This window comes from Adiantum capillus-veneris, chromosome 24 (genome assembly GCF_014529385.1).
Source record: "Adiantum capillus-veneris isolate H3 chromosome 24, ASM1452938v2, whole genome shotgun sequence".
Lineage (NCBI taxonomy): Eukaryota > Viridiplantae > Streptophyta > Polypodiopsida > Polypodiales > Pteridaceae > Adiantum > Adiantum capillus-veneris.
In genome coordinates, this window is record NC_140954.1 from 136,556,282 (window position 1) to 136,628,370 (window position 72,089).

Consider the following 72,089-nt stretch of genomic DNA (forward strand, 5'->3'; position numbering starts at 1 on the left):
CCCCAGTTCGTCCCCCTCTCCCAAACTCGTTTTTTTTACTCTGCCCAATTCGTCCCTTCCCCCTATTCCCCAATTCATCCCCTTCCCTTTCTCCAAATTTGCCTCTCTCCCCTCTTCAAATTCGTCGCCCCTCCCCCTCTTACCTAATTCATTCCACCCTCTACCCCAATTCGCATCCCTCTCCCTCTCTCCCAATTTGGCCTATCCAAATTGGTTCCCCTCCCAATCCAACTCGCCCTTTTTCCCCCTACCCAACTGTCCCCCTCACAAGGAGCAAACCTTCCAGAAAAGCAATCAAGAAGCCACCACCTCAGCAACTGAGTTCTGTTGAAGAGGAGGAAGACTCAGAAACTAGTGGCCAGGATGTGGATGACTTCGCTTCCAGTCATGCCAACGATGAAAGTTACAAAGCATCCCAACTTCGGAGTCGGATTCAGAAGTTGCCTCTGAATCGGATGCGTCAAAAGAAACGAACATGAAAACAACAAGTAAAAGAAACACAATCAGAAAATCATCCATCAGGAGATCAGTAGACCGGCTACATCTAAAAGTCGCACACCATTCTCCTTGGCTGTTTATCTACAGCTGCCTCGACCATCTCTCAGCCAAATCCTCTCCAAGGACCAGCTACAGACTATGGGTCTCACAGCACTAGCCAAAGATCTCCCAACCACTGTTCCTATAGAGATAATTCATGATCTTCTGAAGAACTTTCCCAAGGTCAGGGGTCATAAACTCACCGCTACAAGGTTAGGCCATGCTATGGGTATGACCACCTTCCATCTGTGAAGCCTGCTACCCGAACCTTCTCTCAGATTTCAAAGGAGGCCACCATTTAGGCATGTGAGGAAATGCTCAGTACGGATCACCCGGAGAAAGAAACAAACAGCTCTTGGCAATCTTTAAATACTACTTTCTAGCTAGGGATGCCAAAGAAGATAAAGGGATTAAAAGAAAGACATTAAAATAAAGTAGGACCCACACAAAGACTTGCGCAACTGATGACGTGGTAGCAGTACGGATACTCCGGAAATTGCGCTGACATGCTGACGTGGTAGCTTGTACGGATTTCCATGATTTGCGCTGCTGACATGGTAGTTGTACGGATTTTCGTAAATCACGCTGGCAGCTTTTGGGCATTGTTTTTGGACCAGAGGCTTTTGAGTTTTAAGGCTTTTCATGTAAACTGCTTTTGGGCCTAGGGCCTTGAGATATGAGGCCGTGGGCTCATTCTCTGGCATGATTCCTAGAGAAGATGCAGGGTTTGGAGTACCGACTTGTAGTGTGTTGATGCAATATAAAGAAATACCGAAAGGGGCGTCAAGGTTTGGGGCCAATACTCTTTGGGGTGGAATTCTGCCACTTCGTGTCGCGTGTCGTCTCTCTCTCTCTCTTTCAGTTTAGTTGTTATTGAAGTGCTAAAACTCTGTTCAGTCTGTTCTTTCCTATTGGCACGTGGTGCTCGTCTTGTGACAGTGATATCAGAGCATCAGGCGTGTGCTTTTCTGAAAGCATACCGGTCCTACAAAAGAGCAGACAGAGCAAACTAGAGACTACTAGAATTTTATTTGAAGTATCTTTGGGTCCCGACGTCGGACTTACTAGGCACTCCCACCCTTACTTCATCGCGCATCAGGCGTGCTCCCGTCTTCATCGCTCGTGTCTTACAGGGCACAAGCCGAGAAGATCACTTGGAAGAGAAGGATCCAAGATTTGATTCGAGTCACTGTTTTTCTCAAAAGCAGTGTCATGCAGATGTTGATGTCTATAGCTACCAAGCCGCACACTCCAAGGACTTGGCAAGCTTTCAAGAAAAAATTTGCCCGAAGTTATATGGTTTCTGGCAGAGTGGGGTATCCTGAAATGCTTGCCACGGAAACCCTAGCAGATTACAACTTGAAATTTTTGAACATATCTCACCATGTGTCTCTTCTCAAGCTGATAACCTTGGAGGTCCAGTGTGATTGGTATATCTTGCGGCTACCATCACCGCCATAGGAACGCTGTCTGTCGAGGCTTGTTTCGACTATTCAAGTGCTTATGGACCATGTTGTGGTCGTCTACGACCTCATAGAAGGAACCTTACCCTATTTTTTGATGCAGGTTTTAGGATGGAAAGTCAGTCGACTTTTCGAGCTCGGTTGATGTCGAGATTGCTTTTAAGTTTGAGTACTGTTTGAGAACTTGTTTGATGATCCTGTTTGGAATTTGTTTGAAATGGATGGTATCTGTTTTGAACCTGTCTTGGTGCCGATTTGAATTGGTTGACTTTGGTTTTAATACTGGTTTCAATGATTGGTGATTTTACTCCCGAGTGGAGTAGTGAGAAATGATGTCTGAGAATGCTTGTTCATAATCATGGTCCGGACCCTTGTGGCTATTTGCGGGGGGAGTATTGAATGATTGAAAAATGTTGTTTTTACGCATGGCCCAGACCCTTGTGGTTATTTACGGGGGGAATATTGTTGTTGTTACTCATGGCCCGGACCCTTGTGGTTATTTATGGGGGGAGTATTGTTGTTGTTACTCATGGCCCGAACCCTTGTGGTATTTATGGGAGGAGTATTAAGAAGTGTGAGCAGTGGTTACTCTCAGCACCTCCAAACGACGCAGGCTGCGGTCTGGGGGACGTTTGGTTGTAAAAGGCCTCTATATCTCCCGGCCCGGACCTTTTTAGGTTATGCGGGAGGAATGATGAGGGAGTCGTTGAATATCTCCCGGCCCGGACCTTGTTAGGTTATGCAGGAGGAGTGTTCATCGGCAACGTTATATTTCTATGTCTTGTAACATGCATATGTGAGCATTTGTGTTGCATTGTGATGTGCCAACCACTGAATATTCCTAATTGGATAAGATTGCTTGGGTATGTAATTTTAATGCATCAAGATACCTGTGGAAGATTGGTGCGGTCTGGGTATGATGGCTAATTTTACTACGCCGGAATATCAAGAGTTCCGATCTGGAGGCGTTGACATGCTGACGTGGTAGTCTGTACGGATTTTCACGATTTGCGTTGCTGACGTGGTAGTTATACGGATTTTCGTAAATCATGCTGACAGCTTTTGGGCATCGCTTTTGGACCAGAGGCTTTTTTGAGTTTGAAGGCTTTTCATGTAAGTTGCTTTTGGGCGTAGGGCCTTTAAATATGAGGCCATGGGCTCATTCTCTGGCATGCTTCCTTGAGAAGATGCGGAGTCTGGAGTAACGGCTTGTAGTGTATTGATGCAATATAGAGAAATACCGAAAGGGGCGCCAAGGTTTGGGGCCAATACTCTCTGGGGTGGAATTTCGCCACTCCGTGTCGCGTGTCGTCTCTCTCTCTCTCTCTCTTTCAATTCACTTGTTATTGAAGGGCTAAAAGCCTGTTCAGTCTGTTCTTTTCTATTGGCATGTGGTGCCCGTCCTGTGACAGCCCACCAACAATAATAGTGCGGTAATTCCCAGGCTCTGTAGGATCACCTGCTTTGAAGATAGGCACAATAGTAGACAACCTCTAAGTCTTAGGTAACCCCTCATACATGGCATGATTGAACAACACTGCAAGAACCTCTACTAGCTTATCTCTAGCATGTGTAAAGTGCTTTGCTACTAGACCATCATGATCATATGCCTTGTTGGTCCTCATCTTGTCAATGGCTCTCTTTACCATCTCAGTGGTAAAGAAGGTGCTGGTAGGTGGGCATGGCTCTGTAGGATCTAGAAGGGGTCCTGTCCAGGAACCGTATATAACGATGAGGCATACTGGCCCCACACATCAGGACAAGTAATCAATGGGGGAGGAGAGTGCTCATGAAAGAATCGCCATGCTCTCTTGAGTCTCTACTCAAGAATAGCTGATACAAGTCAATTTCTTGTATGACTCTGAAGCTGTCGGCTACAACTGGCAAGTCATACGAGTAGTCTCTCCTTCGTTCCAACATCTCCATGAAGGATTTCCTGAAGAGGAAGAGGCCATGACGTCCCTTCTGTGGTTTTATGAGAGTGGAAAGATCGTTGGGAGGGGTGATGACACACTTTCTAACAATATCACTCTTCAATTCTGACTACAATGGCAAAAAAGCTTGAGTGGCAGTTGATGTGCATTACATTCTTGTACTGGCATATGAGCCACTAAATGTGGAGTTTAGCTTTAAGTCCAGTTTTTGCTAGTGTCTCCATTGTCTTTGTGCTTCACCCTACTTCAACTTCAAAGAGATGTTAATGAGAAAGGTGCATACAAAGGAATGCTATTTGGGTACATTTTTAAATTTCCTCTTGCTGCAATACACATTATTGTCCTCTACATGGTTAGCCGTTTACAGTTTTGGGGCAAGAGATCTAAGTGTAAAGCTTCTTGCAAGGTTTGATCTTTCAAACATTCTGTTATTGTGTTAGTTACCTAATGATTGCTTGAGTCATCTTTTAATGCAGTACTACTACACCAATCTTTTTCAAAATGACATAAAACGCAATCCGACAAATGTGGAGCTCTTTGATATTGCGCAGTCTAACAGTGAACACAGAAGACATTGGTTTTTCAAGGTAGAAGTTCAAAGGCTTTTTCTTTGGAATATTTTCAAGCTATAAATGCTGCATAATACTTAAATTTTCCAGTCTTTTTCCATTGTTTTTGTCAGGGTGAATTGGTGATTGATGGGAAAATTGTAGCCAGTTCATTAATGGATCTTGTGAAGGATACTCTCAAAGCAAATCCGAACAGCTCTGTTATTGGTTTTAACGACAATTCAAGGTATTGCAGCCAGCGTTGTTCTTTGAAGCTAAATTATGTTGCATGAACACTTGAATCACTTCACAAATTTCTTTCTTGTGCCCATATATATAATGTTTGTTTTTGTACTGCCATTTTTTTCAGTGCTATAAGAGGTTTTCTTGTTGATGTTCTTCGTCCAAAGAATCCTGGTTCCCCCTCTGCCCTTCTAACATTCTCTCGTGACTTTGACCCACAATTTTCCATGTGCTGTAAGTCGCTTACTATCCGCACATTATTATTTATATCTGTTTCACATTATTTCTAATAACTTTGTGTCTGGTTGGATCCACAGGTTGCACCTTTTCCTGGAGCAGAAACAGGTGCAGGCGGCCGCATAAGAGATACTCATGCAACGGGTACAGGTTCTCTGCTGGTTATTGTGTTGGAAATCTTCAAGTGAGTGTTTTTTCATTCATGCACTGTAGCATTATCCATGTATTGAGTGCTGAAGTGTCATAATCACCTGGAGTATGAGTAAATTTACCAACGATTTTTCATCCGACTTACAGCTTGATGGTGGTATAGCTCCTTGGTAAGACTCAACCTTCGTTTATCCCAACAATTTAGCTTCCCCGCTTCAGGTACAAACAATGTTTTAGGTTTTCCCATTTGAATATTGTTGTAAGCTGAGCTCTGAGCTGAAGGCAAAAAATTTGATACCCTGTCATGGAGACAGAAGAGACTCTTCTTTTATGGGTCAAAAAGCATATTATGGTGGTATGTGCGTTTTTCATTTTTAGAAGCTGTGCCTTACGCTTCATGGTAAAGATCTTTCTTTTTATGGGTTAAATAAAGATTATGGTAGCATCTGCATCTTTCACTTTCTACAATTGCACCTGCAGAAGCTGTGCTTTGTGCATGATGGTTAAGCTGTGCCTAATGGTTAGTGGCTTTTGGATGTTCACTTTTGTTATTTCAATCCCTTAATCTATAATTATAGCTTTGACTCTTTACAGACATGTTTGATTCTTCCTTTTAAAATTTTCCTTCTCGAGAGGAACTAGCTGTTTTTGAAGAGAAGGCAGTGTTTATTCTGTCTCTTCACCTTGTACCTAGTTCTGAGATCTTAAACTTTTCACTTATTGGCCATTGTTGTTCAGTCAGCCGCAACAAGACTGTTGCTTTCTCGGATATCTAACTAAAATTTTTACAGCCTTCCCACCTTCGAAGGCGCACAGTTGCCTTTTCTGCCTGGTTTAGTCAGTTTTAAATTTCAATGCTCTTTTGTGGAATTTAGTAGAAGGCTATTTCAATGCTCTAAGAGCTAATTTTTTATGCAGATTTTGATTGATGCTAGTGATGGTGCATCTGATTATGGCAACAAGTTCGGAGAACCCTTGATCCAGGTTTTCACTCTTTAACACATCCCAACACAATGGAGCCTGTGTAGGTGTGTCTTCTTTAGACGGCACAAATTAACAAATTATTTTCAGGGCTTTACTCAAACCTTTGGAATGAAACTACCGGATGCAGAGCGGCGAGAGTGGCTTAAGCCTATCATGTTTAGTGGTGGTATTGGGCAGGTCTAACATCAAAGTTCTTGTTGTGCTCCAGTAGCCTGGCAAAAGAGTAGGGCAGTGAATTCTTGTTTCTGTTTGGCCTCTTTCAGATTGATCATGAGCATGTCCAGAAAGGGGAACCTGAACGAAGTATGCTTGTTGTTAAGTTTGCCCCTTGAGGTTTCGGTTTCTTCCTTTAATGCTAGGAGCTTTTACAGCTCAAAAGCCATTTGAGGAAAGTAACAGAGTATCTGGTGCGTTTTATTAACAGATTGGAGGACCAGCTTACAGAATTGGAATGGGAGGTGGGGCAGCATCTAGCATGGTAAGTGTGAGCATCAATTTTATATCAAGTTTTACTTCAATTGAGTGAAGTGTTTATATCATATTCACATTTTTATTGTTCAAATTGGCACATTTGACATGCCTTAAGGCACAAGGGTATGCAGTCACAATAGTTTGCAGCATTCAGTGGAGTGCAAGAAAAATTTGAGTCAAGCTCTTAGCATTTACGGGTACCTGTTTAGGAAATGTGCACCCCGGTCAATTAGCAAGGTAGCCCTTCGCAGAGGCACCTTTATTCCAGATACTGTCGAAGACTGAGGTTATACAGTGGCTGATCAGTGAGACCCCTTCTTGATAGCAGGACTAAATTCTAATTGAATTAGTCTGATGTAATTCTGTTCAAGCCAATGATAATCTTTTTAGATATCAAAAAAGAAGTAGAGCCCAGGAGTTGCATGGAGAAAGAGATAGGAATTGCTGCAGTTAAAACATTGATGTTGATAGAATTTTCACCTCCTCTGCCGTGCCTTCATCCATGAGAAATCCACCAGGATCAGTCATTAGCGAGTCCAGACCGTTGTCTCATTTCTTACTTTATAAATATCTTCATGTGCTTTGTAGCTCATACTGGGTTGCTTGGGGACACTTTATCTTCACACGTTGATCATGATGCGACCTGTTTGCGCTGCCATTGGCATGTGCCAGGGTTCTTGTGCCTCAATTTGTGGGGTTGTTTAATGTCTCACATGGTATGACGTGCAGTCTAAACACTTGTGATCCACTTTGCAGTTTGGTGGCTTGTGCAGTTTTCGGGTCCTGTTCCTATTTTTGAGAGGAGGATATTTGTTCATGCTCTTCATTACAGGGTGCTTTTGTGGGGCTTTGGATGTGTTACCTTCCTACAGTCTGGGAGTCTATTTTTTGGACTATCTCCAACTGGCAACATTACCTTGTGGTGCCTTTGGAAGGCTCTATGCGTCTGCATGTCTAACCATCAGCCTTTCCCCACAATTGGCGCACACAACTTCGTTCCAGGCAGAGCTGGTACATTCTCTTTGGACCCAGTGGGACTCTGCATGGGGCTCCCTGGGGTAGTGCCAAGTGGAGTGCCTATTTTGTTATGTCCCTTAAGACATTAGGATAGGTGCACACCGTCTGAGCTGTGTTTGCCCAGCTTGAGGTTAAGGAGAGGTATAAATAGCTTCTTGGGCTGTTTTGTGAGCCATTTTTGTGATCACCACCCTCGGACTACAGACCCATGGGAGTGCTATCCTAGACATCCAAGGGGTGTGGGCTGGTGGTATGGAACACCTTGTAACAGACTTGGACACTCCAAGTCAAGAATCAACCGCGACAGCACCAAATAACCACTTCAAAACAATTCACAGATCACAATAGATTTGCACTGGCCCGGCGGAGTTCCGTGCCTAGAGATATTGGCCCCAAAGACTGGCGCCCCTTTCGGTATTTCTTTTTATATTAATCAATCATCAAAGTACAAGAGAGCGGTTAGGGTTTCACTCTCAGACTCTGCGTCCAGATCCTCTGAGAAGTGAGGCCCTCACCACTAATTTAAAGGTTACAAGGGATGCCCAAAAGCAGAGCCCCAAAAGCTTTTAAAATCAAAAGCATCAGTTCTCTCTCTCTCTTAGAGAGTCTTTTCTTTTTTTTTATAAAAAAAAAGCAAAAGCAAAATTCGCGTCGCTCATCATTTTCCAAAAAAAAAAAAAATAAATTTTTTTAAAATTAATAATCCGCCTCCGCGATTTCTGGAATTTAGGGTTTTTGGCAAAAATTAGGGTTTGCAGGAATTTTAGGGTTTCTGGCAGAAATTAGGGTTTCTGCTGTCCGCCACGTCATCACTTTGTGACATACCCCCCTCTTGAAAGCATTGTAATCGACCGCGATTACGACTGCAAAACCGACAAAAGCCATAAACCGTCTTAGCAGACACTGACTGTTAGTACCTACGTACTAGGAACGCACATCTAGCACATGTACAAAATCGACAGTCACATCACACAACATCACAGGACATCACCAGACATCACAGGACATCACATGACATCAACATTCATTCGGATCTTAGACCATGATTTATCGGCAATGTAGCTAGCAATCACATCTAGGTCCAATCGGGACCTTATCGATGTCCGATTGACTAACCCCTATTGCAACCATGTCTATTCGAGATCAAGTAGACCAAAATGCTGCAGTCATTTCGTCTATCAGTTCCTGCACTCACAAGAAGTCAAGAACAAATCAGTATCATAATCAGGAATTCCATTTCATAAAGTCATCCAGCAGAATACTGTCAGCTCTCAGTATCCCTGAAGCTCAAAGAGACATCAGTGACTTTAGTATCAAAATCGAGGCATCTGTTGACAAAGGAGTGGAGTGACTCCCCTCTTGTGCATCCCACTGCACCAGATCTCCGGCCAAGCTGAATTCTGGGTTCCGTTTGGAGTAGACTATGCTAAACCAAAACATCGAGGTAAAGTTTCACAATCCGAGGAGTATCTGCTAGGTCCTCCTCCTCCATCCACTTCGCATCAAATGCAGGAAAGTTCTTGAACTTAACCAAGAACCGCCTTCGGACTTTACCTTTCTTCGTATCATTATGTGCCAAAATCTGTTCAGGAACAAGGATCTCCTCGTTTTCTTCCACTTTGGGTTGCTCATCAGGCTCCCCATCATCAGGCACATCACCCTTAACAGGGTTCAAGAGACTCACATGCAATGCATTGTGAATCCTCCAAGTATCTGGCAGTTTCAATCGGAAGGAGACATCATTTATCTTGTCAGTAATCTGGAAAGGTCCGTAGTATCACATACTAAGCTTTGGAAAAAGCCTCTCCTTTCCCTTTTTCTTTCTTAGGCGTGCCTTCTCAAAAGTAAGAGCACCCAATCATCCTCCTTCGGTTTCCAGTCGCGACGATGGCGATCCGCTGCCTTTTTCTGTCGTTCTTGAGACTCCTGCAAAGTCTCGCGAACCTTGGCAAAAGCCGTATCCAAATCTCGCGAATATTCATCCGCTTCAAATTTCTAATCTTTCGTGCTCAGGAAGGATGGAACCTTCGCAGCAGTTTCAACAATCTCTCATGGCGTCTTCCCCGTCGAAGAGTGTATCGTGTTATTGTAGGCAAATTCCACCAAAGGTAAGTTCTTTTCCCATTGAGTCTTCTGATCCGAGATACAAGACTTCAATAAATCTAAAATCACTTAATTGGCAATCTCAAATTGCCTGTCAATCTGCAAGTGGAACGATGACGAGAACTGCAACCGCGTGCCAATGTTCTCCCAAATTGCCTTCCAAAACAAACTCATAAATCTGGGGTCTCTGTCGGAGAGAATCGTCTCAGACGTGCCATGTAATCGGAAAATCATCGTGATCATTCTATGTTCTTGGGAGATAAAAAATGAAATCCATTTCAATATTTTCCCAGGGGTGGGTGGGTATGGGTAAAGGCTGTAACAATCCTTGTGCCTTATGCCTGTCAAACTTGACCTTCTAGCATACCAAGCAACTGCGCACAAATTCTTCCACATCCTTCTTCAGTCTCCGCCAAAAGAAATCTCTCTCTACCCTTTTCATGGTGGTAGCAATGCCGCGGTGACCCGTAAAAGGTGGACAGTGGCAATCAGTCATAACCTTTTCCCTCAACGGCTGTGTAACGCACAACATAGTCTTTTTCATCAAGTAGCCTTCCCGAAGGGAGTATCCAGCTACTGTCTCCCCATCCCGTATCCGTGTGAAAATATCTGCAAAATCTGTATCTGTGGCACACTAATCGACCATATCCTCGAAGCTCCTATGATGTATCGCGGAAATAGCCAGAACCAACGGTTTCCGAGACAAAGCATCTGCCACCACATTCTTCTGTCCCTGCACATGGACAATCTGGAAGTGGAACTGTGACAAGATGTTCACCCACCGCATCTGCTTTTCCGAAAGCTGCTTCTGTGACAAGAAGTAGCGCAAACTCTAATGGTCTGTAAAGAGAGTAAAATCCGCTCCGAGTAGGTAATGCCGCCACTGAGTAAGAGCATGGATAACCGCCAAAAGCTCTTTCCCATAGATCTGTGCTGTCATCTCCGGCCTAGAGAACAAACGGCTCTCGTAAGCTATGACATGGCCTTCTTGCATCAAGACCGCACCCAGACTACGACGACAAGCATGACAAAATACTTCAAATGACTTCTGCAAGTCCGGCAAAGTCAAATCTGGTCCTGTAGTGAATTTCTCTTTCAATGTCTGAAAGGCAGTCACCTCTCTGGGTCCCTACGAAAAAGGTACTCCTTTCTGTGTCAAGGTATGCAAAGGGGAAGCAACCTCTGCAAACTTTCGTATGAACCGCCTGTAGTACGAACACAGTCCCAAGAAGCTTCTAACTTCATGGACATTCCTCAAATCGGGCCAATCACGGATAGTCTCTATCTTGGCCGGGTCCATTCGCACTCCTGCTGCTGACACAATGTGTCCCAAAAAGTGTATCTCTAGTAGGAAAATTTCACTTTTCTTAGCATTAATCACTAATGTGTGATCTCGTAATGCCTGAAAGACTTGAAGCAGATGATCTCTGTGTTCTGCCTCATTCTTGGAGTAAACAATGATGTCGTCAAAGAAAGTGCCAACAAATAGCCTGTACTCTCGAAAAATCTTGTTCATCATCCGGTTAAATGTCGCAGGAGCATTGGTTAAGCCAAAAGGCATCACCAAAAACTCAAATAACCCAAAAGTCGTCCGAAAAGCTGTCTTGTAGACATCTCCTGGTGCTATCTTGATCTGATGATATCCACTCTTCAAGTCAATCCTGCTAAAGCACGAGGATCCCTGTAACCTGTCGAGTATATCATCGATCCTAGGAATCGGAAATCTGTTCTTGATGGTGATTTCGTTGAGAGTGCTATAATCGATGCACATTCTCCAAGATCCGTCTTTCTTCAAAACCAACAACACTGGAGAGCAATACGGTGAAGTACTAAGCTGGACAAGACCCTTTTCCAAGAGGTCTTTCACTGAGTTCATAATCTTTTCATTCTGTACTTGGCTCACACGATAAGGTGGCCGATTCGGTGGCGTGCTTCCAGATATCAGATCAATGGTATGATCTTCAGGCCCTCTCAAAAGCAATCGGCATGAGCGTGGAGAAAAAAAAATCTTGGCGTTCTTTTCTTCAGGTCAAAACATATTCAACCTTTATCCATCGTTCAGTTCTCCCAAAAGAATGAGTAAGAAAACTGAAGTTCATCAAGTACAATCTCTAAGCCCTTCATTTATCAAAGTCGCTTTCTCGGCCCGGTAGTCAACCATGGCGTAGTTCTTGTGGTACCAAGGGATCCCGAGTAGAACGTCACTCACGTGCCCTGAACACCCCTGTCATTGCAAACGAAGTTTGCCAATGCTCGGTGTAATGGCAACATCCCATCCGGGTAACAGTCGAACTATCTCCGCCTGTGGCGTCAGTCTGTCGGGCGTAGTTCCAAATCGAGCCGCCAATTCCAAGTGAAAAGAAGTTGGCCTTGGCTCCTTCAAAAGAGCTTCCTGATCCTTCACTTTGCCCCAAAAAAAAACGGCAAAGTTTGTACTTTCATTCATTTGATTCGGTGCAAGTCCCACGCCATGTGGTACTAGTTCTACTTTTCTATCTGCCTTTTCTGCCACATTCCTCAGCTGCTCTCAAACTCTCAGACCTGTCGTCGTCTTTATCATTCTGTTCTTTCTGTGCCTTATCAGGGCACTTCGCGGAAATATGTCCATGCTCCCCGCATCCAAAGCACTTCCCCTCTCTGATGAAGCGAGCTCTCTCCTCAGGAGTAAGCTTGGGTCGTGCATCCTTTTTCTCTGGGTTGCTCTTTTTCTTTCTACTTTCATTCCCAGAAGTCTGTTCGGCTCGTTGTGTCATGGCCTCATCTGTGGGGTAGGTTAGACTGCCAGAGTGAATGGCAAAGCCTCGCTTCGCATGACTCATCAACTCCTGAATAGAAGCTGACTTCTGTTCCAAGCAGTGATCTCGGATCTCTGTAGGTAAACCCAAGGTAAACCGCTCAATCTGCTCTCTGAACGAGATCTTCTTGAATGAAGAGGTGGGTAGAAAAGAGCTCCAGAATCTTTCACAATAAGAATTCACTATATCGCTCTTGGTCATCCGGAGATGGTTCCAAGAAGCTCGTATATCTCGCTCAACTCTTGAGTCAACCAAGAAGAAATAAAAAGCCTCTTGAATTTCAGCCATGTAACTGGCACAGTCTTGCTTAATAGAAGCGTGGACCACCAAGTACGATCATTCCCCGTAAAGTAAGAGGCAGCTCTCCGAATCTTGGAGTGCTGTGAATAGCGTCCTCCTGCGAAAGCGATGTCAAACTGCTGTATAAAAGACAAAGCCTTCGAAGCATCTGAGTATCCTGAAAAGTATCAAACTTGATCGAGTGGCCACCTTCCTTAAACTCTCGGACTTTCTTGCTTTTATCTTCGAGAAAGTCATACTGGTTGGCTTTGTAAAAATTCTTCTTGTTCGCATAAAACTTTCCGTCATCGGAATCTGAGCTGTCTGTAGACGAGTCCTCAGTAGAACTGTCAGTCTCTGGGCGAGATTTAGCCTTCTTTGCCTTGCCCTTTCCAAAGCGTTGCTTCTTGCTTCGCTTTTTACCTTGTCTGTCTTCTTCGCTCGAATCCGAGGAGCTAGAAGAACTGTCAAAAGAAGAAGAAGAAGAACTGGGTAGGTCTTCAAACTTGACGCGCTTCTTCAATTTCTTTGCCTTGTCAAATGTCAACCGACGACCCAAATATCCCGGGAAGTCAGTGCCTTTCTTCTGCTTTTTGCCGTGCTTTTTGCCTTTCTTTTGCACGTCGAAAAGTTGAGCAATCCGTGCATCAGCCACGTTCTCCAGTTCCTTCTCCGTATATTTCTTGGAGGCAGAAGGTTTCTTGAGAGCGGGTTTCGGGAGTGGTGTTGTGGTTCTCTGCCACTCCATCTGTACCTCTTCCAAAGAGGTCTGGTTCATATACTTTGCCATCTTTGGGTCCTTGGCAAAATTGAGCATCATCTTTGTTGCATCGCCGATCAACTGGCGACGCTCTATCTCTTGCCGCTCCGCCTAAGTAGGCCAAGGCAGGCCATACTCTCTGCCTGAATCTTCGTTGTGATCCCAGCCCGCATCTCTAGATGCAGAGGGAGTCGACTGATCATTGCCTGAAGCCATAGGTGCCGCGGGAAAAAAATTCGGGGATCGGATTTCCCGTAGAAGAGAAATCGGCCATGCTCTGATACCACTGTAACAGACTTGGACACTCCAAGTCAAGAATCAACCGCGACAGCACCAAATAACCACTTCAAAACAATTCACAGATCACAATAGATTTGCACTGACCCGGCGGAGTTCCGTGCCTAGAGATATTGGCCCCAAAGACTGGCGCCCCTTTCGGTATTTCTTTTTATATTAATCAATCATCAAAGTACAAGAGAGCGGTTAGGGTTTCACTCTCAGACTCTGCGTCCAGATGCTCTGAGAAGTGAGGCCCTCACCACTAATTTAAAGGTTACAAGGGATGCCCAAAAGCAGAGCCCCAAAAGCTTTTAAAATCAAAAGCATCAGTTCTCTCTCTCTCTTAGAGAGTCTTTTCTTTTTTTTTTTATAAAAAAAAAAGCAAAAGCAAAATTCGCGTCGCTCATCATTTTCCAAAAAAAAAAAATTTTTTTTAAAAAAAAAAAAAATTAATAATCCGCCTCCGCGATTTCCGGAATTTAGGGTTTTTGGCAAAAATTAGGGTTTGCAGGAATTTTAGGGTTTTTGGCAGAAATTAGGGTTTCTGCTGTCCGCCACGTCATCACTTTGTGACACACCTCATCCTTAAAGGTGTGGCACTAGGCTCAGGGCTGAACTAGCGAGGCTGTATGGTTGGTTACATGTTGTGTTTGGCTTGTGTGGTGTGTTTTGGATGGATCCTAGGGGAGCATGACCATTGTGATTAAAGCATCTTCCTGCTTTCTTTCATGTGGCACGACGATTTGCATAGAGCCACCATAGCCCATTGCAATGCACTGGACCACTTCAATCAGCATATGGTGGTATGAGACCCTTCTAGTGGGAGAAGTGGACATGAGGTGCAATTCAAGCCTCTGGAGAGAATCGATGGTAAGTGTTTTTTTTCCCATTGTCTTATGGATTCTTGTGTGTGGAGGTTGATGAAAGATGTTGGTTTGAGTCATATCATGCATGGTGCTTTGTGCACTACTGTACCCGTGAACATAGGTAACCATGGAGGTTTCCCCGAGAGCTACCATATTGGGGACTGGTAATACCTTCAACTAGTCGGTGCTAGGATGATAGTGATGGAAGCTGGAGTTTGAATTTTCTTTCTTTATTGCATGAGGGAGAAAGCTTGACTGGGTGTTACCTAGTAGCTACCAGACCATTGATCAGATGGGGCCGCTTTGATCCACAATATGGCAGCTGTATTAGGCCCATAGGCAAGCTGATTACTTGCCGTGCAGTTGGCACTACGAAGGCTCCCATAGGGACAGGTTAGTGACTGAAAGGATTCACTATACAAAGTGGTGTCAGGTGCAGCGGAAGGATTAAGGATTTTAGCTCAGATTTAGTACTTTGCACAAACACACAAAGTTACTTTACTTCACTTGAAAGAACTGAACACAATGAAAGAAATGAAATGTTATATTAACGTCTTCAAAAGGCCAGAATGACCTATGAGACCAAACTGATACAAAATTGGTGAATCTGTTACAATGTCTGGGTACCTTAGTAGTAAAGTACTAAGTGTGAAAAGTCTGAAAAGTGTGAAAATAGATGTAAATAAATGTGAAAAACTAAATACAAAGTATTAAATAAACTTCTGAGGAGCATTCTGGGTGTCTGGTTAGAATGCTTCTAATTCTTTGTGGTAGTCTCCTCCGGTGAAGTGTACTTCTGCATCTCGGTTGTGGTCGTCTCGAATTCCTAAGCTCAATCGCCCTGTCAATGAGGGTGCCTTTAGTATGAATGTGGGTACTCCTTTGTGTTGGCTGCTGGCCTCTTGCTTCTCCTTCCACTCCTGCCTCTCGATCCAAAGAAATCTGTGATCTGCCTCTGAGGCTGTAGTGCTCTTTGTCTTCTCATTAGATTATCCCTGTGTCGATGTAGTTCCAGTAGGTACAAGCCTAAGCATCTTTGATCTTGGTATTGCATGACTCTATCTAGAGGTCCAAAGCCTTCTTTAAATAGGCAGTGGAAACGCCCACGTATCTCATAGTATACGGTGCAATGGCATATGTAGTGTAATTCTATCTCCGGCTCCATTCCGCATAACTTGCAAATTCTGCTCTCAGGTGGGATTCCCCTGAATCTGCCAAATTCAATTTCCAGCTGATGTGAGGATGTACGAATCTGACCAATAGCACATCTCAAACCATGAGACAGGTGGGTATCCATGTAGCTCGGGCGAATCACAAATCCATCTTCAGATAGCTGTAGGAAGTTTTCTTTGTAGTCGGCCATCTTCGTGCCCAATTCTTGTGTAGTGTCTACCCATGTCCTCTTAGTATCCAACTGTATAAGATCCTGACGGACGATTTTATTAATCTCCGTTCGTGTAATTGCCAGTGATGGAGCCGCAAGAGAGTATTGGAAGGGGGGTAATCTTTCCATATTGAACCCGTGTCTGTGAAACCACGAGGACAGTTGCGCATACCAGCATGATGTATCCCCTTTCATTGCTAATTGTCGAGAAGATTCAAGGGCCAGTCTAGTATATCGGCAATTATTTGTATCCCACAAACCATGTATAAAGGACACTGATCTGGTAAGAGCTTCAATTTCTATCGGAGGGGCAGCTAGTTCCGCTCGGGTAATCGCGTGTGGTACGGAGGCCTTGGCTCTAATCATTCGGGAAATCATAGATACCAAAGGTCTCTCCATTGACTTCCAATTATCCTGATCCAAAGATGGTCCCCAAATCTGGACCCCATAAAGCATAGCCGAAGCCACCACAGTATCAAAGAGCCAAAGTTTTGTTCGTGGTTCCTGAAACTGCACTTGTGAACACATCCTCTCCAACCCTCCCAAGGCCACAGAGGCTCTGGACAATCTAGCATCCGCCGCTTTCTAAAGAGTAAACTTCGGTCCTGCAAATACCACACGAAGGTATGTGTATGCATCTGTGTACTCTACTGTATCCTAGCCATATGCAAATGTAGGTGCCGATCTCCTAACCCACTGCGGTGTGGTGTTAAACACCATAACTTTGGTTTTACCCAAGTTTACCGATAGTCCACTGTCCTCCGCGAATTTATGTAATGCATCTAGCTGCCTCTGCATTCCCTCTGGTGATTCTGCTATCAATAAAATATCATCTGCATACAACAACAAAGGGATCCATGACCCTGCAAGTTGAGCACCTCTGTCACCCTCTCTATCAATGTAATCTAATACCTCATCTATGTAGATACCAAATAAAGTAGGAGACAGTGGGCATCCCTGCTTTACTCCAACGGTGGAATGAACAATGTCGGAATCCCCTTCTGGAGTACGTACATAACCCATAGTTACCAGGAACGGGAAACCGGAACGGGAACGGGGAACGGAAACGTGGAACAAAATGCCATTCCCTGTTACGGGTACTCACGTTTGAAACACGGAACGGGGATTCGGAACGGGAACTTGGAATGGGAACGGGGAACGGAGACCTGAAAACGGCCATTCCCTGTTACTATGACATAACCAGTTACTGACCCGTATAAGGCCATGATCCCCCAAATGGGGACCCCTAACTCTTGCGTCCTGCGCATCAATCTGGCCCTTGGTACTGTATCAAAAGATTTCCGAAAATCCACAAAGCAACATTACATCCTTCTCTCGCTTGCTCTTCCTTCCTCAATAATGGCTCTGAGCGTAAGAATATGATTTAAAGTGGAATAACCCCTCCTGAATCCAGCTTGTCCTGTTGCTCGTATGCCCTCATTCTCTACCCATCTCTACCCATCTACTCAGTTTTTGTTCAAGAATGGATGCGTACAGTCGGGTTAATGTGTGACCTACCATAATGGTACGGTAGTTCCCGGGTATCATAGGATCTCCTGACTTGAAAATAGGTACGATAGTAGATAATTTCCAAGATTCAGTTAATCCTTCACACATGACCCGATTAAACAGACGAGCAAGGACTTCTGAAAGTAGATCCGTGGCATGGATCAGATGTTCTGCTACTAAACCATCATGATCATATGCTCTTCTTATCTTCATTTTATCAATGGCTTTTTTCACCATTTCCGTAGTAAAGAAAGTACTAGTAGCAGGGCATGGCTCTAGCGAATTTGGTAATGGAGTCTGTCCAGATACCATATATAATGATGTTACATATTGACCCCAAATCTCAGGAGAAGTAATCGTGGAGGCGGTGAGTGCTCGTGAAATAAACGCCAGGCCTCATGTGAGTCCTAACTCAAGAAGAGCTGATATAAATCCTTCTCCAGTTTGGCTAAAAATGCCCTTTTCTCGCGACGTACTATACGCCGAAGAGCAATCCGAGACTGCTTATATGTGATGATCCCAAGTGCCAGCTCTTTCTGGACCTGGGTTCTCGTCTCTCTGCATTCCTCGTCATACCAACTGTTTTGAGGCATGTTCCCAGATCCTCTCTTCTGATCAGGTTGAGTATGTGGGTATGCCTCTTGTGCTGCTCCATGTAGTATCTCTGTTAACTGAGAAGTAATCTCCTCTACAGTATATACTGGCTCAGCTGCCCACATCCTATCATAGATCTTGTCCACATAGACTGAATCAGTCTCTCGCGTGAAAGTATATCTTGTGTGTGTCTTCTTCCTTTGTACTTGAGAGGCATTGTATTGGAAGGAGATTGATAAGGTCTAGAGAGCATGATCCACTGCAATCCCAACCGGTCTGGGTCCCACCTTAAAGTCCTCGATACTAGAAATAAAGCTTGGTGAAGTCATGACATAATCCACTGTACTGGCCCCATGCCTGTGCGGGAAGCATGTGAATCCCCCAGATAAAGGGAAATTCTTTAGACCATTAAGTATGGCAAATCATGTATAGTTGCCATCTCCATGAGATGTCTCCCATATTCAGTGTGTTCTTTATCTTGTGAGGTTCTAGTAAGCCCCCTCTGTGATAAATCCACTTCTCTAAGCATTTCCTCAGAAGTATCATAGAATATTGCTTGAGAGTTGGCCATTCTGGCATTAAAGTCTCCTAAGAGAACGATGTCTCCATCTCTAGAGAACTCCCATATGTCATTATTCAATATGGAGAAAGGGGATTGTCCTTTAGGTGAGGAGTAGACTGATGTACTTGGAGGGAAGTAGCATATAGCGATATATAGAAATCTACCTGTCTCGGCTCTCATTCTCACCCACATATACCTTGCTTGCTCATCTTTCCTGATAATCTATAGTAGTGGTTTCAGCTCCTCTTTAAATAAGACTGCTACTCCTCCTGAACCCCGGCTACCCCGTAGAGATCTCTTGTCTGGTCGACCAGCTGTTTCCCATAAATAACCCTTCACATGTGGCATAAGCTGTCCCGGTATCTGGTGTGTCTCTGAGTAGAAAACTATGTCTCTGTCCCTAAAGCTGTCTTCAAAGGCACCTACATCTAGCCTATATGATCCATTACAATTCCATGCTGCTATCCGGAGCGTCGCCCCATAGGTCTCGCACCGTCATGATGAGCGCTTTTCCAGAACCACTACTTTCCCTCCTCTATAAAAGGCGATTTTCCCCTTTTCTCTTGCTGCCCTGATCTCTGGCATCAACTCTTGCATGTGTGCCACTTGTGCCAATGTAAGGTCATCTCCCAGGAAAATACCGGTTTTCTTAAGAGTTTACCTCTTCTTTAGAAATTCTTTCCTTGTTTCTATATTCGGGAAGCGGAGAATAAGTGCCCTATCCTTTACGTTTCCCTTCTCATCGATTCCTTTCTTGCCCACTCTCCATGCACTTGTGTGAGTGGGCTCTGTGATGCCCATGCAACCCTAGCAGTTCCTTCACTTCTTCATCTACATTCTCTTTGTCTTTGACTCCTGTGAGCTGCACATGCAGAGCCCGATTCTTCCTTTTCTGCTCTTCCTCAATGGTCATATTAATAATGGTGGAGGTAGGTGTGGTCTCGGGCATCTGGGCCTTTGCTTTCTTCGCATCCTCAATCCATTTCTCTGCTTCATCAACCTTTTCTTGTAGATCCTTCATGTCCTTGAACTCCTTCAGCACCGAAGGTTGGTCGTCTCCCTTCTCCTTAGTTGCAGATTTGCAAGCCGCAAGTTCTCCTTTTAGCTCCTCGATTATTGCATCTTTTTCCCCCATGCGCTTTTCCATATTTGTTCTCCATGCTTCAAAACTTGCTACTGCCTCATCGAGTTTCTTTTGCATAACACATTCTGTTACATTTACTCTGCTTTTGGGCATCCCTTGTAACCTTTAAATTAGTGGTGAGGGCCTCACTTCTCAGAGCATCTGGACGCAAAGTTTGAGAGTGAAACCCTAGCCACTCTCTTGTACTTTGATTGATTAATATAAAAAGAAATACCGAAAGGGGCGCCAATCTTTGGGGCCAATATCTCTAGGCATGGAACTCCGCCGGGCCAGTGCAAATCTATTGTGATCTGTGAATTGTTTTGAAGTGGTTATTTGGTGCTGTCGTGGTTGATTCTTGACTTGGAGTGTCCAAGTCTGTTACAGTGGTATCAGAGCACGGCCGATTTCTCTTCTACGGGAAATCCGATCCCCGATTTTTTTTTCCGCGGCACCTATGGCTTCAGGCAATGATCAGTCGACTCCCTCTGCATCTGGAGATGCGGGCTGGGATCACAACGAAGATTCAGGCAGAGAGTATGGCCCGCCTCGGCCTACTCAGGTGGAGCAAAGAGAGATGGAGCGTCGTCAATTGATTGGCGATGCAACAAAGATGATGCTCAATTTTGCCAAGGACCCGAAGATGGCAAAATATATGAACCAGACCTCTTTGGAAGAGGTACAGATGGAGTGGCAGGGAACCACAACACCACTCCCGAAACCCACTCTCAAGAAACTTTCTGCCTCCAAGAAATATACGGAGAAGGAACGGGAGAACGTGGTTGATGCACGGATTGCTCAGCTTTTCGACGTGCAAAAGAAAGACAAAAAGCACGGCAAAAAGCAGAAGAAAAGCACTAACTTTCCAAGTTATTTGGGTCGTCAGTCGACATTTGACAAGGCAAAGAAACAGAAGAAGCGTGTTCGATTTGAAGGAGTACCCAGTTCTTCTTCTTCTTCTTCTTCTGATAGTTCTTCCAGCTCCTCGGATTCGAGCGAAGAAGACAAAAAAGAGTAAAAAGCGAAGCAAGAAACAAAGCTTCGGAAAGGGCAAGAAAAAAGCAAAGAAGGCTACATCTCGCCCAGAGACTGACAGTTCTACTGAGGACTTGTCTACAGACAGCTTAGATTCTGATCATGGAAACTTTTATGCGAACAAGAAGAATTTAACAAAGCCAACCAGTATGACTTTCTCGAAGATGAAAGCAAGAAAGTCCGAGAGTTTAAGGAAGGTGGCCACTCGATCAAGTTTGATACTTTTCAGGATACTCAGATGCTTCGAAGGCTCTGTCTTTTATACAGCAGTTTGACATCGCTTTCGTGGGAGGACGCTATTCAGAGCACTCCAAGATTCGGAGAGCTACCTCTTACCTTAAGGGGAATGCTCGTACTTGGTGGTCCACGCTTTTTTTAAACAAGAGTGCGCCAGTTACATGGCTGAAATTCAAGAGGATTTTTATTTCTTCTTGGTTGACTCAAGAGTTTGAGCGAGATATACGAGCTGCTTGGAACCATCTCCGGATGACCAAGAGCGATACAGTGAATGCTTATTGTGAAAGATTCTGGAGCTCTTTTCTACCCGCCTCTTCATTCAAGAAGATCTCGTTCAGAGAACAGATTGAGCGGTTTACCTTGGGTCTACCTACAGAGATCCGAGATCATTGCTTGGAACAGAAATCAGCCTCTATTCAAGAGTTGATGAGTCATGTGAAGCGGGGCTTTGCCATTCACTCTGGCAGTTTGAACTATCCCACAGATGAGGCCATGACACAACGAGCCGAATAGACTTCTGGGAATGAAAGTAGAAAGAAAAAGAGCAACCTAGAGAAAAAGGATGCACGACCCAAGCTTACTCATGAGAGAGAGAGCTTGCTTCATCAGAGAGGGGAAGTGCTTTGGATGCGGGGAACATGGACATATCTCCGCGAAGTGCCCTAAAACGGCACAGAAAGAACAGAATGATAAAGACGACGACAGGTCTGAGAGTTCGAGAGCAGTTGAGGAATGTGGCAGAAAAGGAAGATCGAAAAGCAGAACTGGTACCACATGGCGTGGGACTTGCACAGAATCTAATGAATGAAAGTACAAACTTTGCCGCTTTTGGGGCAAAGTGAAGGATCATGAAGCCCTTTTGAAGGAGCCAAGGCCAACTTCTTTTCACTTGGAATTGGCGGCTCGATTTGGAATTACGCCCGACAGACTGACGCCACAGGTGGAGGTAGTTCGACTGGCACCCGGATGGGATGTTGCCATTACACCGAGCATTGGCAAACTTTGTTTGCAATGACAGGGGTGTTCAGGGCACGCGAGTGACGTTCTACTCGGGATCCCTTGGTACCACAAGAACTACGCCGTGGTTGACTACCGGGCCAAGAAAGCGACTTTGATAAATGAAGGGCTTAGAGATTGTACTTGACGAACTTCAGTTTTCTTACTCATTCTTTTGGGAGAACTGAACGATGGATAAAGGTTGAATATGTTTTGACTTGAAGAAAAGAACGCCAAGATTTTTCTCCACACTCATGCTGATTGCTTTTCAGAGGGCCTGAAGATCAAACCATTGATCTGATACCTGGAAGCACGCCACCGAATCGGCCACCTTACCGTGTGAGCCGAGTACAAAATGAAAAGATTATGAACCTAGTGAAAGACCTCTTGGAAAAGGGTCTTGTCCAGCCTAGTACTTCACCGTATTGCTCTCCAGTGTTGTTGGTTTTGAAGAAAGACGGATCTTGGAGAATGTGCATCGATTATAGAGCTCTCAACAAAATCACCATCAAGAACAGATTTCCGATTCTTAGAATCGATGATATACTCGACAAGTTACAGAGATCCTTGTGCTTTAGCAGGATTGACTTGAAGAGTGGATATCATCAGATCTAAATAGCGCCAGGAGATGTCTACAAGACAGCTTTTCGGATGACTTTTGGGTTATTTGAGTTTTTGGTGATGCCTTTTGGCTTAACCAACGCTCCTGCGACATTTAACCGGATGATGGACAGGATTTTTCGAGAGTACAGGCTATTTGTTGGCACTTTCTTTGACGACATCATTGTTTTCTCTAAGAATGAGGCAGAACACAGAGATCATTTGCTTCAAGTCTTTCAGGCATTACGAGATCACACGTTAGTGATTAATGCAAAGAAGAGTGAATTTTTCCTACCAGAGATACACTTTTTTGGGACACATTGTGTCAGTAGCAGGAGTGCAAATGGACCTGGCCAAGATAGAGACCATCCGTGATTGGCCCGATTTGAGGAATGTCCATGAAGTTAGAAGCTTCTTGGGACTGTGTTTGTACTAGCGGTTCATACGAAAGTTTGCAAAGGTTGCTTCCCCTTTGCATACCTTGACACAGAAAGGAGTACCTTTTTTTGTGGGGACCCACAGAGGTGACTGCCTTTCGGACATTGAAAGAGAAATTGACTACGGGACCTATTTTGACTTTGCCGGACTTGCAGAAGTCATTTGAAGTATATTGTGATGCTTGTGGTCTTAGTCTGGGTGCGGTCTTGATGCAAGAAGGCCATGTCATAGCTTACGAGAGCCGTTTGTTCTCTAGGCCGGAGATGACAGCACAGATCTATGAGAAAGAGCTTTTGGCGGTTATCCATGCTCTTACTCAGTGGCGACATTACCTACTCGGAGCGGATTTTACTGTCTTTACAGACCATCAGAGTTTGCGCTACTTCTTGTCACAGAAGCAGCTTTCGGAAAAGCAGATGCGGTGGGTGAACATCTTGTCACAGTTCCACTTCGAGATTGTCCATGTGCAGGGACAGAAGAATGTGGTGGCAGATGCTTTCTCTCGGAAACCGTTGGTTCTGGCTGTTTCCGCGATACATCATAGGAGCTTCGAGGATATGGTCGATCAGTATGCCACAGATACAGATTTTGCAGATATTTTCAGACGGATACGGGATGGGGAGACAGTAGCTGGATACTCCCTTCGGGAAGGCTACTTGATGGAAAAGACTATGTTGTGCGTTACACAGCCGTTGAGGGAAAAGGTTATGACTGAATGCCACTGTCCACCTTTTACGGGTCACCGCGGCATTGCTACCACCATGAAGGGGGTAGAGAGATACTTCTTTGGGCCGAGACTCAAAAAGGATGTGGAAGAGTTTGTGCGCAGTTGCTTGGTATGCCAGAAGGTCAAGTTTGACAGGCAGAAGGCAGAGGGATTGTTACAGCCTTTACCCATACCCACCCACCGTTGGGAAAGTATTGCAATGGATTTCATTTTTGATCTCCCAAGAACACAGAATGATCACGATGATTTTCCGATTACATGGCACGTCTGAGACGATTCTCTTCGACAGAGACCCCAGATTTATGAGTTGGTTTTGGAAGGCAATTTGGGAGAACATTGGCACGCAGTTGCAGTTCTCGTCATCGTTCCACTTGCAGACTGACGGGCAATTTGAGATTGCCAATTCAGTGATTTTAGATTTATTGAAGTCTTGTATCTCGGACCAGAAGACTCAATGGGAAAAGAACTTAGCTTTGGTGGAATTTGCCTACAATAACACGATACACTCTTCAACGAGGAAGATGCCATGTGAGATTGTTGAAAGTGATGCGAAGGTTCCATCCTTCCTAAGCACGAAAGATTAGAAATTTGAAGCGGATGAATATTCGCGAGATTTGGATACGGCTTTTGCCAAGGTTTGCGAGACTTTGCAGGAGTCTCAAAGAACGACAGAAAAAGGCAGCGAATCGCCATCGTCGCGACTTGAAACTGAAGGAGTATAATTGGGTGCTCTTACTTTTGAGAAGGCACGCCTACGAAAGAAAAAGGGAAAGGAGAGGCTTTTTCCAAAGCTTAGTATGCGATACTACGGACCTTTCCAGATCACTGTCAAGATAAATGACGTCTCCTTCCGATTGAAACTGCCAGATACTTGGAGGATTCATAATGCATTGCATGTGAGTCTCTTGAACCCTGTTAAGGGTGATGTGCCTGATGATGGGGAGCCTGATGAGCAACCTGAAGTGGAAGAAAACGAGGAGATCCTTGTTCCTAAACAGATTTTGGCACATAACGATACGAAGAAAGGTAAAGTCCGAAGGCGGGTTCTTGGTTTAGTTCAAGAACTTTCCTGCATTTGATACGAAGTGGATGGAGGAGGAGGACCTAGCAGATACTCCTCGGATTGTGAAACTTTACCTCGATATTTTGGTTTAGCATAGTCTACTCCAAACGGAACCCAGAATTCAGCTTGGCCGGAGATTTGGTGCAGTGGGATGCACAAGAGGGGAGTCACTCCGCTCCCTTGTCAACAGATGCCTTGATTTTGATACTAAAGTCACTGATGTCTCTTTGAGCTTCAGGGATACTGAGAGCTTACAGTATTCTGCTGGATGACTTTATGAAATGGAATTCTTGATTATGATACTGATTTGTTCTTGACTTCTTGTGAGTGCAGGAACTGATAGACGAAATGACTGTAGCATTTTGGTATGATTGTTCTCGAATAGACATGGTTGCAATAGGGGTTAGTCAATCGGACATCGATGAGGTCCCAATTGGACCTAGATGTGATTGCTAGCTACATTGCCAATAAATCATGGTCTAAGATCCGAATGAATGTAGAATGTCATGTGATGTCCTGTGATGTTTGGTGATGTCCTGTGATGTGACTGTCGATTTTGTACATGTGCTGGATGTGTGTTCCTAGTACGTAGGTACTAACAGTCAGTGTCTGCTAAGACGGTTTATGGCTTTTGTCGGTTTTGCAGGCGTAATCGCGGTCGATTACAATGCTTCAAGAGGGGGGTATGTCACAAAGTGATGACGTGGTGGACAGCAGAAACCCTAATTTCTGCCAGAAATCCTAAAATTCCTGCAAACCCTAATTTCTGCCAGAAACCCTAATTTCCGAAAATCGCGGAGGCTTATTTTTTTATTTTTTATTTTTTTTGGAAAATGAAGAGCGACGCGAATTTTGCTTTTTTTTTAATAAAAAAAGAGAAAAAGACTCTAAGAGAGAGAGAGAGAACTGATGCTTTTGATTTTAAAAGGTTTTGGGGCTCTGCTTTTGGGCATCCCTTGTAACCTTTAAATTAGTGGTGAGGGCCTCACTTCTCAGAGCATCTGGACGCAGAGTCTGAGAGTGAAACCCTAGCCACTCTCTTGTACTTTGATTGATTAATATAAAAAGAAATACCGAAAGGGGCGCCAATCTTTGGGGCCAATATCTTTAGGCATGGAACTCCGCCGGGCCAGTGCAAATCTATTGTGATCAGTGAATTGTTTTGAAGTGGTTATTTGGTGCTGTCGCGGTTGATTCTTGACTTGGAGTGTCCAAGTCTCTTACAAGAGGTGGCGCGAGTTTTGAGTTCGCAAGGGGCGGGGCTGCAGGGGGCAGCGAGCAGGGGCGGGGCTGCTTGGCGGGCACGACCGGGCGCAAGCAAGGGGGACTGCAGCGCGCAAGGGGCGGGGCTGCAGGTAACCTTAGCGCGCAGGGAACCGTAGCGTAGCATGTCCAAGCGTGTAGCATGTCCTAGCGCGTAGCAAGTGCAAGTCGAACCTTAGCGTAGCATGTCCCAAACCTTAGCATAGCGTGTCCCAACGCGCGTAGCATGTCCCAGCGCGTAGCAAGTGCGAGAGAGAGAGAGAGAGCCTGCTCTGACGCGCTCCCCACCTGTCTCGGCTCCTGCTGTTGCCGCGAACCCTAATAGTGTCAGCTCTGCTGCGCTGTACTGTGTCCCACTGTGCCCGTATTGGAGAGAGAGAGAGAGAGAGAGAGAGAGAGAGAGAGAGAGAGAGAGAGAGAGAGAGAGAGAGAGAGAGAGAAGAAGAAAGATTTTTAACGTCTATGTCAGGCCGAAATCGGCCTATGAGACAAATCAAATGTACATTGTGTGTATGTCATCCGTCTATCGGAAAGACAAATGAAACAAAATTGATACAAAACTGAACTGAATGTAGGTAGTGGAGTATCTGAGGAGGGATGGAGCTCTATCTCTAGGGGTATATGCATGTCTGTATGCTCAAGGTAGTACAATCATGAGAATGCATTAAGCTATCTAGCTCCATCCTGTACTAATGGGGGGATGTAAGATGCGGTACATGGGTGGGTCTGGTGCCAAGGCTACCCGGATGAAGGCTGTCGGGTCAGCCACTCGCTCCTCAGTGGTACGGCGCTCCCGGGCTCGGATCTCCTCGATCTGTCGGTGGTGAGAGAGAGAGAGGCAGAGAGAGAAAATGAAATGTTATGTTAAAGGTCTTCAAAAGGCCAAAATGACCTATGAGACCAAACTGATACAATCCTTGTGGATCTAATCCAATGTCTGGGTACAAAAATAAAATGAAGCAAAGTGAAAGACTAAACTAAAAGACTTAAATCGTCAGACTGAAATCATCATCATCATCATCCATGCCCGAGGATGCCCGACATCGGGCATTGTCCGAGAAAGTATAGCATTGTTCGCTGACGAGCTTCATCAATGTCCGCCTATGTAAGTAGTTGTACTGGGCGTCTCCCATGTCGTGCCAGAATAGTCCTGATTCTTTGATGGAGCCTCCGTCGATGTCGTGGTCGCCCCCATAGACGTGGGCGTCTAGCTGTCCCGAGCTCAGTGGCTCTGTCCACTAATATACGTTTGGTAGAAGTGGTCTTTGAAACTTTGAAGTCTGCTGTGAACCATGCTCATCTAGCTGCTGAGTCCCTGCTCTAAAGAAGTTAGTGATCTCCCTCTGTGAATGTCTCCCATTGCCTGGTCTCCTCAAGAGACTCTCCCTATGTCTGCGCAGCTCTAGCAAAAACAACGTGAGGCATCTCTGATCGTGATATCTCATGACTCTAGCCAACGGTCCAAAGCACTCTCTGAATAGACAGTGGAAGCGGCCTTGTATCTCATAGTATACCGGACAATGACAAATGTGATGTAACTCTGTCTCTGGCTCTATATGACACAACGGTATATCCTGGCTTCTGCTGGTACTCTCCTAAATCTTCCAGTCTCAATCTCTAGCTGATGCGATGATGTGCGGATCTAGCACATCGTATCCCATAGGATAAATGAGTGTCCATATAGGCTGGTCTGATCACATATCCATCCTTTGTTAGTTGGAGGAGATGCTCTCTATAGAAAGCCATCTTCTTGCCCAACTCTTGTGTCAGCTGTATCCATGTGCTCCTGGTATCTAGCTGAATCAAATCCTGACGCATGAGTCTAGTGGTCTTAGTCTGTGCGAGAGATAGGGAGGGTGCATCCAAGGAGTACTGGAATGGTGGCAATCTATCCATGTTGAAGCCATGTGATTGAAACCATGATGTCATCTCTTATAGCGCTAGCTATCGGGATGACTCAAGGGCTAGCCGAGCATATCTGTCCATAAATTATTCATGAAGGAAACTGATCTAGTAAGGTCTCAACTACGAGAAGGGGGGCATTGAGCTCATCTCGAATAATCTCATGTGGCACTGAGGCCTTAGCCTGAATCATCCTAGAGATCATAGAGACTAGAGGCCTTTCCATACATCTCCAACCATCAGTGCTACCAGATCTGCCCTGGTGGTCCACTGGGGCCCCCCAAATTTGAACCCCATAGAGAGAAAAGAGAGATGACACTGCATGTCGGGTCCAACCAACCTCAAGGGCCCCCTTACTCTATTGCCAGATCAAGTACTTGCTTTGATTACTTGCACAAATGGTGATACGATGCTGAAGGCTAAAATGCTGATGTTGATGAATAGCAAAAACGCTAGTGGATGATGCTGATCTGAAAACGCTAGGGATGATTCTGGTACTGTGGGTGCTGATGCTGGAGATACTGCTGAATGCTGAAACGCTGATCTCCAGGGCTGAATACTGGTGGCGACGAGGCTGAAAATGCTGATGGATGGGCTGCTGGCTGAAAATGCTGATCTGGGTACTTGGTACTGCTTTTCTGATCTACCGAGGGAGGATTTCCAAAAGGGGTCAAGCAGTGCATGAAATCCCACGGCTTCACTTTTGATGAGGTTTTTATGAACTGAATTGGCTTAGCTGACATTTAGAGACTGTTCACATGCTGAGTGACTTTATGAATGCTTGTGCAATTGAGGGTATGCAACTATTGACGTACCTGATCAGGCATGTCCTCGGAGAAGCTCACAAAGTGCCAGGCTAGATCCGAAGCTATCTAAGGCCGACGCTACCCTGTAGCAATAGCTTGTCCATGTGGCTCAAATGCAATGTACGTGACAAGTGGTGTGGGCCAGTTTAGTCCAGCAATGTTTGTACATTTGCAGCCAAGTTGTGATGCCTTGTGTAGGGTCAGTGTGCATCCAAGTACAACCTCTGGTTGAAGACGGTATGATAGCCAACCAAATCCCTCCCCCCCGAATTTGAGGATGGAGGAGGCAGCCATCTAATGTGATGGACAACAATGGGAGCACTCGATGACAGTGCGGGAATGGCTGAGGGAAGGCTCGATGGGCTGCCGACGTACCTGACCTCAAGAAAGGGGTGAAATCTGAAAACGCTGGCTGGCTGCTGAAATCTGCAAGCGCTAGGGCTGATCTGACAATACAAGGGCTGGCGGTTGTTGTAGAAAACGCCAGGCTGATCTGAGCAAAAACGTTGGCTGCTGGCTGCTCCCTTTGCTAGCGCTATCTGCAAGTCACCGAAAACGTTAGGCTCCTTGCTTCCTTTTTGGGCTAGGAATTTGGTTTATGATTGTGCTAAGGGCTAGGTAGGGCAAACTGTTCACCAAACCCAACAAATAAATGGTTTATTAATAAGTTTTTGACCAAGGCTAAGTTTTGGGTGAAAGTGTCGCTCATCTGCCGATTTGGGAATCAAATCGATGCGGGGAATGGGCCATTGGATTCCTCTAACCTAAAACTACATGTATGTCATGCCAGATACCCACATAGTGTAATAACATCTGTCAAAATGCGTGTACAAACCATTTATGCAAGAGGGTTCCAAAACTGGAAAACGTAATCTAATGGACTAGTCCGGACATGCAGGTTTTGCGAACAGGCTCATAAAATTAATGGTACGAACCTGTAGCAGGCTACAATGTCACTTTCACAGGACACTCAATTAGTATGGTTGGTCTGGTCTGGTTCACACTGGACGGACTCTCTGGGCTGGGCTGAGCAGTGACATGTGGCAGGGATACGGTGGTCTAGTGGACATCGTGGCTAGGTCACCACCACCACTCAGGGGAGAGAGACTTAGGTGCTGTCATTTATGAGCCGTTGGTGGCTCTTTATGGTGATACATATGAGTAGTCGTTTTGGGCCAGTGGCATTATCTTGTACATAGTCGTCTAGAGTGGGTCTTTACACAGAGCACGTCTTCACCATCCCGGCACATCTGAGCCTCGACACCCCCATTGTACCTGTGAGTCCTGGGCTGGAGCTGAGTGTGCTGCCACGCCAGTGTCTGTATCAGTCATTGAGATAGTCGAGTCATATGTTCTGGTATGTTGTTGTGTCTTTGTGAGCTCTGTTGGCGTCTATTGTTTCCTTTCTGTTCAGTGTGTGTGAGGGAGATTTAGTCTATTGAGTGAGATTGTCACGCACATTGCACTGAGGACCACCCACTGTAGAGAGCACAACACATTATCCGCGCTACAGGTGCTCTCATTTTGGCGATCACGGTGGGACCTCAACTGAATTCTCACTCTGTGAGGTGCAAATCTTGAAGCTAGTTGGGTCTATCTAGCTTCTCCTACCTTGCCTAGCTTCACCGACCTTGCCTTGCACTGTTCTCCTCTCGCCTGGTCCAATTGGTCTAGTCCTCTCTCGCCCTAGTCATCTCTCGCGCTGGTCCAACCTGCCCTCGTCTCTGGTCTAGACCTCCTCGACCCTGGTCTAGTCCTCCTCGTCCCTGGTCCGGCCTGGTCTAGTCACTTGCCTGGTCTAGACCCTGGTCTAGTCCTCCTCGTCCCTGGTCCAGCCCGGTCTAGTCACTGCCTGGTCTAGTAGAGTCTAGACCAGTCTTCAGCCAGTTCAAGGTTTTCTTGCCCAAAGCTTGGTTGGTTTGGTGGTCGTTGCATGACCCATACAAGGCGGTCAGTCGAGCGTCAAAGCGCACTCTTGAGTCCTCTGAAGTACTACAACAGAAGACGACCCTTGGAACCTGTTAGAAGTCCATCAACCTCATCACCGATACCTCCACATACGGCATCACCCATTCCTCCCTCCGGTTCCACATCTTCCAGATCACCTTCTTCAGTGAAGCTCTCTCCTATTCTGCTACAGCAGGCTACCGAGCAACAGGCTCAGCAAGGGGCCATGGAGCCATTGGCTAGCGTTTTGGCTAAGGTAAACATCAAGTTTTCTACATTCAAAGGTCTCTCTTCAGAAGATCCTGACGACCATGCAAGGAGGTTTGTATCTCTTTGTAGGGGTCGTGGTCTTAACAGGGAAGATGCTTATCTGGTACTCTTTCCATCCACCTTGGATGGCTTAGCAGACAAATGGTACAGCCAGTTTACAGAGAACCATTTTGCAACCTGGGCAGTCTTAAGGCAACAATTCTGTGCAGCTTTCAGGCCCGGTGACTACCAGGAGAAGGTGTTGGATGAGTTAGCCAACATGGTGCTCTAGCCAGAGGAGACTTTTGCATAACTTATGACAAAAACCAAGTCTCTGGTTGCCAAGCTTCCCCAACAACGAGGTGAATTTATGGTTAAGAAGTGGGTAGAGAAGGCGCTTCCCAAAAGTTCTCAGCAAAAACTACGAGAGAGTCTCCGACCCGACGCCACTCTGGAGGAGTTCATCGCAGCTGCTATGAGGATAGAGGGGGCTAGGAAGCTGTTCACCAACCCCCCTCACATAGAGACCCCCTCTATGCCCCCTTCGGGTTTACTGCCACTTCTGTGAAAAATCTGGACATGAGGACAAGGATTGTTACTACCTCAAGGGATTGAGACAAATACAGCAAAGTCTTGGTCCTTCTCTTCAGCAAGGGCTAGCGCTTGCATCCAACATGGTTTCTCCCTGTGGCCATCCACACCATATGCCACCTTTGCTGACAGCCCCTCCTATGCAAGGTATACAGAGCACTTTTCCCTCTCAGACCTTTTATCATACCCATGCTCCCTCACCACCTCACAGCTTCTATGCCTCCACCTCCAACTCCGTGGAGCAAGGACCACCTCGTCCTTCGACTTGTCCAGTGAATCGGCCCATTTTGTGCTACAGATGCGGGGAATATGGTCATTACCAAAGCAAATGCCCTCTGCCCGAAGGGTCTCCTCCCTGCCGTCATTGCCCTGATATGAAGGATCACTTCATATCACTACAGTAAGGATTGCCCTAAAATTCGTGCATCTACGGCTTCGAACCCAAGTCAAAGCGAGACTGAGTTTGTTTCCCAAGCTCAATTTGATAGCAGTTAGCACTGTTTCTCAGCCGCCCCCTTCTACCCACGCGGTTACACCTCAAAATAAGCCGCCGCAATTGGCAGAGGAGCCATCAGGCGTCCTCACCCGGGCCCAGAGAGCCGCACTCGGTCTTAGCATTCCAGCAAGTTCAACTTCCCCACACAGTCTCACACCAATGGTTACCCTGCCCGCATCTCTTAACAAGCCATTTCCCAGTGCCATGAAAGAATCCAAATCTTTGCCCTCCGATATTGATGAAGCTTTCTTCGAAGCAGTTTCTGATCTACAAAAGATCAAGGTACCCGAGAAACCACTGGTAGAACAGGAAAAGCTTACAGCAGAGACAGTCTTGAAGAGCACCTTCCAACAAGTGTCCCTCTATGACATGCTGCGACTAGATGCAAATTTTAGAAGTGACACCGTTGCTGTTATTCAGTCACTTTATCCTGGAGCAGGTCCTAGTGGCGGGCACCTCCCAGTGCGACCATCAAAGTCCTATATGATATCCAATCCCGCTGCTCCACTCACTGATTATAGAAGCCCTCGCCTGACAGTGTCCGTTTTGGGTCGACAATTCTCAGGAGTGATAGTGGATGGTGGATCTGGCATCAACCTGATGCCCGAGTTCACTATGTTAGCTCTAGGTCTACAGCCTACTCGCCCTGCTCCCTTCATAGTTACATTGGCCGACCAACGGACAGTCTACCTAGTGGGCATAGTGGACAATGTGCCTCTGCAGGTACAAGACTTTACTTTTAACTTGGATTTTGTTGTGGTTCGTCTTCCCCAGGTTGAGGGCGGATTTCCTTTGCTCATTGGAAGACCATGGCTGCGACACACTAAAGCACTTCATGATCGGGGAAACGACGCAATGTGGATACATACTTCTGGCTCCTCGATGCAACCCATTCTCTTAGAAGGTGGTTGTTGCTAATTGGACTATTTTCTTATTTTTAATGATTAAATCTCTTTTTTAGGATATTTTATTATGTGCACTAAGAACTGTTAAAAGATTGTAGCTACAGGAACTGCCATTAGGAACGGACAACTCTGATGTGTCATTTGATGGGTGACGGTAAACATCGCGAAGGAGTTTCCGTAAGTTCGGTGGAAAGGGCCGGGTTACGAGTGCCCCTGATGCGTCACATGATGGGTGACGGGTGCATCGGTAAGGGGGCATTCCGTAGGCTAAGGAGGAAATCCGAACTGAGTAAGAAAGTACGCGTAAGAACGCAAGCACAAGAATAAAGATGGGTTCAATGAAGCTTTTTACGAAAAGCAAGAACAGTCGCGGGAGGACAGATGTTTTCCCGCGAGAAGTCTGTGTCTGCATTGCATCTGTGTCGTGTCCTGCACCCGGGGACGCCTGGAATGTGTCCGTGTAGCATTGTTTTCACTAACTGAGTGAGTTTTTAAAGTTTGAACAGGTTCACACTTTATTTTATTAAAGTGGCCAGTCACTTAATAAAATAAAGCAAGCAAGCTCTTATTAAAAAAAAAAAGCCAGCGCTAAAACAAAGGGGGGGGGGGGGGGGCTGATTTGCGATCTCTCTCTCTCCTCTCTCTAGAAAGCACCAAGCCCAACGATCTTTCTCTCTCCTCTCTCTAGGAGCGCTGGCTCTGCTTTTTGGGCCGCTATTCCCGCCGGGTGCCAGGGCTTATAAAAGGACAGCCAGCGTTCAGTTTCAGGGAGAGCCGGAAGCAGCAAGAAGTGCAAGCGCTGGGATTTTGGAGTAGAGTCTGGCGACGGAAACTGCAAGTGTTCGCGTGACGACTGAGTACGGAGGTCGATTCTCCGAGCAAGGAGCGACAGGTATAAGGTATTGATACGCATTGAGAATTGTTGCTCTGTGTGGTTTGTTTTGCAGGAATCTCCCGTCTCACGGGAAGGCCCTTCACGGGAAGTACGGCTTTACGCCCAAGTCCCTTACGGGAAAGTACGGCTTCGCGCCTAAGTCCCTTACGGGAAGGAACGGCCTTGTGCCCAAGCCCTTTAGGGAAAGCACGACCTTCGGGTCTAAGACTACAGAACGGAGGGGTTTCCTCTGGTTCTCGTGCTTGTATAAGAATTCTCCCTGAATAAAAGAATACTCTTAACGGGGGGGGGACCAGCCCATCTTTTGGTCCCCAATACTGTGTCAATCTTCTCCCTTCTCTCATGTTTTTTAAAGAATTATAATTTTCAGATTTTCTAAGTGCTTGTGTACGCTCCCGTTTTGTGACAGTGGTATCAGAGCTCGGACTCCTCTCTTTCTCTGCAAAGAAGGACGATTCCGGGAAGAACGGGAAGAACCATGTCGAGCCAAGGGAGAAGCGTTGAAGAGGAGCTTCAACAAGTGCAAGCCCAGCTTGCGGAGTTGCAACAAATGTTACTGTTGCCAGACGTCCAAAAACTTTTGGGCGGAATGAAGAAAACGAATGGAACTGATGCCGCCAAGCATCCAGACAACACTGTTGGCGTGAGACCACAGGAGGCAAGAGAAGAAGAACGTGCCGAGGTGCACAAAGGATCTTCGGATCGGAATGAACGGCCTACTTCAAAGAAAGGCGAGGAAAAAGCGCTCTCTCTGCTAGACGAGAGCAAGGACATCTCTATCTCATCTCCATCTTACTCTCCTGATTATACTTCTACATCTCGTCAGAAGAAGGAAGCAGCTACTACTGCCACTACCCTACATCAACCTAAAGATAAGCCTCGATTCAAGAAGCAAGGTCGCAAGTCTCAACATCGCATGAGAGTCTTCAAATCAGGCGACAAGGACATCAAGTTCGAAACCTACAATGGACGGAGAGACATCTCCAAAGCACTGTCCTTCATCAGACAGTTTGAAGTCGCCTTTACCAATGGGCACTTCACAGAAAAATCCAAATTACGCCATGTGGGGATGCACCTCAAGGAAACGGCAAGTAATTGGTGGTTAGCCAAGATTCTGGAAGGTTCACAGGCCAGAACTTGGGAGAGCTTCAAATCTGAATTTTATGAACAATTTCTTCCACCTGACTTCGAGCAGGACATACGGAAGGAATGGGACTGGCTTGCCCAGAAGGAACATAAAAGAGTAACGACTTATGTGGACAAGTATTGGTCGGTTCTTCTGAAGGTCACTCCCTTCATGAAGATTGCCGACGAGGAAAAGAAAAGAAAATTCGAAGCGGGTCTCCAACCGCAGCTTCGAAAGAGTATGAAGGTGTATCCGCATGATACTCTTCAAAGGATGATGGAGTCAGCAATCATTGCTGAGGATTTGCACTCAACTGGGACGCCCAGAAAGATGGAGCATAGCACTTACCGTGCAAGACAAAGAGGAGTCTATGATGACCAAGGGGGCCAAGGAAGAAAACGTCCTCCATCTAGGGATGATGACCATTCTAAGAAGCCAGAGGGCACTGGCAAGCGAACTAAGTATCTTTCTCCTACTCAACTTCAAACTTTCAGAGAGGAAGGGAGATGCTTCTACTGTGGCGAGAAAGGACATATGAAACCGGATTGCCCGCTAAAGCAGCAACGGCAAGAACAAGCCTCTATGAGGCAAGAGAAAGCAAGGAAGGAACCCGCACCACCAAGCTCGAACTCAATTCCAGATGTTCAAGGAAACACAGAAACGGAGAAAGGGAAGCGTCAACTTCTGAAGGGCTGGGGGTCTTTGAACAACCAGCGAGTACTGATTCTTTATGATCCAGGATCCACGGATAACTTCATCTCCTTGGATACTGCAGAACGTTTGTGCCTTACACCGGCTCGGCTTGGCACACCGGTTACATCAGGATCGGCATTCGAGGGGTTGACAACCAATGCAACTCCCGTGCAAGGACAACTCAATCTTCGGATTGGCGAGTACAAGGACCGCGAATCATGTTTGATGGCACCCATCGAGGGATGTGATATCATCTTGGGTATGCCATGGCACTTTCACATGACACCTATTCCCGATTATGTGGAAAAGACCCTCACTTTTGATCATGGGGGTAAGAAAATAAAGATTCAAGCTGATGCAGGAGATTGGCAGTTCCCAATTGTAAGCCATATTTCCATTAAGAAAGAAATGAAGAAGTGTGTTTCTGCTTGATTTTTGCAAAGGATAAAACTAGTAGGGACTCTCTCTCTAGTCTGGAAATTAAGCGTCTTCAATTTATTGAAAAGTACAAGGATTGTTTCACGGAAACACTTCCCAATGAACTCCCTCCGGTACGTCCGGAAGACCACCGCATAGATCTCATACCGGGTAGCTCGCCTCCCAATCAACCCCCTTATCGGGTGAGTCTTGCTCAGCAAGAGGAAATTTTGAAGCAAGTCAACGAGCTTCTAGAGAAAGGGTTAGTACGGCCCAGTGCCTCACCCTACTGCTCTCCAGTTCTACTGGTGCAGAAGAAAGATGGCACGTTTCGAATGTGCATAGACTATCGGTCTTTAAACAAGATCACAATCAAGAATCGCTTTCCGATCCCTCGGATTGATGATATACTTGATAAGTTGCAGGGTGCAAGTGTTTTTAGTCGCATAGACTTAAAGAGTGGGTATCATCAGATACGGATTGCCCCTGAGGATGTCCATAAGACTGCTTTCCGCACGACCTTTGGACTATATGAATTGTTGGTAATGCCTTTCGGCTTGACCAATGCTCCTGCGGCGTTCAATCGCATGATGGACCGCATTTTCAGCCCGTATCGAGCTTTTACGGGAGTATTCTTTGACGACATACTCATCTTCTCTAAGTCAGAAGAGAAACATCGGAAGCACTTGGACTTAGTGTTTCAAGAATTGCGAAAGCATGAGTTGCATGTAAATGCAAAGAAGAGCGAGTTCTTTCTCTCTGAGATACACTATCTCGGCCATATAGTCTCTCACAATCAAGTGAGTATGGATCCTGCCAAGATCCGAGTGGTAGAAGATTGGCCTATTCCCACTACGGTACATGTACGTAGCTTTCTGGGATTATGTTCATATTATCGAAGGTTTGTCCGAGGATTTGCTCATGTAGCAGGACCACTTCATGATTTGTCAAAGAAGAAGATTCCTTTCAGATGGGGATAGAGACAACATGGAGCTTTTGATCGGCTCAAGTATTTGCTAAGCCACGGACCTATTTTGATAGTGCGTGACTTAAGGAAACCATTTGAGGTTCACTGCGATGCTTCAGGTGATTGCATCGGAGCAGTGTTAAAACAAGAAGGCCATGCAGTGGCTTATGAAAGCAGACGGCTTAAGGATGCAGAGTTGCATGCATCAATTTACGAAAAGGAACTCTCGGCTGTGATTCACGCCTTATCCAACTGGAAGCACTATCTTCTAGGAGCGGATTTTGTGATCAAGACTGATCACCAGAGTTTGCGGTATTTTCTTACGCAAAGGAAACTATCTGAGAAGCAGATGAGGTGGGCAAACTTTTTGTCTATGTTTCACTTCCAGATCCTTCACACGGCTGGGAGTAAGAATGTAGTCGTAGACGCATTGTCTAGGCGGCCAAGGGTGAACGCTATCACTTAGGGGTATCACCAAGAATTAGAAGCACTACCGGATTTGTATCCGAATGATCCAGACTTCTCCACCATCTGGGGAAAGCTACATCGTGGAGAGAATGAGTTTCCCTATTCCATTCAGGACGGTTATCTCTACCACCATCAGGCCATATGTGTGGCGGAACCATTAAGAAAGAAGATCATGGATGAAGCACACGCTTCGCCTTATGCGGGTCATCGGGGTATTCTCCCTACGACCTTAGCAATGGAAAGATATTTCTTTTGGCCTAGCCTTAAAGCAGACATTGATAAGTATGTCAGGGAATGCTTGGTTTGCCAAAAAGTGAAGTATGATCGGCATAAGACGCCTGGGTTGCTACAACCTTTGCCTGTGCCCAATGAACCTTGGGAAAGTATTGCCATGGACTTCATCATGGACCTCCCTAGAACTCAGATTGGAAATGACGTGATCTGGACCATTGTGGACAGGTTTAGCAAGCAAGCACACTTTATACCAGTCAAGAAAACGATCAAAGCAAATCATATGGCTAGGGTCTTTCTAGCACAGATCTTTAAACATCATGGAATGCCTAAGTCTATTGTGAGTGATCGAGATCCTCGCATGATAGGAAATTTTTTGCGTGCCTTGATGGATAATCTTGGTACAAAGCTGAATTTTTCATCTGCCTACCATCCTCAAACGGACGGGCAAAGTGAGATAGCCAATTCCACAGTATTGGATATGTTAAAAGCTTATGTGTCAGACCGGCAATCTGACTGGGAGAAATATTTGCCTCTTGTCGAGTATGCGTATAACAATACCATACACTCATCGACGGGGAAAGCACCTTTTGAGATTCTCTATGGTAAGCCTTTGCTTCCACCGATCCTTTTAACTAAGGATAAGATCTTTGCAGCAGATGAATTTGTTTGGGATTTGGACACCGCCTACGGGCAAGTTAGGTGAGCTATTCTACGCTCTCAGGAAAAGCATAAGAAAGTTGCAGACAAGCACAGAAGGAATCTAGACTTAACAGTCGGACAGTTAGTCTTACTCAAGTTTGAGAAGGCAAGACTTAAGAAACAAGCGTCTCATAAGTGGAAAGTCGTAAAACTTTCTACCCGTTATTATGGGCCGTTTAAGATCACTAAGCGAGTGAATGATGTCGCTTTCCGATTAGAGCTACCGCCTAATATGTGGGACTGCCTCCAAGCCAAGTGCTGAGGAACATCCTGAGGTTGAGGAAACAGAAGAAATACTCCAACCGGAGCAGATAGTAAGTCATCAGGAGTGGTCTCTCAAATCCGGAAAGATAACACGGAAGTATTTGGTTAAGTTTAAGAACTACTCGAATCTAGATGCTCAGTGGATGACGCAGGAGGAATTAGCAGCTTATCCCGAGATACTGGAGGTATATGTCCAAGCACTACAGTTGAGGTCAACTGTTTAGAAGCGAGAGGGATGTTGCTAATTGGACTATTTTCTTATTTTAATGATTAAATCTCTTTTTTAGGATATTTTATTATGTGCACTAAGAACTGTTAAAAGATTGTAGCTACAGGAACTGCCATCAGGAACGGACAACTCTGATGTGTCATTTGATGGGTGACGGTAAACATCGCGAAGAAGTTTTCGTAAGTTCGGTGGAAAGGGCCGGGTTACGAGTGCCCCTGATGCGTCACATGATGGGTGACGGGTGCATCAGTAAGGGGGCATTCCGTAGGCTAAGGAGGAAATCCGAACTGAGTAAGAAAGTACGCGTAAGAACGCAAGCACAAGAATAAAGATGGGTTCAATGAAGCTTTTTACGAAAAGCAAGAACAGTCGCGGGAGGACAGATGTTTTCCCGCGAGAAGTCTGTGTCTGCATTGCATCTGTGTCGTGTCTTGCACCCGGGGACGCCTGGAATGTGTCCGTGTAGCATTGTTTTCACTAACTGAGTGAGTTTTTAAAGTTTGAACAGGTTCACACTTTATTTTATTAAAGTGGCCGATCACTTTTAAGTGACCAGGCCATTATTAATAAAATAAAGCAAGCAAGCTCTTATTAAAAAAAAAAAGCTAGCGCTAAAACAAAGGGGGGGGGGCCTGATTTGCGATCTCTCTCTCTCTCCTCTCTCTAGAAAGCACCAAGCCCAGCGATCTTTCTCTCTCCTCTCTCTAAGAGCGCTAACCTTGCTTTTTGGGCCAGCGTTTAGTTTCAGGGAGAGCCGGAAGCAGCAAGAAGTGCAAGCGCTGGGATTTTGGAGCAGAGTCTGGCGACGGAAACTGCAAGTGTTCGCGTGACGACTGAGTACGGAGGTCGATTCTCCGAGCAAGGAGCGACAGGTATAAGGTATTGATACGCATTGAGAATTGTTGCTCTGTGTGGTTTGTTTTGCAGGAATCTCCCGTCTCACGGGAAGGCCCTTCACGGGAAGTATGGCTTTACGCCCAAGTCCCTTACGGGAAAGTACAGCTTCACGTCTAAGTCCCTTACGGGAAGGAACGGCCTTGTGCCCAAGCCCTTTACGGGAAAGCACGACCTTCGGGTCTAAGACTACAGAACGGAGGGGTTTCCTCGGGTTCTCGTGCTTGTATAAGAATTCTCCCTGAATAAAAGAATACTCTTAACGGGGGGGGGACCAGCCCATCTTCTGGTCCCCAATACTGTGTCGATCTTCTCCCTTCTCTCATGTTTTTAAAGAATTATAATTTTCAGATTTTCTAAGTGCTCGTGTACGCTCCGGTTTTGTGACAGTGGTATGGATCCTGTGGTGCAGCAAGTTTCTTTGTCAATGGAAACCAAACCTGAACAAGAACATCCTACTACACCTGAAGGGTCAGATGAAGATCTGCTGGAGTGGTTGGAGGCTACCAAATCTATGCCTTGTTATGGAGTCTCTATTCACTCTTTGCATGAAGGTACACCCTCTTCAAATGGTGCCACAGTAACTACACCAAATGAGCCACCTGAGCCTATGAAGCAGTACAGAAGCAATAAGAAATCTCCTCTACAAACACCTTTGGTGTCTGCTTCTCCGACCAGAACAAAGCTCTCCTTTGTGTATAGCAAACTCCCTTCGCAGAGCCCGTCCTGCAAGATGAATTCTAAGATCATGATCACTGTATTGCTTATGGTAGCTGCGTGCTCATTATTTCACCTATCTACCCTACCCCCCTATCCCCCTCTCCCCCTCACTACCCCTCGCCTTACCCCCCCCCCTCACCCCCTCGCCCTAGTCCCTCCCCCTCGTCCTAGTCCCTCACCCTCCCTCCCCCCTCTCCCCCTCGCCCTCGCCCTCGCCCTCGCCCTACCCTCCCCCTCGCCTAGTCCCTCTCACTACCCTCGCAAAATGTGGTATCTGGGCTATCACAAACGCTTTTGCTGGAGCAGTCATTCCTTGGAAGAATAACAGTAGAGACGTATGGATGTGAGGTATCATCTGGTCATTCACGCTCAGCTTCACCACCCTGCTGATCCAAATTGGGCCTTCAGTAGCCTTAAGCTTTCCCATCACTATTTAGCAGGCAAACAGCCGGGGATACGCTTCAACCTTGATTCTTCCATCTTCAGAACCCACACAGTAGGTATCAGAAACAAGATCATCTTTAGTAGCCTCAAGCTCCCTTTGCAAATTCCCCAGAAATTCTCATCAAGGAGTTTGCATTTCAATCTGCTTCGTGAACCCTTCATGCTCTTCCTCAACAACTACGACTGGCCTCTGCAATTCCTTCAAGAGCCTCTCATATGCCTCCTTTAGAGCAACTACACTTCATTGGTTTTCAACTCGAGAAGTGCCAAGAGTTTGCTGCAGCTCTTCACACTCTACTTGGAACTTCTTTAAATTCTTTGTCATCATCTCTGCATAAGAATCCACCACCATGTGTTCGAGCAGAGAAACCTCCTCCTCTAAGTGTTGATTTGTCTTGCCAACTGCAATCATTTCTTGCATGGGTGGGCCAAGCACTGGCTTCAAGAATGATGTACATGCAGTACCTATTGGTTTTATTTCACATTTTTTCAGTATTTCCTAGTTTTTTCAATATTTTCTCTCACCGAGACGGTGAGCGGTCTTGTGGAGGGCAACCTGTAGCAAGCTACAGTGTCACTTTCACAGGACACTCAGTTAGTACGGTTGGTCTGGTCTGGTTCACACTGGACGGACTCTCTGGGCTGGGCTGGGCAGTGACACGTGGCAGGGATACGGTGGTCTAATGGACATCGTGGCCAGGTCACCACCACCACTCAGGGGAGATAGACTTAGGTACTGTCATTTATGAGCCGTTGGTGGCTCTTTATGGTGATACATATGAGTAGTCGTTTTGGGCCGGTGGCATTATCCTGTACGTAGTCGTCTAGAGTGGGTCTTTACACAGAGCACGTCTTCACCTTCCCGGCACATCTGAGCCTCGACACCCCCATTGTACCTGTGAGTCCTGGGCTGGAGCTGAGTGTGCTGCCACGCCAGAGTCTGTATTAGTCTTTGAGATAGTCGAGTCATATGTTCTGGTATGCTGTTGTGTCTTTGTGAGCTCTGTTGGCGTCTATTGTTTCCTTTCTATTCAGTCTGTGTGAGGGAGATTCAGTCTATTGAGTGTGCTGCCACGCCAGAGTCTGTATTAGTCTTTGAGATAGTCGAGTCATATGTTCTGGTATGCTGTTGTGTCTTTGTGAGCTCTGTTGGCATCTATTGTTTCCTTTCTGTTCAGTCTGTGTGAGGGAGATTCAGTCTATTGAGTGAGATTGTCACGCACATTGCACTGAGGACCACCCACTGTAGAGAGCACGACACATTATCCGCGCTACAGAATCCTCCTAGGATTCTAGACACTCCTATCTAGGAAGAAGGGGAGAACTAGCTCTGGAAGTCGATGAAGCATGTCCACATGGCACATAGAGTTGTGTGCACGTGACACCCACCGTCATCTTTGCCTTTTGGCTTGGAGGGTGCTTTGTAATTGGTCTATCTGTCAAGGGTGCTTGGTCGCTTTCTACTAGAGATGTACAAGGACCAAGAGCATCTATTATGGACAGCGAGTGGGAGAGGTCATATAGGACATGCCAAGAGATTTTGGCATGGACCATCTCTCTAGCTCTGACTAGTCAGGGGAACGGCGAGGATCAATTTCCTCTTTGGCCGTACACAAAAAGTTTAACCTTGTAACCGAGCACATATGGTCCTCTAAAATCAAATCAATCACCCTTGATTGTGGGTCTACAATAAAAGAGGGAATGAGAGAAAAATACTTAGGGAGAGATTGTAGAGCCAAGTGTTGTCATAATTATGATCTAGGTTTGTTTCCACCACTGGCACCAGTGCACAGGCAATATATTCCTTTTGTACAATTAAGTTTTTTGCCCCTACACCAATTTTGACACAATGCAACACCCTCTCCTATTCTAAAAAGTGCATCACATTTGATTATTCCCCATTTGAGAGAGAGACATTTATTTTCCTCCTTCCTCTTGATCTCTTTCGCACACAACTTAGGAAAGCTCTTCAGGACATGATCATTGACCTTACAATACTTGTAGAAGCAATAAACATTATCCCTACGCCTTCTTATGTTTGCCAATTTTCCTTGGTCTAAACAGCAGCAACTGAGTTCCCTTACCATGTGAAGAGATTAGCCACTGAAGCCAGTAAAAAGCCTGACCTAAATCATGCGTTATAGGTCCAGATTGCTCCTCTTGAAGCAAAACAAAAACTAACTCCTCAAATGAAAAGGACATTGGACTACCCTTCATCACAAGTGTCAAAATGGATGCAAAACTCTAATAATAATCAGAAGACCATTCAAGACAGTTTGCACAATTAAACTAATAGACGAAATCTTGTTTGCAACAACTTTAATCTTTGTCAAAACATTGTTCATAGAATCGCTTGCATTCATCTTCTTATGCTAAGCAAGCAACACGAGCTTCCTTTCAAACCTGATACTACTTTGCGATTGTATCCCAGCATCCATTTTGCAGCCTTCTAAAACCTAGTAGGTGGGATAATGGTATGTTTTGCAGAGCACGATCGAAGTAATAGCATGCACATCTCTACAATCCTATCTACTTTGTCAGTGTAGTCCAGTCGAGGTGGTTCAACTCCATTAGAGCTAAAACATGAGCTATAACCAGCATAATCCTCTAGTGTAAATACAACATTTGCAAATATGCAACAGACGCTCCACCCAATACATGACACATCATATGTTGGTTCTACCAGCTTATCCTCGACCCACCTCAGCGAACGTACGGAATATATCTTCATCGTCAACCATGGCCATTGACTATACCCAATGAAAAACAATATGTGCTACCGAGTACGGTTCATAACAGACTTCGAAGTACCTGCCTCCCAGACTTAGCATAGGTATGCTGTAACCAGTTAAGCATATGTTTCGCTATCCATGAGTTGTTTTTGCTTCAAGCTTGGCAGCTCATGAATTTAGTGGTTGAGCAAGAAGTAGCCTATTGGGGTCACAGTATGGGGCAGCTTTCACAATGGTGCTTGATTGTGTTTATCTCAAAGGCCTTGTTTTTGTTTCACTGACAGTTTGAGCGCATTGGAAACTGCAAGCAACACAGTGTTCCATGCTAGCACCAAGCACATTAAAATGCATTATCATTATGTCCGGGATTGACTTCATGCTGGAGAGATGAGCCTGATCACAGTGTTGAGGGCCTTGCAACTTTCAAGGGGGATTTGTCATCATATTATGGTCGCGATATGTGTGAATACGCTCGGGATGGCTTGGTGCTTTTTGTCCTTACTCTCCTCCAAGCTCCTGTGCAGTCCTGCAACCCTGAACCTGCCATGTGCACTGTTGTGTAGTCCTTTATTTGTGCAAAGTAAAAAAAAGGTAAATGGAAAAAGCAACCTTTGATTTTGTTAAAAGCATCTCACCCCATCGGATCTAAATTATGTTGTTTCAAATCGAAAAACATTACTTGTTTCGTTGCTCATTTTGGTTTTCTAGGCTAGTCTGTTTTCTTGAAGATGCTGAAATAGGTTGCTAATGTATTATTTTTTGTTTGTCTCTCCCATATCTTAGTCATTGTAGCTGATGACATACTTAACTTGTTTCAGGTCAGCGGCCAAAATGATGCACAGATGGATTTTAATGCTGTTCAGAGGGGAGATGCAGAGATGGCTCAGAAGCTTTATCGAGTTATAAGGGCTTGTGTAGAAATGGGTAAAAATAATCCAATCATAAGCATACATGATCAAGGGGAATTGTAATGTTGTGAAAGAAATTATTTACCCCGAGGTGAATAGTAGTTTGTAACCCCTTACATTAGTGGTATGTAGCTTGCTGAAGCAATATGGTGGTTACAGTCTTCATTGTCAACTGTGTTTTGTTTCTGCAGGGTGCTGAAAGTGATATAAGATCAGTTGTTGTGGGAGACAATACTCTGTCAGTGTTAGAGATTTGGGGTGCCGAATATCAGGAGCAGGTATTTGAAATTGATCACTCGATGTCTGACCAAGCATTTGGGATTCTCAATATTATTGGACTGTTGCTAGATATTTATTGTTGGTTTGGCTTGTCTCTTCACAGGATGCTTTATTAATCAAGCCTGAAAATGAGCAGCTTCTGCGTGCAGTCTGTGATCGGGAAAGGGTCTCCATGGCTGTGATAGGGAGCATAAGGTTCGCTCAATTTTCAATTCTTAGAGGATACTGCTATACGTGCTGGAGCTGCTGTCACAAATCCACCTTTTTTGTGGTTCAGTGGGAGCGGAAAGATTACTCTGGTGGATTCAAAGGCAATTGCTGAAGCTGCAGCAAATCGTCTTCCTGCACCAAATCCTGCTGTTGATTTGGATCTTGAGAAAGTATTGTTTTGTCTTTCTCTGCTGATAAGTGATGATTGTACACTCTTTAAGATAATAGGTGAGGGCATTTATGTCAGACTTGTCGAAAGAAAATAGGGCAGTTTGCAAGCCCGGTATGGGATTTGTTGTCTGGAACCTGAAGGGTCAATATCAAAGGCAAAATAAATATTTGCTGCTTCAAAAGAAGGGCCACCTAAAACTCCAGTGATGTTAGGCATTAGTTAACGTGCAGATTCTATTCATTCACAACTTTGCTAGCAGACCACCAAACAATGACTTATCAATTGCTATTTCACCACAAACATTTTTTAACCTGTGAAAGTTTAGTGATCTCGTTTTAACTTGTAGGTGCTGGGTGACATGCCACGGAAAAGGTTCGAGTTTACACGACAGCAACCCTTGTGTGAACCATTGGAACTTGCAGCCGGAGTCACTGTCATGGATGCTTTGAGACGAGTACTACATCTGCCATCTGTGTCTTCAAAGCGTTTCCTTACAACAAAGGTTATTGTTGTGCTCTTAAGTGGTGTTTTTTCAGTACTGTGCAAGGAATCAAAGCTGGATCTTTGTGCACCCTCACAGACACCACCACTAGGCTTATTAATTTTTTCTCAATGACAAAGAAAGAAAAAGCTTCCTGACACCATCATCCCCCCCTCCAAGTTCCAACACACACATTCGGGAAGGGAAAAACACACACAGATTACACTTCGTAAGCTCTTTTTGTATGGGATGACAGTGGAAATACTAACATTGTACATTGATTTGTCTCATAGGCTGAGTTTGGCCTCCAAAATCCCATCAATAAAAACTTTCTTGTTCTATATGATAGGTGGACCGATGTGTAACTGGTCTTGTCGCGCAACAGCAGACTGTGGGTCCTCTCCAGCTTTCTCTCTCAGATGTAGCAGTTATTGCTCAGGTCTGTAATATTCCAGGATTTTCTAGTCGATTTTGTGTGGGATAGGCTCCTTAGTCTTGACACTGAAGACTAATGAAGGTTCGATTGGGGTGATTCTGTATGTGGGTGCTGCAGTCATATACAGGTCTCACTGGTGGTGCTTGTGCTATTGGTGAACAGCCTGTCAAGGTGAGAATTTTCACAATGCAAAACTTTACTGCACCTGCTTTTGAAAGAGTGGTGTTCACTCATTTACTTCCATCCTTAGGGCTTACTCAACCCTAAGGCAATGGCTAGGTTGGCGGTGGGTGAGGCATTGACAAACCTTGTGTGGGCAAAGGTGAGCTACAGCAATTTGCACTGTTTTTTTTGGGTATCTTTTTTCCTTATTTCATACGTTGTGGCAGGTGAGCGCATTAGAGGATGTGAAAGCTAGTGGGAATTGGATGTATGCTGCGAAGCTGGGGGGCGAAGGGGCATGCATGTATGATGCTGCGGTTGCCCTCCGAGATGCTATGATTGACCTAAAAATAGCCATTGATGGTGGAAAAGACAGCCTATCCATGGCTGCCCAAGCAGGTGGAGAACTGGTGAAAGCTCCAGGTGATCTTGTTATAAGCGTGTATGCACCATGCCCAGATATAACCAAAACTGTCACACCTGACTTGAAGGTTAGTGCCTGCTGTTTATATCCGTGAAAGTGCAATATTTTTGGGACTGATTAGTCTTGCATTTTATGAAGCTTGGAGACAAAGGTGCAATCCTCTTTATTGATTTGGCAAAAGGAAAGCGCCGTCTTGGAGGATCTGCTCTAGCTCAGGTCTTTGATCAGGTGATAACATCTCCATATTTATGAAATTAATCCCTGGTTTGGGCAATGTTTGTCTCAATCCTTAGCGTTCGGATTTGTTTCCAGATTAGTGATGATTGTCCCGATTTGGAAGATGTTGGAAAGGCTTTCTCTGCTGTGCAGGTGGTCTCCTTTGTTTCCGTACTTTTAATTTGATTTCCATGCATTAATCTCAAAATTTTTTTTACAGTGCTTGCTAGACAAGAAACTTATTTCTGCGGGACATGATATAAGTGATGGTGGTATCGTGGTTGCATTGTTGGAGATGGCATTTTCCGGGAGTTGTGGTTTAAAGGTCTCTCTAGAAGCATCTGAAAAGGTTCAACTAAAGGGCCGTCCCTTGTTTGAAGTCTTGTTTGCTGAAGAGTTAGGTCTCCTTCTTGAGGTATGTACCATAGAGAGGAGTGTCCACTTATAAAAGACAGTTTTTTTTTTGCTCCAGTGTTTTTAATTATTGACTCTGTCGATGTTTATAGGTTGATCAGCACAAGCAGGAAGAAGTGATTGCCGAACTTGCTGCGGCTGGTGTGTCTTGTGCTGTGATTGGTCATGTTACAGCTTCACGAGTCATAGATATTTCAGTGAGTGGTCATGAATGTATTCGGGCTTCAATGCCAGAGCTACGAGATGTTTGGGAGGAGACCAGCTTTATGCTAGAGAGGCTGCAGAGGTTGGACTCTTGTGTCGAAGCTGAGCAACTTGGAATGAAAGGCAGGGAAGTGCCTTCATGGAAACTTTCTTTTATGCCCACAAAGACATCAGATAAGTTTTTATCATGTACTTTGAAACCTAAAGTTGCTATCATTAGAGAGGAAGGAAGCAACGGGGACAGAGAAATGTCGGGGGTGGTACATGCTGCTGGTTTTGAACCATGGGATATTTCAATGTCAGATCTTCTCTCAAATATAGTCAACCTTCAGGATTTTAGAGGGGTTGTTTTTGTTGGGGGATTCAGCTATGCAGATGTTTTAGACTCTGGAAAAGGTTGGGCGGCAACTATTCGCTTTAACGAGTCCCTGTTGCATCAGGTAATTTTGCATTTATCTGCCGGTGTTTCTAGCATGAGATCATACACTTATAAAAGGTGCCGTTTTACAGTTTCAAGAGTTCTACAAATGCTCGGATACGTTCAGTCTCGGCGTGTGTAATGGATGGGTACCTGGAAATGTGGGCAGTGAGTTGGAGGTAAAGAATATGGATAGTTCACAACCTCGGTTTATCCAAAACGAGTCCGGTCGCTTTGAATGCAGGTTTAGCTCTGTGTGTATAGGAGACTCCCCTGCTATAATATGTCGGGTACAACTACAACCACAGGGATTTGGGTTGCACATGGAGAAGGACGGGCACTATTTCCCGATCAGGCAGTTATGGACAAGGTTATCAGCCCCAATCTTGCCCCTCTGAGATATTGTGATGACAGCGGTGAAGTCACAGAGACCTACCCCTTCAATCCTAATGGTTCACCTTTGGGTATTGCTGCGTTGTGCTCTCCTGATGGTGGGCACCTTGCCATGATGCCTCATCCTGAGCGCTGCTTTCTTATGTGGCAATATTATCCATGCCCCAGTCCGTGGATTCGAATGTTTCAAAATGCTCGAGAATGGTGCGAACGGCAGTAGGGGAGCTTCATGTAACACAACCGACACGCTTATTGGAAGTTCACATAGTGGGCTCTTGTGTACAACGTCTTCCAAACATGAATGGCCTCTCCTTTAAAAAAGGAAGTGAGCGTGACGAAAGAATTGTAACAAAGTACAAATTCTTGACAAAATAAGGTGCATGATGGTGGGCTAATATATCCCCTTGACACCGATTTTGCCGCGCATATATGTGTGCATTAGCAGCAGACCCCATGTTGGGACTTCTGAAGAGAACCTTTGCAGTAAAGAGAAGGGTGAATCTGTGCACCTTATTAACATCAAACTTACTTGAGAATGACAGAGAGGTATATGACGCGTAGAGCCGGAGCGCCCATGCATGGGGAGACGGTGGCATTCTGTCAGCACCTTTTAGGTTACAGCAAGAGAGTACTGTGCTATCTCCAGGGTGGTTAATGTGCTCTGCTCAAGTTTTTAGCCATAGCATGAACAAAACATGGAATCTGGCCCGAATCAATGACAATTACTGAAATGTGTCATGGCAAATTTGTTCCTTTTGCAACCTCTGTCCTCTGGTTCAGGTTGTTTTTACTTTTTCTTGTTTGAAGTTGCATGTGCCTGTTGCATCCGTATGGGCTAACTATGGTCGTTATATGGAATGAGCAGTGGATGAAAGAGCATGTGATAGTGCTTAAAGAACGAGCAGTATTTTAAAAGCGTACGAAGGAAGTATCCCTCTAAAGGTAAATTTTACATTCATGTTTCCCTTGGACAATCCTCCATTACACGTCTATCCCCACATCGCATATTTACTGCAAATCTGGAACATGTGCAAGGATTGTAGGAGTGTGAGTGCATGCATTGTTTTATCAGAAGTGTAGGGCATGATAAGTTTTGCTCATGGGGATGTAATTGGTGGTGAGCATTACTCATTGTATGTGCATAAATTGAGAATATGGAAATCGGGTGATAGGTTATAGTTATGGCTATCTGCTTCAATATTTGGTTGGTCCATAAGGGGTCGGCATATTGTTGCGAAACCCATTTATTTGGGTGATGTTTATTTATGGTATGGTATGATAACACATGCCCTAGGGGAGAAGAAAGCAAGGCATACAATTTCCTTGGGCTGTAGTTTTAGTACGTGAAGGGCCTCATATTTATTGCCACATGTGCTCTTCTTTTGATTTAGAATGCCCACTCGAAACTTCACCTTGTTTCCACCAAAGAGGTCGTGTTTTTTGAATGTGCATCAAAAGACACCGCATTCAAAATAAGTGTTCATCTTGTTTGATGCTGAGATATTCCGTCTGGTAGTCAATTTTGGGCCAAAATGTCCAGTGATTAGTAACTTGGCCTTGCATTTGATGAACAAAAGCGTGCATGCTTGTTGGTTCCATCAGTGTTTTTGACTTTTTTAAAATAATACAATTAATTGGGCTTGGTGATGATTGATGATGGATGTAGTCATCAGTCATCATGTAATTTCGCGTAAAAGTTTGAAGTGGCTGCTGATTCCTCACTCCTAATTTGTATAGTTTCCATTCTATAATTTTATCCTTGAAAAGTAGCTTCTCTTTGGGAAGGTACCCAGCAGCTGCTTGTGCTTGGGTGATTAGAAAATTCTTTAAACATGAACAAAAAAATACTTGCTTGTATATGCCTCGTGTCAAGTTCTTCTCAAATGAGTGGCTTGGGAGTCTTGATGGTGGGCAGCTTTGTCCAAAGTTGCATTGATATACTGTTATTTGCTTGTCTGTCGATAGCCGCTGGCTGTTTTGCCAAATTTAGGCTTTTTTGCTTGCAATAATCAATGAAAATATATAGATGCATGAGCACGACTACAAATTTGTATTAAACCTCATCGCAACATTGAATGAGCAAGTTTGTTGATGGGGCTAGCGTGGTCAAAATGGTTAGTTGGGAATTTGATCTGTCGTGCTAGGAAAGATTTTGGAATGTAGTTTTTGTCTTTTGTCTGTATGTCACAATTCACTTATGTCAAATAATAACGCTTCCGCATTAAGATGCTTGATACATGACTTGTGATGTTGAATAACCTTGCCAAGGTTTCTTTAGTTTCCAATGTTGTAGACTCTTGGAGCCCCTTAAGCCCAGTTTGTTTAACACTACGGTTTTTGTTAAATGATTTAACTCAAGAAGCTATTACTTTGAATGCACTTGAGAGCCTTTTAATGCGTGCTACAATTTTTGAAGCCATTTGTTCCCATTTGTGAACATCCTCGTAGTACAAAGTGAGTTTTCAGCTTTGAATAGCATGAATAACAAAATTCCACATTTAATTGAGGTTATTATTCATTGTTTTTAGAGTTGAAAGCTCAGTCTCTAATTTCTACTACAAGGATGTTCACAAATGGGGACAAAAGACTTCAAAAATTGTAGCGAGCATCAAAAGGCTCTCAAGTGCATTGGAAGCAGTAGCTTCTGGAGTTGAATCATTCAACAAAAACCTCAATGTTAAAAAAAAAGTTGAAGGCACTTCAAGATACCACTACATTGGAAACTAAAGAAAGGTGTATCTTTGTTTTCATGATGATTTTCTATGTCTTTTATTAGTTTATGTTTTCTAAAGGTTTTAATCCACTTCATTGACGATGGGACTTGAAAGTGGCTAAGCTGTTTGCTTACACTCATATCTCTTGCATTTGACAATGAAATTAAATAACATGAGTATGATCTTTTATTGTGCCATGTGATTCTTTCACCTATTGGATCTCCTAATCACTCTACTTTTGTATTGGTCAATTAATTTGTTGGATGATTCCTCTAGGGAATGGCTAAAGATATTACACAACACTTATGTGACTATTTCTCACACACACACACACACACACACACACACACACAGCTCATTCACATTGAGAGCCACTCCGAGATTTGGTAGAGTTGTTAGCGTGGGATTTGTTTTGGTTGACACCAGAGGACTAGAGGTAGGAGATATGGACAAGATCGCGTACATAGATTGGTCTAGCTTTTCTCTTTTCAGAGATTATTCACAGCGCAGACTACACAGTCTGCCTTCCCGAGTTCTACAGGATGATCACGGTGCAAACAACTTGGTCTAACCACACCTCTTCTCAGAGGCCCTTCACCGCACAAACTGTTGAGTATGGCTTTCCCCTCATCTTGGATTACCCTACCTGTTGACATGACACCATCTGGTGGTGGTCGGTGCAGTCTCTCAGTGACTGTTGCAGCTTCCGATAGCTTCTACATTGCAAAATGTTTAGTCTGGCTTTCCTTGTTCGGAGGATTTAAGGTGCAGATTGCTACATCTGGTCTTCTTGGAGTTTTACATAGCTTACCCACCTGGCCACAGTGGGTTGCCGGATTTAAGGCGCAGATTGCTACATGTGGTCTTCTTGGAGTTTTACACAGCTTAGCTAAAACTCAGCTAGCTAAAACACACACACACACACACACACACACACACACACACACACACACACACACACACACACACACACACACATGGGGGGCAGCTAGCTCTGCTCGGAGAATGTCACGTGGTACTAAAGCCTTGGATCTAATAAGCCGCAAGATCATAGAGACCAGAGGCTTCTCCATGTCCCCCCATCCATTAGTGCGACTCGACCTCCCATGTGTGTGTGTGTGTGTGTGTGTGAGAGAGAGAGAGAGAGAGAGAGAGAGAGAGAGAGAGAGTTCATGAACCCACCAACTGGGCAATGTGATTATAGTATGGGGGCTTGGATGCACTTATATACTAATTTGAGGGCCTTATGTACCCCCCTTATCGAATTGCCCCACCTAGAATCATGTCAAATAAGTAATACCTAAAGATAAATATTTAATTAGGAACACATTGGGGCATTCACTTGAGATGCTTTAACATCGTCTTTGCAGCTCATAGTGAACATATGTAGGAAGACCAAGTCGATGCAATAGCTACGATGGACACTCCAGATACTAGATACACCTTGGATTTGCACCATGAACTTGTCACGTAAGAAGAATGCCATCTTGAGCATCGGTTGTCTCACATAAACTTATAATGTCGACCACACTACGCCCAAGAATTCTCATTTGTGAAATGTGAACACATCATATGTACAATGAACGGAGCACATCCTGTCCATAATCCGGTTGACACATTGAATTGCATCCACGTCCATAGTGTTTTGTATACACCTCGTTGGTTCCTTTCCAGGTGCATGTGCATTTGACCTCCGACTTAAGGGTTCAAATGACGATAAGCTGAAATCCGGCACAGGGGTCCAAATCATTTTTAGGGAGGTCCTGTTGGCCCTCTCTGCCGCTTATAAGTCTTTCTGACTGAAGCATGTTGCGGCATCCACCATTCATACCGAGGGCATTGTGGCTATCGTCACTTGCGCCATGTTGCTCTCCTTTGTGAAACGATTTGTCAAGCTTACCTTTGCCTTTGTTCTTCCTCAAACCTTAAACCTTGCCCTTTGGAGCCTTAAGACTACTTCCACTTCAATGAGAAAATAGCCAAGATAATCATACTCGTGTTTTTTCTTTGTAATTTGGAAGCGTAGTGGCCTCACCGTCATCTCGTACTCCCATGGCAACTTCGCAAATAGCATGGCAGCTAACCCCGTACCATTCAATGAATTTTCCATAGCCAACAATTGATCTTGGTTCACTAGACAACAAGGCTTCATGGGAACAAGCTATGAGTGTGTATTCAAAGGAGGCCCTCTCCTCTCATAGCTTTCCAGACCAGTGCCAAGGCCACACCCATTTAAGAGCATATCAAAATGCAACAAAAATGCTTACTTTGGAGCCTTCTAACTAGCATTTCACAACGCTCTAAAGCAATTGATGCAAGTCTCCAATCCTTGCGTTTCAATATGCAATATGTAGGGGGCAGAAAAACGCATGGCAACAATTTTTGGGTGCATGTATTCATCTAGCTATGCTAGAATTGAAGAGCTAATGAAGAGTCTCTATGCAAGCAAAATCTTTCATCTTGGCTCCAAGAAGAATTGTTTCAAAAAAGCTCGATAAACTTTTACACGTGGAATGCTTAAGCGTCTAGCATTGGCTCGGCGAAGTATCTTTAGAATTCCTAATTTCTTGATGAAATAGGTTTTTAGAGGAAGATATCAAATTTTGATGGTAGAGGTCGAGAAAGAGTTGAATTTACAAGACGTAACTTCAACTGTTATATATGTGGCAAATGGACACTTTGTAGCTCAGTGCCTAGATAAAATTAAAGTCAAAGTGCCCGAAGGTAAAATGGCAGAACCATTTCCAATGCTAGTGATCACTATGAGTGTTGGAGTTGTCATTGAGAAGTTACTAAATGATGTGATTTACCAAATGAAGTATAGTGAAGAGTCTCAGAGATGTGGGAGAAGCAAAGAGATGTCTGAAAGGCCAAGGAGGTGGATGAATGGCACAAGAAGAGGACATTGGCAGCCAAGATCATGGAGGTTGTGGCAAAGAAGATGCTAGAGAATCCTAAATGCTTAGAGGCCAAAAACATCCAAAGGATTTTACCAAAGGCTCCAGAGGTTGTGGAAAAGGAACTCCCAAAAAATGAATCTGGTAAGGCAGTTGGTGGGAAGGAATCTAAAGAATCGATAAAGGGCTCATAGGAGCACTTGGAGAAGGATCCATGGCAGGTCAAGGTAGACCTGGCTGAGGCTGATAAGTTGGATTTGGGGATGGAACAATTCAAAAGGATCCATTAACTAAAAGAAGCAAGAGGCCACCAAAGGCATGACATTGCAAGGATAATTATTTGGCAGGGTGGTCATCGAGTTCATATTATAGCTCTAGAAATGAATGGGACCAGATCTAAATCAAGATCTGTGATCGAATTTTGAGGCTTCGTATTGAACTGGAAGATATCAAAAGGAATTTACTAGAGAGTGCTAGTTTTATCAAAACGCAAAGGAATAAGGAATCAGATGCAATGGCCGTGGATTTATTTGAGATCAAAGATGAAGTGGTGATGATGATCCAGATTTCTTATAAAAGTAGAAAATAGTGGGAGCCACTATCGGGGGTAATATTGGATGGCAGTGTTGGTATTAACATCCTCTGGACCATGTTCTCGGGGTATCCACTAGAAAATATGTAAGATAGCACGTGCAAACAGGTGTATGGTAGAGGGGAGATGAGAGAAGAAGAAAACAAACATTAGGTACAATCTCTCCACGTGTAAGAGTGAGCATTTTTCTCTTGCACGTATTTATTTACACATTTTTTAATGCTAAAAATGATTACAAACTGTCCACCCAAACATAAATTGATTATTTTTCATAAAGAGCACTTTAATAATAAAATATCCATAAATACTATCATATCTCATCATCTATAAGTCGGCTGTGCTTTTCCACCTATCATCTATAATAACTAATTGTTAATGCATCATAAATAAATCCAATTATATACCTCTCCATTAAAGTCATCCACATAATACATATTTTAGTGTCCCATACCACGAGAATAAGAAATATATGCTATCTGCTGATGTATCAGAATATCTTTGGTCATAATCATCGTTCAATAATCAAATTTTATTAATTCAAAGTCCAATTCTATAAACATTGTCAATATTACATCAACACAAATCTAAATCCAAATCACTTCTATTATATACATGGGTTAACAAAATCATACTAGGGGTAGTAGTGCAACATGATTATGTAAGCGTTGTTTCTTAAATTGGTGAATCAACACCAATTCAACATGCTGCCTAAATCAAAAAATTTGCACTTAATATTGTTTAAAGTAATGAACTTGCTGTTTATTGATGTGCTGTCTAAATTGGTAAATCTACACGGTTAACTGTTGTTGCCTAAAATTGGCAAATCGCCACCAAGATGAGCATTTATACATTGCCTAAAGTGGTGTCTATGTACACGTGACCAGTGGGCTAGGCAAGGCATAAAAAACCAAAACATTAACTACATGTTGATGTAGGTTGGAATAGTGAAGTGCATATGAAGTGTTGTCATCGATTATCCCAGATCACCTGAGCTCATGTGAGTAGCTTTGTAACTTAATGATTAATCATCTCAAGAGTAATTCCAATCAATGCAAGTACAAATCACGAGGTTACAGATGGTTGATTTCACAGCTCATAAGGTATCGTAGCTAAGTAAAAGAGCTCTACCTTCTAAAAGTATCCAACGTTGCAAAAAAATTGCTTGAGTGGTGTAGCCCCTTCTTGAGGGGTGCACTATGTAATCAGGTTAATGCATCACGTCAGTTCAACAAGAGAGGTTTAAAAATGCAAAAAATTTAAGCAATCTAACAAAGATACATTAAAATAAGAGATGTTTATATTCAATCAAATATGTTATAAAAAGGGGTTTTTTATGCACATTATATAGGGGGGTATTGAATAGTGCACCTCTAGAGAGCCCCTTAGGTATATCTACAAAGAGAATCACTTAAAACAATTAAAATAAAATAAGAATTTATCAAACAAGTATATTAAACTGGGCATTGTCGTTTAAGAAGTTGTTGTAAGAGGTGGTGTAAAATTTAGAGATCTTAAGGAAGTAGAATAAGCACTAGGATGGTGCATTATACATGGCATTTGGGCCTAAAGATACATAAAGAGATATGACTCATTGGAGATGATTTAGATGATCTTGTTAAATGTATATTATTAAAATGCATAAAGAAATTACATACCTGCAGGTTCTAAACTGATATAAGTAAGCCTGAATGGGATCAGTAGATACGCTAGAAGCTTGGGACAGTCTTGTACGAGATAGGTAATATACTTAACCAACTAAATAATGTTATATAGATTAATTTATATATTTGATTGTGTAGCAAACAGAGAATTCATACCATAAGGTTATGAAATAATTCTAATGGAGTATCACCTCAATATGGTAAATGACTTTGTAAAAGGAAAATCAATAGAAAAGAGGAGTTATAGTGGTATGGTTGAACCTTGCCATAAATTATCCCGCTCATTTGAACTTAGTGATCAAACAAAGCTGATGATTCAAAATTACTCTAACTCATGTACTTAGATTTATCTGCAAAAGTCTTTCTCAAATACAAAGTAATAAATATGATTTCTTATTAGATTCAACCAAGGATTTAACTATACACTAAATATATTAACACTTCAAAGAATCCCTTTATTTCAAAGTCAATGAGAAGTTTGATTATCTTTAAGTAGAGGAATTATGTGCCAATAAAAGATAATGGAAGAATCACATAAATTGGAAAATGATCTGCAAAATTGTACAAACAATAGATATTGAGCTTGTACCAAAGCTCAGATAATAACTCAAATGAAAAACTAATCATGGTGCTTGATCTAAACAATTGTTGTAATGACCTTATACTTGGTACATAGTTGTAATATTGATATTCACGAGCTAATCTACATTGGCTAGCCAAGTTTAGGAAATACACAAACATATGATGATCAATGACCAACTATTTGGATATGCTAAAGTAGGGCTCCAGATACAAAGGTTTTTGGTATCCAATTCTGGCATAGGAGTGAGTATCCTTCACTAAAAATTAGCTATCCACAAGTAGTAAAAATATAGCAGATATGTCATAGAGAGGTAAAGAAATGAGCTCAAAATGACGCAATATCTAGCAATATGAAATAAAAACTTCAATATCATATATTGTAACACCGAAGATCATTGGCTAAGGAGAAAAATTGCAAATTCCATTACATTACATCACTAATAGTAGATATAATTGTACAGTATGGGGCCAATGGCTTGTGGAAAAGGCTAGGGACACTACAAGAGGTTGTGTGCACTTGTGATGTTTTTAGCGACGGAAATACATTGGGTTTTTATACTATCAAGCATCGCTAAGATCGTCGCTAACAGCATCGATATGGGAACGTTGTTATGAGCGTCTCTATAACCATCACTATAGCCATCGCTATATATCGACGCTTACATGCTACCTATAGCGACGTTGCAGAGCCTTATATAGAAACGCCCAAGAGTAAAAATCATATTGAATGTTTCAATAATAGAGTAAACCTAAATGAATCCAAGATAAGCCCAGATTCACCTTTGAAAGAAAGTGCAAGCTTAGGTATAGACCCAAAGTAGTCACCCACAAGACAATATAACCATTAACTCCATGATCCATAGTATTGTTTGCAAAATAAAGATACAAAACTGACATAAATTGCTGAAAGTAAATCAATTACAATTGTACACATCATAGGCAAATTCACTTGATTGTTAAGCTTTGCAAATGTAATACTTACAACACCATTGTCATTATTGAGAAAATATACATGGTTTTTCAATAGTTACAAAAAGATGTATACACGTCATCTCATGATACATATGCTATGACAAAAGGAAACTAATTCTATCTAGCTACGGCTAGACTAACGTTGTCTAATCAGATGTCGAGGAATCCCAAACTCCGAGCAAGTTTTCCGAGCTAATAAAAAATCGAGCGACATCTAGCAAAGCACCTTGAACATATCCATGTTGTAAAATTGATGCAACTCATGATCAAACAAGAAAGCATATTCAAAAGTACATTTTTACGATTTTCAACTTCACATATGCATCTTCTCCATCATCTATGGTTACGGTCTCCAAACGTCGCTTCTACTTCCAAAATGTCAATGGACGCAAATATACATGGTCTCGGATAGGCTCAAAATTCTCTTTCAAAAAAAAACCTTGATCTCAAACATTCTACATTCTAACATCAACATAACCTCATGGCTAGGAAAAGGACTAAAGATAGGGATATGCATATCCATGGAAATCTATTTTCTTGCAAAAGTTGGAGAGGGATGTAAGGTACTAGTGTTTATTATAGAGAAGCCAAGGAAGAAAGCTTGTGAGCACTTAAGGCAAAACTTTTGTAAAGAGAGAGTTAGATGACTCTCAAGGGGAAATTCCAAAGTCCATAGGTGGCACATAGTGATGCGTCACGGTGGAGCGTCCTTCCATACCACCCATACAAAACTTGTGCACACAACCTTCATTTTTTTTGGGTTAATGGAAGTCTTTTTTGGCGGTGGTTGTTTAGGTGTTGGTCAAGTGAGATCACCGAGTTATTCATAAATGATAACTAAGGTGATAATGCCTAGCATTAATTACAAAGGGAAGTAGTGCTTCATGTCATGTTCAAGCATAAAAACTAAAATCACATTTCCCTACATCGACCACCACATGGAGGTCAACTGTGTGCATAATATAGGTGATAGCATCTAGTTGCCACTACCTTCTCATCTTTGCTTGGTCCATATGTGCTAAAAGTTTCTTGCAACCATCCTCATCAAAGTAGGGAAGGGGTTAATAGTGTAAGTATGTTGATGTTGGCATGGTGTTGATGTTGATGTTAAAATTATCTTCTTCTTCTTCTTCTTCTTCTTCTCTCTCTCTCTCTCTCTCTCTCTCTCTCTCTCTCTCTCTCGCTCGTAGTCAAAGACTCAATTGTTATTTGCATTGATGATAGACACATGTGAGTATGGATGTAAAATCCCTACCAAATTTAAGTCCTAAAAAATATCGCTTAGTTCTTGGATATCTTTGTGGTCTTGTTGAATGCGACTATAACTAGAGCAGCTTCAACACCAATAGCTCTTTCCTTCTTGCACCCTTTCTCTAACAAATAGACTTTCCTTGGGCTCTCTGAGATTCAAATTGATTTGAAAATGTATTCTTGCGTGCCTTTTTAGCCTTTGAAGTGTGGATACTCTCCACAAAGAAGTCAATGTAGAACACACATGCATCTCAGCCAGAAGACCTTGGATGGAACCACACTTCATCCTTGGCTTATAGTAAATATTGGTTATCTTCCAAATTACAAAACCTTCTTTGATGATCTTGGTGATTTCTTGCCATACTGAAAGTGAATTGTCCATGGAAATCTCATTGACCTCATTGGGATTGGGCCATTGCACATTTGAGAATGCTGGCTACCAGGCATTTCTGTAGCTTGAGAGAAACCATGGACTTCACCCGAGGTGACACTCACTATTCGCCACCATCTCTCTCTCTCTCTCTCTCTCTCTCTCTCTCTCTCTCTCTCTCTCTCTCTCTCTCTCTCTCAGATTTGCAAAGAAAGCTAGAAGCCTGACCTTATCCACCTTTCTAGTCTTCAGTGAACATTTCAGGAGGGACTCCTGATAGTGTCTGCCTTCCAAGTTTTGTTGCTAGAGTTTTGATGAGGTACCATTCAACCATGCCTCCTAGTAGGTTGTCTGAAGCTACAAAAGTTGTACCCTTTCAGGCAGAATCTTGTAGGGCTGATGATCATTGGTAGAGACCTTGAAATGAAAAAACACCTTTGGTTACTAGGATTGAAAGCAAAACATCTTTGGCTAGTGATCATGTAGGAAAAGGCTCCCCTACTAGTGCGTCCATGGAGGACTTGAATGGTTTAGCCAACTCATCTGCTACAAATGCAAGCAACCATAGGATTATGGATACATCAGATTTGGAATCGTGTAGTGATTATGAAGCACTCTTTCGCGTCACTTTCTTTTCGCTATATTACTCTTTGAGCCAATGCTTAAAGTGAGGGTGACAGGAGCTCAAGTGACGGGAGCTCAAACTCAAGATCACAATCAGGTGCAGAGATATGGTAAGGCAAGAGAGTCGGCAAACTGTAGAGAGAACACGGAAATTATGGGGAAAAACAAGGCTCGATCGCTTGCCAATCTTTGATAGTTGCATATCAGATTGATTTTGGGAGCGAGGGGCCGAACGATGGAATTTAGATATGGTGGCATTGATCGACAAGCCGCTCAAGCTCTAAATTTGAATGAAATATAAGCATCAGGCGGGGGCAGAGCCCTGGTTGCCTTTGCTATCGGTGCCATGGAAGCTACTAGATTTGCTGCAATGCCTCTGCTGTGGGCTCCTAGCTCCTCCTACTCCTTTGTCAGTGACATTCCTGGCATTTCAAGCCACGTCGACTATCCAACTACGAGGCTCTGTCGCAATTAGGACAGGCCATTTTCGAACTCTGCAGGCGGGCAAGATAGGATCCCCTCTCTTTGAATGGGCACATACTTTGGCCTTGGCTCTGATTCTATCAATAGAGAGTGCTTGACAATGACAGCTTGCCACTTTTTGTGAGCTTGTGGCACCAGTGTTCGGGAAAAGTGTGCCTCAGCTTAGCCTTGAGCCGGTTGCAAAATCAAAGTAGGCGGTTGAGGGGGAGGGCAAGAAGGATAAAATTTCGCTTAAAATACATGGAAAATAGTGTAATTTGCACGAATACTGGCTAGTACTGTAAAATTTCAGGTTCAAATTTGTCTTGGAGGGATTTTTGTATATATGTTTGTGAAAATGATATTTCCCGAACACTGAAGCCTTGTGCGCATCAAGATAGAGGGGCCACCTTCACATAGGCAGCCTACAAAGCTGACCCTTGAGCAGAGTAGAGCAGAGCTTAAGATTTTATACAGTGTTTTTCCTAGAAAGGAGGAAAAAGGATCAAAGCCATTGGGCTGCCGTCAGCGCTCTCAAGTGCCAACTTTCAGGCTTTCAGGATGGTGAACCGTGGGCGTGGAAACTTGAAAGGGCTACCGAAGCATGTGAGACATAGCGTCAAAAATTGGACGCAGAGGGAGAGTGCTAAAAGAAATTACAGTTTCTGAACTTGCCTTTTGACCACATGCTTGTGCGATTGCAGCAGCTGGAGCACCTGGTGTTTCCGAAGCTTTGTTCATCTTGAGACTTGAAACCTTGGCAGCAGAGAGGGGAAGATTAGGAGCAGAAAATTTGGTGTATGCATGTTCTGTTTGCCATAAAGAGTATCGAAGCAATTTTTGTTATGTACGTAGCAACGTAGGGCGGTAGCGGTTCTGGCTTTGCGGGCCGTGCATGCAATATTTTAGCTGGCGCAGTCATTGCCTTTTCGTTGCCGTTGCCATGGAGGGAAGCCGATTCACTCGTTGTGTAGAGAGAACTAGAGCTGGCCGCTGAAGGACATTTGCATTAGATGAGTGCACAGGATGGGCGGCAGCCTAGCGCGAGTGGCAACAAGCAGGGATTACAGATGCTCATCCTCAGCTGACCCGCCCCAGTGCATGGAGCTCGGCTATGGAATGTTGGGGTTGAAGCAGAAACTTCTGAGCTTTCTGTCGGTATTTGGATTGCCAATCACCCTAGCCTTTCGTCGTTGAGCTCTAGCATGGGATTAGGCAACTTGAAACTGCCTGTAGCCATCCACGCCGGTGTGGATGGCTACAGGCAATTCATTTTTGGGGAAAATACCAAAATACCCCTCTAATTTGTGGAACTTCTCAAAATACCTTTCAAATGTAAAAAATTCCCAATATACTAGTGTGTGCATAGTGGGGGCCGGGGTCACGGGCCTCTGCGCCTGCAAGCACCTGCTACATCATGGCGTGGAGTCTGTGGTGTTGGAAGCTCAGGTGGGCGTAGGCGGCGTGTGGAGGAATACGTTCGCCTCCACTAAGCTACAGACCCCGCGCGACGTCTTCCAATTCTCCGACTACTTGTGGCCCAAGGGTACGCCCCGTCTCCCTACCTCTAGATTTTCATAAGAAGCCTTTGATTGTCTATCAATACAAGATATTTAAACTAGAATTTGAGCTAGTTATGTAGGCTTTGGAGATGAATTGCTTCATTATTTTTAGACATAATTGTCTTTTTTTGAAAGGTAATTTGTGACAAATTACATGCTAAGTACTAAAAACGGATCTCCATTGTCAAAAAAGAATAAAGATTAGGAAATCGTGAACAATCCAACTAAATCGTGGAATTTTTGAAATTTGAGGGGTATTTTGGGAATTTCCACAAATTAGAGGGTTATTTTAGTAATTTTGCCTTCATTTTTTGAACGATCGTGCCAATGTTTGCAGGAGTGATGGGTAAAGATTTCCATTCCATGCTGGCGCGGATGGCTATAGACAATTCCATTATGCACCAAATAATTCCCTTGTTACATGTGGTGCTCATACAAGGCAAATGAAACACCCCCGCTAGCTACCTGTAGAAACTCATAGGTAAATATTTTCATTAGAAACTTGCATGTAGCCATCCATGCCGGCACAGATGGCTACAAACACTTCCATTATGTACCAAATAATTTTCTTGTCACATGTGGGTACTCTGACAAGGCAAGTTGAACACCCTTGCTAACACACATAGACAGTGGGCCGAAGAAAATGAAGGTCTCATCTGGCTATAAAGTGTTCACGATGCCTCCTCGGAATCTAAAGTTCAAGACATTTAAGTGTCCTTCTTGCCTCTAATAAAAGGAATGTCCTTTTCGTCTTGGGGAGGTTGCCCTAAACAACAGAAGTCTCTTGCAATGTAGCTTCTTGCCACAAGTTGTGCAGAAAGGTAATATTGGACATGTCCAAGGAGCAGACATATGTGATACGACCCACAATCTTTCATTCACATCATTTGAATGATGATAGATGTCTTGTTGCTATTCTAATGTACTTGCTTACTAAGACTTTATTTGTACCCCACAATGTCAACTTAGTTGATGGCTAGAGACACAACCATTGCAAGCATCATTGCGAGCACTTACACTAAATAAATAGCAATAGAGGGATATTAATCGATTGACACACCAAAAGCTACAAATTAGAACTAATTTTAATGACTTAACTTGACCTCGTATGGCATGCTTTTTTCACAAAGAATTTCATGTAGCCATCCATGTTGCCAAATCCTCTTCACCCAAAAACCAAAGCTAGTGCTTATGGAATTTCCCTTTTTTCCACCTTCATTGCATGTACCCATCCGTGTTGGCACGCATACCTACAAGTAATAGAAAGAGATGATTTTTTTTTTTTTGGGTTATGCAATTCATATGGGCATGATGTAGGTTGTTGCATACCTAACAATATTCCGGGTTTAAGATCTGAAAAAAAAAGTTTTTAATCGAATAGATCACTTTCATGTTGGCTTAAATAAGTTAATGGTCAACTTAAATCCAATATGGATTGATGCTAAAAAAGCATTGGAGTTTAAGCTCGTGTATAAACCTCCATTGAAAACCTTGGCCAAAAACATAATTTATAACTTGGATGCTAATAATAGGACTATTTCTTGGTGCAATGATTACAAAAAGCTTATCTAGTATTATGGATGAAAAAATTGGAGGGTGATTTCCACCATTATAATTGGCCCAAAATTGCAATTCTTTTACTTTGCAATGCATGAACTTTTGAGTTGATATGTGAGGCAAGAAATATTGTTGAGGCAGAGAGTCTTGGTATCCACTTACTTATCCTTAAAAGTAGAAATTCAAAATCAAGCGGTATCCACTCATCCAACTAGACACATCTCTCTCTCTCTCTCTCTCTCTCTCTCTCTCTCTCTCTCTCTCTCTCTCTCTCTCTCTCTCTCTCTCTCTCTCTCTCTCATTGCTCGCTCGATTTTCTCCTTGCTCGAAAATATTCGCTCGCCATACGGTAGGACTCCAGATGTCTCATCGCGTCCAAGCAGCGTATCTGTCGGATTTTGCAAAAAAAAAAACAATAAGACATCTTTCTATAAGTATAAACATATAATTTACAAAACTATACAACAAATAGAAAAGAGTAAACCCTAATACTAACCATGCCGCCCCAAGAACTCAGAATGTCCATCAGGACGTTTAAGCCCTTTCTGCCTGCGTACTCGCGCTCGTACGGTGTGGGGTCACGTCCTGTCATCGACGACTATTCAAAACATACAAAGAATCCATTATGTTAGAATTTAAAAGTACAAATAGACGTAACTACCAAACCTAAAGAGCAATGCGAAAACACTTACAAAATCGGCTCAAATGATGCTCACCCGCCGCTCCCCAAGTGGTGCGAGCTCCCTGCCTCTACTCGCTCTTTGGTTGCCTCCTTTTGTTGCTTCCACTTGTCAAGATTCTCACGCGGTGCTTGCTTCGCATCCTTCCAATCTTCTTTGGCCAGTCAATCTGGTCTGTTCCACCTATGCTTTATTGCTTTTTGCACCTCAAAACGCTTGTGCTTGCAGTATTCGCGCATTCGAACCTTCATCAGGTCTTCATTGAATCGGTGATCCCGTGTTGACATGGAAAACTCGTTATGCAGCATGATGATGACTCTGACTTTTAATTCACTTGGTACTTCACTCCAGGTGTTTAGTATGTGGTGCCTAAACACCTGAGAGCAAAGACCGCGCATGCGCGAGATCACCTTCTTGCCTTCATCATCCAAGATGATGCCGTCGCTAAAGTCGACGGAGTAAGGCAAGCCCTCTCGCGTGTGACCTGTGAACCGAGCTAGGTGTCCCGCAGGGGTCTCTAGCAACGTGTCAATGGGGGTACGGACGTCAGGTGTCTCCATTGGAGTATGGGCCCCGAAGCGAGGAGTGTCGATTGGGGTGACTCCCGGAGAAGTAGGTAGTGGTGTGTAGCCAGGAACGGCCGATAGCCGGACAAAACCTGGCATAGATGGCGATGCCGTGGCTGGTGTGGGGGCGGGAAATGTAAAGAGCCTCGTCGAACACGAGGCAGTGTTGAGGCATCAGCGGCGGCATCCCCACAACAACCACCGTCGCCACCACTAGAGCGTTAGTGCCTAGACGAGTGTGAAGATCGTCTCGTCGACACTGAAGCTTCGGAGCGCGCTGAATGCTCCAAAGCAAAGGGAGACACTGAAGGAGCAGAACGACGTGATGGTGCTCCAGTGCGATGACAATCCTCGTACCATTGGCTCTGTCGGGGTGACAAAGAAGAAAGAAACTCATCATCATCCATACCTTGCATTAAACACACGAACATTTAATCTTAATATTAAATGGAGAAGAAAACAGTGTAGAGAGAGAGAGAGAGAGAGAGAGAGAGAGGACTCATAAAGAGGGAGGGATTCCTGTGTAGAGAGATTCCAGTGAAGCTCTTGTGAATTTGTCTCCCGTGTGCATTCTACGTATCTTGTAAAAGCACTGCGCTTCGAGTGCGATGGAGACTGAGGCTGCAATCACGAAGAAGGTGATCTGTCTCTGCCCATAGATGCTGCTCGTCCCTCCCCTAGATGCTGCTGATCTAGTTGATCGGATGAAAGAGATGCTAAGAAGCAGTAGTAGTGCTTCTTAGCGTCTCTTTCATCCGATCAACTAGATCTAGTGGAGGGACGAGCAGCATCTATGAACAGAGATGGATCACCTCCTTCGCGATTGTAGCCTCAGTCTCCATCGCACTCAGAGCGCAGTGCTCGTCAGCGAGGAGTGTCCCTGCTTGTGAGAACATACATGGAGCATACATACTTGGAGTGGACACAATGACGATTAAACACAATTTAAATTTCTCAAGTATAGCCACGTGAATACAATATATATTATAAAACGGAGTAAAATTATTCAAATACAATGTTAATGGCTTTAAGAGGTCTCTCTCTCATCCTCACATAGCTCAACATAACTCCCTATATCTATATAGAGCTCTCCGTTTAGGCAGATGTCCTCCGTTTTATTTTGTAGATCCTTTGCATGCACCCCATAGAGAGTAGCAACTTGATGCTCGTCTGGCACCACCTCAGTGGCTTCTGACTGAGCATCTTTTCCAATCTCCTCCATTGATGCCGATGTGATTGGCACATGGTAGCCCTCATACATCCATGCACTACGAGGGGCTACCTCTATGACGTACTACCAGTTTGATGCAGACTTTGTAGGATGAAATATCACCTGCCAAAGACACATAATTTACATGAGAGCTTCCAAGCACATAACTTCTAAAATTGGATAGCTTCCAAGCACATAACTTACTTGTTCACAATGCTCGGGTAGTACGAAAGTGTCTCTTAGGTCGGTCCATTTTTTAGTTGAATCCACTTCAAGGAAACCAAAGTCTCCTCTACGCACAGTAGCATTGCGACCCTCCATGTTTATCTTGAACCATTGCATGTCGAACAAGTCGACAAAAAATCCTCTATAATCGATCCTCAAAATCTCTTGAAGCATGCCGAAGTAAGTGAGTTCCACCACCACAGGATCTGCATCAGAGGACCGTCGTCGACTAGACTGTTCAAATTTTGCCATGATTTCACAATCTTGAGTAAAATGCTTATTGTCGATTCGTTCCATCCTAAAATATCGACCTTTACACCATGCTGCTGTGTATGACTTATACTACATCTAACAAAGATTATGAGTGGCCATTCAAACATCTAGAAAGTCACTGGTCATACATTGCAAACTTACCTTGGTCACGCAACCCTGAGAGTACTCCCACTCCTCCTCAGTCACTTCTTCACCGCACTATTGTGCGCTTTTCAATCGGTTGGGCAACCATCTTAAGTTCATGAATGTTGGTAGGCTCTCCAGACCCACCGGATAATGCATCGATGGTCGTCTTCCCCGTCTCCACTTGATCAGTGCCCTTTGTCGCTCTTGCTTTGCATCCTCGTATTGTGAAATCCACTTTGCATCACTGGATTGTGAAGCATGCAAAATCGATTGATTCTAGCCTCTAGATCTTCCGTCATCTTCTTCTCAACACCGAGATTGCACATGACAATCCCAGAATGCGCTCATCATCTATGGTTCTCCATAGCGTGTCCCGCACTTTATCAAATCCATCTAGCCACTCTCCAATGTAAACTAGGAACTCTGATACCAGCCAACCTTCTGCCATGCTACCCTCCGGACGTGCTTTCTGATGCACATATCCCTTAAGTGTTTTCATGAAACATTCTAAAAATAACATCCATTTGGAATGTACTGTGCCAGCTATTTCCACCTCATCAACTATGTGAACAAGAAGATGCACCCGAATGGTTGGCATGGTAGTAGGAAAGTGTTTCTCAAACATGTACACAACCTCCGCAGCATTTAGTTTGGCGAATGGTATGGAGTCTACATTGATCTCCTTTTGTGAGATCCATTGCACCAACTTCGCAAGTTTGTAGATTGTGTTACGGACGTCAGGAGACAAACATCCCTCAATGGCCACCGGTAAAATAAACTGCAAAACATGTCTAGCAATGATATTAAAGTCCACACACGAATTTGCTACACAATTCCCACTATGATATATTTATTCCACTTCAAACATACCTGACACATTTTATGCCAGTCATGTGACTTCAAACTGGTAAGCTTTCCTTCTTTAGTGAAACATGTTCGGAGCGAGTGCATTACGCCAGTGGGGGTCCGCACAGATCGAATGGTCTCTTTTACTTTGCGTTCTTGGGCTCCTGTGAAAATCCATGGCGCTTTAGGGAGTTTTATCGATCCATCGGGTGCTGTCTGCGGCCAATATTGCTCCATACGATCCACATTTCTAAGGTCAACCCTGGCTCCCAAAGTATCTTTCTTACCAGTCAGATGGTCCCATAGAAGATTACCCACATTCTTGAATATGTGCATTGGATCGAGCAAGTGATTGATCATGAATCGAGGCCAATATGGTAACTCGTACATAGAGAGAGCCTCTTCATCCTTGGGGACAAACCATCATCACATATCTCCTTCTGCTCTAACCATGCTTGTGCAGACATCCTCGGTGGTTCTCTTCCCAAAAAGCCGTCACGTAACACATGATTCTCTAGAAGATATGCTTGATGACCTTCGTAGATTCGCTTCGTCAATGAGGGCGTCCGACGTGCATTCAGTCTAGGTTCACATGTGACACATGCTCTGTATCTACTTGTTTGAAGCCCTGCATGTATACGCATGACATTAGGTAAGCTTGAGAAAAACCAAGATTTATAGTGTTTGAGTTTGAGTGTAAATCACCTGAGCATTCTGTTAGTCCGGGATAGTCATGCATGGTCCACATTAGAATGCCTCTGATCAAAGCATTCCGTCGACCTGTGTGTCGGCCATATCCACCACTTCTGTGCCAATCCACAATTGTTGTAGCTCCTCCAATAGTGGACAAAGATACACATCTGTAGACGGTTGGATAGTTCACTGTGTGGGAATGTCTTCTTAGAGGATGGGCAGCGAATTACTTAGTAGTTACTATGGTAATTACTACAGTAAACCCGAAGTGTATAAATAGGGCCCATTACATTGTAATCGGGTTGGCAATTATTATCATTTGGGTTAGCACTTTGGCTATACTTGTACTTGAGGATCATTGGCAGTATTGTCGGCTGTACTTTCTCTCTGTAGATCATATTCGCTGTAATCTTGATCTGTAATCCCAATCATGATATATTCCAGTTATACTTACTTCTCGTTTAGTCTTCTGAATCTGAATCTGAATCTGAACCTTATTTCATTACATAAGTCTGACTCTTATTTCAGTATCCAAATTCCATTCTAGTCTCTGATTCCTGTCCAGTCTGCTGTCTGAAATCTTCCTACACTAGTAGCTGAAATCTTCCAACACTAGAATTAGCTGTCTCAAGAGATCAGCTCCAATTCCATTTTGGCGATCACGGTGGCTCGAGCTGAAGCTCGTTGACTGAAAGACTCTTCTCCCAGTTCGAAGTTTTCAGCAATGGCACCAAAATCCAATTGTGGCCGGAAATCAACCATTCGTGTTGACCCCATTCTTGAGGAGTCAGGAAGAGAGTCTGACCCCAAGCAAGAGAAGATGACTGACACTGAGGCTCAGGAGGAACATAGTCAGGATGATGAGGCGCAGGAATCACAACACTCCTGTCATTCTCGACGCCGACGGGCAGAACGGGAAGCACGGAAGGCAAAGAGCTCCAAGAGTTCTCGGTCCCGGCAGAGAGATGAGGATACTAGGGGCAGTAAAGGAAGTCACCGTACTTCTAGCAGACAAACCAGAGAAGATACTGACATGGAGACAGAGACAAAGATTGGGATGCTGACACTGACAATTGCAAGAAGGCTCCCAAGTGTCATTTTGAATCCAAGAGGAGAAGTGGCAGGATCAGTAGTAATCGGAATGATTACACAGCTTCCCTGAAGATTTCCTTTCCAATATTCAAGGGGGGAAAAAAGGATGATCCAGATGTTCACATACAAGCTTTCGAGCAGTATGCTGAACTTAAAAACATTGATGAAGATGATTGGGGGGAATAATTTCCACAAACCTTGAAGGAGGCAACGAGGAAATGGTATTACCATTACCTTGCATGCCAGCTCAGATCATATAACAAATTTCTTAAGGCCTTCAGGTTGGAATATTCCGAAAATAGAGGGGACAAAGATATTCTCTGTGAATTAGATAAGATCAAACAGAGGAATTTGTCAGTCCGCAGCTATGTGGAAAAGATAAAGGAGCTAACCAGGCAGTTGCAAGAACCGCCATCTGAGAAAGAGATTGAGGGCATGGTTCCTGAATGGGTTTAGAAGCAAGAAGCTTAGGGAACAAGAGGTACCAGCCCCTACAAAAAATTCAATGATCTGGTCCAAAGGGCATTAAAGCTGGAACAACAGGCTAAGATTGAAAAGAGCCACAAGAAGCGAAGGACCAGTAGCAGTAGCTCTGCTACTGAAACTTCAGATTCCAGTGAGATGTCCAGTAGCTCTGAGAGTAGTTCTAATGAACGAGCAAAGGAGAAATCAAAGAAGGGATCCTGGACCAAGAAAATTGAAGAGATGGCTAGGCAGATTGCCGAAATTAGCCACACAAGACAGCCAGTTCGAAAGATGGAGACTTGGTGTTCAAGATGCAAATCCAAGGACCATATCTCCACTGAATGTCCACAATGTACCTACTGCAAGGCCTTTGGTCACCTATGGAATAATTGTGGCATCAGAATTCACCACTTTAAGAAAGGAAAAGATCTGTCAGTGGTTGCCTACACTGAAACAGTAAAGGTAGAACCAGTCAAGGTAGCTCAAGAGGAGAGACCAGGTACCAGTGGTACTGGTCAGGGACGTGGCAGATACCAACCAGGAATGGGCAGAGGCAAAGGAAGAGGCAATTTCCAGAACAGGAGCATGAATTGCTATACTTGTGGGAAGTATGGTCATTTTGCAGCCCAATGTCCATATGCACCTTTAACGACTACTACTGAGGCTAAGGCACCAGAGCCAGTCCCAGTCAGGGTAGTTACCAGGAGCAAGGGAGTAGTCATTGAAGAAATCCCAGACACTTTGGAAGCACCAGTCAATCCTAACAGCAGCAAGTGGGCTCAACAAAGGGAAGTTTGGAAGGTCAAAGGTAAAGAGAAGGTGGTAGATGAGTGGCAAGAGCAGAGGGAACTAGCAGCTAAAATCACGGAGGATTTAGCTAAGAAGCTGCCAGAGCAGCCAGAAAGTTCCGAAGCTAGAGTCATTCAGAAGATACCAGCCCAATCGACTGATAAAGATCGGTTAGTACTGGCCATGACCGAGACCATGCTGGCTGTGGTACATGGACTAGCTGATGAAATGGGAGTGGATGGAAAGAGTGGAAGCGCTGCAAAGGAAGAATGGTAGTGTGAAGATACCAGTTCTTCAAGCTCTGACAATCATTCTGACCAAGAGAGAGAAGAAATTCATGTGAAAATTTGTGATAGAATTTAGAAGCTGACTGTAAGCTGGAGGATATAAGAAAAACCTTGCCTGAGGTGGCCAACTTTATCAGACAACGCAGGAAAGCTGAGGCAGAGGCCAGAACAGTGGACCTGATGGCTGTCCGAGATGATGAAGTTCCACTTATTCAGGTAGACTACAAGGTCAGTAAGCAGTGGGAACCTCTCTCAAGCGTTATCCTGGATGGAGGGGCAGGAGTCAACATAATGGGAGCCCATCTTCAACAAAGAATGGGTATCACCAATATGAAACCAGCACCATTCAAAGTACGGATGGCAGATCATAGAGTCATACAGGCGACGGGTATGATTGAAAACATGTAGATAAGAGTTGGGAGGGAGAAATTTAAAACCAGTTTCCTAGTCTTGGATGTGCAGGGAGCATATGGGATGCTACTAGGGCGCCCATGGTTGAGAACAACACATGTTGTTCATGACTATGCAAACCAAACTTTGACCATAGAAGGGGCCAGTGGCAGAATCCAAATCCGGACCAACAATACCAAGAGCTAGAAAAAGGAACTGAGGCCGAAGGAGTTATGTCAGAAGTACAGAGCCAAGAAGATCGAGCGAATGCTAGCGGCTATGAACATATTTCCTTTGGCAGAAATTGACTTGAATGCAATCTTGCTGAACAAAGAGCAGGCTGACAAGCAGAAGAGACAATTCCTTGATCAGTTTACTAAAGTCAATACAGGGGAAAGAATAGTTCAGCTAACTGGAAGGATGGTGGAACCAACCGATATTGGTGTAGTAGAGGAACCCGTATGTTCTGAAGAGCACCCACTAGATCAGATATTGATTCAGAAACGAATGGACCATCCTGGGATTACGCTGAAGAATCGACCAAACGTAAAGGAGGCGGACCAAACTGGTTGCTTCCAGATAACCAAGAAGTAGAAGAGTAAAACCTAGGA

The 72,089-nt window shown here is 44.1% G+C and overlaps 1 pseudogene across 1 annotated transcript; it reads left to right on the forward strand.

Moving 5' to 3' along the window:
• The first annotated feature begins 4,394 nt into the window (after positions 1–4,394).
• LOC147427215 (putative phosphoribosylformylglycinamidine synthase, chloroplastic/mitochondrial) lies at positions 4,395–49,355 on the forward strand (annotated as a pseudogene). Its single transcript, XR_015186118.1, has 23 exons — positions 4,395–4,521; positions 4,617–4,729; positions 4,853–4,959; positions 5,043–5,146; positions 5,260–5,331; positions 6,031–6,096; positions 6,184–6,273; positions 6,360–6,419; positions 6,521–6,574; positions 44,694–44,874; positions 44,975–45,061; positions 45,166–45,257; positions 45,340–45,442; positions 45,791–45,946; positions 46,275–46,364; positions 46,479–46,532; positions 46,612–46,683; positions 46,751–47,014; positions 47,086–47,175; positions 47,260–47,316; positions 47,384–47,578; positions 47,670–48,221; positions 48,292–49,355. The product of XR_015186118.1 is annotated as a putative phosphoribosylformylglycinamidine synthase, chloroplastic/mitochondrial (transcript).
• Positions 49,356–72,089: the final 22,734 nt, after the last annotated feature.